The sequence below is a fragment of the Octopus sinensis genome, linkage group LG7, assembly GCF_006345805.1.
Source record: "Octopus sinensis linkage group LG7, ASM634580v1, whole genome shotgun sequence".
In the NCBI taxonomy this organism is placed as follows: Eukaryota; Metazoa; Mollusca; class Cephalopoda; order Octopoda; family Octopodidae; genus Octopus; species Octopus sinensis.
Window position 1 is genome coordinate 7,401,886 of NC_043003.1, and position 72,089 is coordinate 7,473,974.

At 39.3% G+C, this 72,089-nt stretch overlaps 1 protein-coding gene and 1 non-coding gene across 2 annotated transcripts; both read right to left on the reverse strand.

Moving 5' to 3' along the window:
• Positions 1-23,460: 23,460 nt before the first annotated feature.
• On the reverse strand, positions 23,461-59,881 carry LOC115213824 (cytosolic non-specific dipeptidase). Its single transcript, XM_029782717.2, has 14 exons — positions 59,733-59,881; positions 50,845-50,968; positions 49,013-49,183; positions 46,048-46,128; positions 44,782-44,856; positions 44,562-44,642; positions 42,436-42,509; positions 40,450-40,524; positions 36,910-37,054; positions 34,980-35,079; positions 33,127-33,298; positions 29,616-29,698; positions 26,512-26,678; positions 23,461-23,986 (listed from the first exon to the last, which is right to left on the reverse strand). The coding sequence occupies exons 1-14, from the start codon at positions 59,747-59,749 to the stop codon at positions 23,942-23,944; spliced, it is 1,410 nt and encodes a 469-aa protein (XP_029638577.1). The 5' UTR covers positions 59,750-59,881; the 3' UTR covers positions 23,461-23,941.
• Positions 26,193-26,299, reverse strand: LOC115214577. The gene has a single exon (XR_003881915.1). It is a non-coding gene; the product is annotated as a U6 spliceosomal RNA (small nuclear RNA).
• Positions 59,882-72,089: the final 12,208 nt, after the last annotated feature.

Sequence of the window (72,089 nt, forward strand, 5' to 3'; positions counted from 1 at the left end):
TGAGTCATCATCAAAATGTATCTTCGTTGTGTCTTTTACGTAAATATTTCCTTGACCAACCTGTGCTGGTGGAATGTAAAAAGCACCATCTGAACGTGGCCGATGCCAGCGCCACCTTGACTGACTTCCGTGCTGGTGGCATGTAAAAAGCATCATCCGATCGTGACCGTTGCCAGTCTCCCCTGGCACCTGTGCCAGTGGCACATAAAAAGCACCCACTACACTCATGGAGTGGTTGGCGTTAGGAAGAGCATCCAGCTGTAGAAACCTTGCCAGATCAGACTGGAGCCTGGTGCAGCCTTCTGGCTTCCCAAACCCCGATCGAACCGTCCAACCCATGACAGCATGGAAAACGGACGTTAAACGATGATGATGATGATGATTTCCTTGACCGTTGTCCTGATGACCTTTCTGGTTTACCCCTCTCTGTCAAATGTTTTAAACTTGTCCCTCGCTTCCCTGCCCAGCTGCATCATTTCTCTGTTCAGCTTCCTGTTAGTCACAAGTCCTTCTCTTCTAATTGCTTCTTTCCTTGAACTGGTGCTTTCTGGAACCCACTACCATAGTCTTCTTTTCCTCTGGTCTATTATATTCAGTCCTTTAACTTGTTAACATTTAAACACACCATATCCAGCCCAAACATTCTAAATGCTTGTGGTATTTCGTCCGCCACTGTGTTCTGAGTTCAAATTCTGCCGAGGTCGACTTTGCCTTTCATCCTTTCGGGGTCGATAAATTAAGTACCAGTTATGCACTGGGGTCAATGTAATCAACTTAATCCATTTGTCTGTCCTTGTTTGTCCACTCTGTGTTTAGCCCCTTGTGGACAATAAAGAAATAAGAAGCCTGCACCAAACTTCTGTGGGTGTTTTGGCAGGAGTTTTACAGCTGGATGCCCTTCCTAACACCAACCACTTAACAGAGTTGACTGGCATTCTGAGTGGTCAAGGGTTAAACCAGCCATATCCAGCCCAGATATTCTACTTGTTGTATGTTCAAACTAACCAGATATAGCCTCTCACACCTACCCAACAATGCCATTCTAAAAATAAACAATCACATCATTGAAGTCTCAAAATTGTGAGATAATGCATAATTAATTTGAAACAATGTAAATAAATAAGCAGCATTGCATTTGACAGAGTGATCTGAATGCTAAAGGATTAAGCTTTCATCCCTTTTGAATTTGTTGGTCCCTTCTTTTCCTTCCTTGTAGTCCCTTACACTACAATGGCTTTGTGCCTTGTTTACAAAAAAAATTACTTAAAAATAAAATTAATTCATGTAGCTTTCTGATATGAAAGTCACACATCCTTTTGTCCTTATAATTTTAAGGGATGGCACCCCCTGTTGTTAATAGTGGAAGAAGAAGGATTGGTTCCTGGGAAAGAAATTCCAGGGTTTCTCTTTTTTTCTCAACAATTGAGGGTTTAATTCTTGACTGAGTCACACACACATTTATTTGTCAGTGTTACTGATAAATCTTTTATCTTTCATCTTTTACTTGTATCAGCCATTGGACTGTGGCCATGCTGGGGCACCATCTTGAAGGGTTTAGTTGAACAGATCAACCCCACTACTTATTTTATAAGTCTGGTACATATTCTATCTGTCTCTTATGCTAAACTGCTAAGTTATGGGAATGTTAACAAACTAATACTGGCCATCAAGTAGTGGAGGGACACAAACACACACACACACACACAGTTTAAATTTACAGAAAAACAAAAGATGAAGACAGGTGTATAAACAACAAACAGATGTATTAGTTTAATGCTCAGGAAGGTGAGAAAGTCTTTTACGTTTCGAGCCTTTGCTCTTCAACAGAAAGAAACGTGAGGAAATAAACAGGGAGAGAATAAAAAACTTTGGAGCTAGTGGTCAATCATGGCAGCTTATATATATATATAATGGGCTTCCACACAGTTTCTGTCTACCAAATTCACTCACAATGCATTGGTCAGCTCAGGGCTATAGCAGAAAATATCCGAAGTGTTGCACAGTGGGACTGAACCCAAAACCACATGGTTGTAAAGCGAACTTCTTAACTATACAGCCAACTAACCTAAAACCATCTCCACACTTCCTAATATTAAGCCCACCCCCTGGCAGGGCTTTTTTCTGTTTCCTATATCCATTCTTTTTCTGTCTTGCAAATTACTTGGCAACCTTTGTATGTGTGTGTCTTTGTCTCCCTCCTCAACCAGTGTTGGTTTGTTACCATCCCCATAACTTAGCAGTTCGGCGTAACAGATGGATAGAAAGTATACACTGTAAAGTGATTGCCATTAGAAAGGGCATCTAGTTGTAGAAACCCTACCAAAGATGAGACATCGGAGCTCAAAACAGCCCTGCAGTTCGCTGGATTCTGTTGAACCAACCACTGCATGCTGCCAACATGGAACCTGGACATTAATCCTTTCGTTACTGTATTTATTTTGAGATTCCCTGTGTTTCTTTCAATCAATTTTAAATCATCATCATCATCATCGTTTAACGTCCGTTTTCCATGCTAGCATGAGTTGGACGGTTCAACTGGGGTCTGTGAAGCTGGAAGGCTTCATCAGGCCTAGTCAGATCTGGCAGTGTTTCTACGGCTGGATGCCCTTCCATAACAAAGAATTTAGTAAAATAACTTAGTTATCATTAAGCTAGTGTTAGGAACATAAATTGTGACTAAGGTTTAGTGGAAGATTTTAATTCAAAACTTAAGAAAACAAGACATTTGTACTACAGAGCGAGAGGCGGTTTCAGCGGGGTTGGTATCAAAAGGGTTAAATAATAATAATATTCATAATAATAATGATGATGATGATGATGATGATATGTGATGACTGATTTACAGATAAAATCCGTCCAATGGACTTCCTCTGTATAATTTGCTTCTGTTCACCCAGTTACGCTTGCATGGCTTAGGTCAGCTCAACCCAAACTTCGAAAGTGAAAATGAGTGGTGAAAATAATACTGTATCTGATAACGAGAGGTCAAATGATTTGCACTATTTACTTCTGTCTTTTCACCTTCTGTGTCTTCAAGTCCTATCAATGTCAACTTCACTTGTTATTTTTACCAAGGTAAATAAATTTAGTATTAATCAAATAATGGATCAGTTTTATCAGTTGTTCCCTTTCCCAAAATGTGTGGCTTTGTGCCTCTGTGGAAAGACTATTCATGATGATCATCATCATCGTTTAATGTCTGTTTTTCCATGCTAGCATGGGTTGGACGGTTCGATCGGGGTCTGGGAAGCCAGGAGGCTGCACCAGGCTCAAATCTGATCTGGCAGAGTTTCTACAGCTGGATGCCCTTCCTAGTGCCAACCACTCCGTGAGTGTAGTGAGTGCTTTTTACGTGCCACTGGCACAGGTGCCAGAGTAGGCTGGCAATGGCCACGATCGGTTGGTGCTTTTTACGTGCCACCAGCATGGAAGCCAGTCAAGGTGGTGCTGGCATCGACCCGGAAAGACTAGACTATTATTATTATTGGTGGTGGTGGTCGTGGTGAGCTAGCAGAATCGTTAGCACGCTGGGCAAAATGCTTAGCAGCTATTTGTCCGTCCTTACGTTCTGAGTTCTAATTCTGCTGAGGTCAACTTTGCCTTTCATCCTGTTCGGGGTCAATAAAATAAGTACCAGTTATGCACTGGGTTCGATGTTGGGGTGGTGGGGTTGGTCCTGTTAACTACAACCTTCTTCACAAATGTTTGGCCTTGTGCTAATGTTATAAAATGGAGGCGCAATGGCCCAGTGGTTAGGGCAGCGGACTCGCGGTTTCAATTCCCAGACCGGGTGTTATGTGTGTTTATTGAGCAAAAACACTTAAAAGCTCCACAAGGCTCTGGCAGGGGGTGGTGGCAACCCCTGTTGTACTCTTTCACTCCAACTTTCTCTCACACTTTCTTCAAGTTTCTTGAGTAACGCAGCGATGGACTGGCGTCCCGTCCGGCTGGGGGGAACACATATACCATAGAAACTGGGAAAAACAGGCCCATGAGCCTGGCTAGGCTTGAAAAGGGTGCATAAATAAATAAAAGTGTTATAAATAGTTTTCTCTTATTTGTCTCGTAGCTCAAGCAGTAAAATTCTCTCCAAAAGTGTATTTTTGCCCCAACATAACTTGGAGATTTAAGTTCTAAATTATGACACCCCAAACTAATTCCATTAACTGTTTTGATACCAGCCCCTCTGAGACTGAAATTGACCCTGGTTCTTATTTTACAAACATCCTGCTTTAAAGGGAGTTCAATTTAAACATCCTATTAAAATTTCATGTTATGTTCTAAACACCATTTTAATAAAATGTGAGATAATAAAATTGTGAAATGTGAATATATAAGTATAATATTTGACAAAATAATCTGAATGCTACAGGGTTGAACACCAAAAGAATTTAGGAAAAGACCGTGATACCTCACAGGATGAGTTTAATTCATTCCATGACCAAAGTCATTCTTAAGATTTACTTTTTTTATAAATCAATTTTCCCCACTGAAATTAATTAAAATATAATTAATCCATTCCAGCCCCCCTCCCCTGCCAACCACTCAAAAATAATATTTTATGGGGTTTAAAACAGAAAAGGTGTAGTTACAAGTAAAATGTGTGGTGTTAGTGGTGTTATAGGCTGTGATGAGCTATGTGGTGTTGGAGGAGGGGATTGCAGATGAGGTGAACGGAAGTAAGGACTGCAGGGGCCTGTGACACAGGTACAGGGCATGCGTGGGCAGGAAGCACGTGTGGTCAGTTCGAGCAGAGACGGTAGCGAGAAAAGACGTGTTTATTTCTTGAGAGTGACCTCTGATTCCACCGAGGTCAACAGGTCAGGCCTTTTGTATTTCTTTCTCCCGTTTGCTTCTTTTTTTCTGTTGTCCTTTTCCTCCATCACACTACAAAATGACAATTATGATTAAAAAAAAAGAGAATAATAATAATAATAATAATAATGAAATTATTGTATACAGTGCTCAGGTGCACCACAACTTGCCAGAAAGTGCATATAACGCATATGCAGTAATGTACAAATGTCTGGGAAGTGAACATGCTTGTGTGTGTATGGAGGGAGAAAATCAAGTGTAGTGTTGGCGAATCTCAGGAAGCATGGAAGTTTTGAAGGATGCAGTGCTCCGACAACTAACAACTGATGCTGGCAATCTGTTCCATGCTTCAGCAACCCTTAGCGTGAAAAAAGGTTTCCGAAAATCATGGGAGGAACTGTGCTGTTTTCTGACTTTGTAAATATGTCCACGGGTATTAGACAGGTGGAGTTCGAAAAGGTACTCAGAGTTATGCAAAAGAAATATGTAAACTGGTTTTATTAACTGAAGGGATAATCTGTGTACTCATACTGCGGATTTCTGCTTATACTTCAAGACAAAAATTCCCATGAGTCTCAGCTCGTACAGAAAATTACTCATACAATGGTGCACTCATACTGTGAGGTTCTGTATTTGTTTCTGTGGAGCTGGGTGTAGATAAAACTACAAAATGGCATGTAAATATTGGGTTTAAAAGTCCATTTGGGGAGTAAATTTGACAGCGAAACACACATTTTTCTGTATGTATGTATCTTTTATTTATTTGTTTCAGTCATTTGGCTATGGCCATGCTGGAGCACTGCCTTTAGTTGAGCAAATTGACCCCAGGACTTATTCTTTGTAAGCCTAGTACTTATTCTATCGGTCTCTTTGGCTGAACCGCTAAGTTACAGGGACATAAACACACCAGCATCGGTTGTCAAGCGATGTTGGGGGACAAACACAGACACACATACATATATACATACACACACTTATATATATATATATAAATATCTATATATATACACGACGGGCTTCTTTCAGTTTCCGTCTTCCAAATCCACTCACAAGGCTTTGGTTGGCCCAAGGCTATGGTAGAAGACACTTGCCCATTGTTCCATGCAGTGGAACTGAACCCAGAACCATGTGGTTGGTAAGCAAGCTGCTTACCACACAGCCACTTCTGCACCTGATCAGGTTTCTATCTTAGTAGTGTGTATTTGAGTAGATGCACATTTTTTGTATTCCTAGACAATGTTGAATCGTATCTGACAGAGGCGAAAATGCTGCTCAGTGGCCCAATATTTACCATATTGCAGAAACATTCTATGGGTAAATAGTAATTCAGTACAAGAATGCTGTAAATGAGGAATTAGGTTGCAGTACAGGACACAAATTCTCTGAAAGCATGAATTAAAAAGGATGGGTACAGGATATCATATTTTTTGTTCGTCCAAGAAATATTAGATGCAAATTAAGTTTCCAGTGAAAGCCATTTAATTTCATTTTGTCAGTTCTTTGGGTCTGCATTGAGTGATGAGGAGTCATCACTGTTGTCATCATTTAATGTCCACATCTGTGCCGGTGGCACGTAAAAAGCACCAACCGATTGTGGCCGCTGTCAGCCTCCCCTGGCACGTAAAAAGCACCATCTGAATGTGGCCGATGCCAGTGCCTCCTTGACTGGCTTCTGTGCTGGTGGCACATAAAAAGCACCAACCGATTGTGGCCACTGTCAGTCTCCCCTGGCACCTGTGCCGGTGGCACGTAAAAAGCACCAACCGATTGTGGCCACTGTCAGTCTCCCCTGGCACCTGTTCCGGTGGCACGTAAAAAGCACCCACAACACTCACGGAGTGGTTGGCATTAGGAAAGGCATCCAGCTGTAGAAACCTTGCCAGATCAGACTGGAGCGTAGTGCAGCTTTCTGGCTTCCCAGACCCCCAGTTGAACCGTCCAACCCATGACAGCATGGAAAACGGATGTTAAACGATGATGATGATGATGATTTCCTTGACCGTTGTCCTGATGACCTTTCTGGTTTACCACTCTCTGTCAAGAATTTTAAGCATGTCACTCGCTTCCCTGCCCAGCTGCATCATTTCTCTGTTCAGCTTCCTGTTAGTCACAAGTCCTTCTCTTCTAATTGCTTCTTTCCTTGAATCGGTGCTTTCTGGAACCCACTACCATAGTCTGGAGTCTAGTGCAGCCTCTTGGCTTCCCAGACCTCAGTCAAACCGTCCAACCCAGGCTAGCATGGAAAACGGACGTTAGATGATGATGATGATGATGATTTTCATTCTTGCATAAATCGGATGAAATTTTTTGGGGAAAATTTTGATTGGCCTGATGCCCTTCCAGTGCGTAACTGGTACTTAATTTATCGACCCCAAAAGAATGAAAGGCAAAGTCGACCTCGGCAGAATTTGAACTCAGAACATAACGGCAGACGAAATACCTATTTCTATTTCTTTACTACCCACAAGGTGCTAAACACAGAGAGGACAAACAAGGACAGACAAACGGATTGTCGATTATATCGACCCCAGTGTGTAACTGGTACTTAATTTATCGACCCCGAAAGAATGAAAGGCAAAGTCGACCTCGGCAGAATTTGAACTCAGAATGTAACGGCAGACGAAATACCTATTTCTATTTCTTTACTACCCACAAGGTGCTAAACACAGAGAGGACAAACAAGGACAGACAAACGGATTGTCGATTATATCGACCCCAGTACGTAACTGGTACTTAATTTATCGACCCCGAAAGAATGAAAGACACAGCCGATCTTGCGGAATTTGAACTCAGAACGTAGCAGCAGACGAAATACCTATTTCTTTACTACCCACAAGGTGCTAAATACAGAGAGGACAAACAAGGACAGACAAATGGATTAAGTCAATTATATCGACCCCAGTGCGTAACTGGTAGTTAATTTATTGACCCCGAAAGGATATGTCGACCTCGGCGGAATTTGAACTCAGAACGTAATGGCAAACAAAATACCGCTAAGCATTTTGTTTGGCATGCTAACGATTCTGCCAGCTCGCCGCCTTTAAATATTTTATTTCTTGTTGATCCAGTCCATTCAGCTATAAATGGGTGATCCAGTGACAGACTAGGCTCCCCCAATCAGGGGGGAATGTTGGCCTTCTCGCCTAGCCAGTAGGGTGGCATCACTTGAAAGCTAAAACGATGCAAAGTGTATTGTGACAAGCAATGTGTAACAAACCTCTGATAGTTTGGTTGATACCACAATAGTGCCTTAGTGATTAGGGTGTTGCACTCACAATTGTGAGGTCGTGGTTTTGACTCCCAGACCAGGCATTGTGTTCTTGAGCAAAACACTTCATTTCACATTGCTTTGCTATCGTTTTGTCATCTGACATGCGGCACATCATGCACCTGTACAGGTAACGCCGATTTGATGGCGAGAGGGAGCTTATGGGAACACAAACATTTGATCTCTATAAACAAATCATGTGTGTAATGGTTCAACAAGAAATTGTAGAACCCTTATACATCATCTGACCTTCCTCTCCCCTCATGCACTTTCCAATCACGCTTCTTTCACAATATCCTGCCACTTATATTATGTAGGTTTGATAAAACAAAGTACCGGTGATATACTGGGGGTAGATTTAACCCTTTAGCATTCAGATTACTCTGTCAAATGTAATGTTTATTTATTCACATGGCTTTGAATTAATCCTGGCTTATCTCATCACTGTGTGGAGGCGCAATGGCCCAGTGGTTAGGGCAGCGGACTTGCGGTCGTAGGATCGCGGTTTCAATTCCCAGACCGGGCGTTGTGAATGTTTATTGAGCGAAAACACCTAAAAGCTCCACGAGGCTCCGGCAGGGGATGGTGGTGATCCCTGCTGTACCCTTTCACCACAACTTTCTCTCACTCTTACTTCCTGTTTCTGTTGTACTTGTATTTCAAGGGGCCGGCCTTGTCACTCTCTGTGTCACGCTGAATATCCCCGAGAACTACGTTAAGGGTACACGTGTCTGTGGAGTGCTCAGCCACTCACACGTTAATTTCACGAGCAGGCTGTTCCGTTGATCGGATCAACCGGAACCCTCGTCGTCGTAACCAACGGAGAAATAGAGAGAGAGAGATCTCATCACTTTAAGACTTTGATGATGTGATCGTTTATTTTGAGAATGACATTGTTGGGTAGGTTTGAGAGGCCAGATCTGGTCAATTTGAACTTAAAAAACGGGGCTGGATATAACTGTTTAAATGCTAAATGATTAAATATTACATGTTTTAAAGTACTAAAAACAATTTTCTTGAATATGCGATTCTGGGTATATTCTAAAATACCCAAACATGTTTTATACTATCAAATACCTAAGTCAACTGCAGGTTTTACCTATGTCTAGAGATGGAAACAAGCCTTAGAAGATAATTCTTTTTATTAATAATTAATTCTTTTTATACAAGCCTTAGAAGATAATAAAAACTGATCAATTACATATCCTCTTATAGAATATGGTACTAATTAATGACCTGGAAATTAACGAGCATGTAACCTAATTATGGTTAAATATAGTTCTTGTCCACATTCTGGGATTTCTACAAATGAGATTTTAAATTAATTTTCCTGTTTGGAACTTAATAATAAGTGGTGAAAGTACTGTCTTAATTGTTAATAATTGCCAAGCTCGTCAGAGCATCGGACAAAACGGACCGCAGTGTTTTATCATGACTCTTCAAGTGTTGAGTTCAAGTACTGTCAGAGTCAACTTTGTTATCCTTCCCGAATGGGCAGAGAGAAAGTTGACCAAAGGGGCAGAGGCGTGGTTGTGTGGTGAGAAGTTTGTTTCCCAACTACATGGTCCTGGGTTCAATACCAGTGTGTGACACCTAAGGCAAGTATCTTCTACTATAGCCTTGGGTCGAACAAAGCCTTGTCAGTGAATTCGGCAGATGGAAACTGAAAGAAGCCCAATGTAAATGAGAGTGTGTGGGGGGTTTCTGTGTTTGTCCCCCATCACTGCTGGACAACCAGTGTTGGTGTGTTTACATCCCCATGACTTAGTGTTTCAGGGAAAGAGACTGACGGAATAAGTACCTGGCCTAAAAAAAAAGTCTGGAGGGGGGGGGATCAATCTGTTTGATTAAAATTCTTCAAGCTGGTGCCCCAGCATGGTTGTTGCCAAACGACTGAAAACAAGTAAAAATTATAAGAGATACATACATATATATATCATCATCATTGTTTAACATCCACCTTCCATGCTGGCATGGGTGGAATGGTTTGACAGGAGCTGGCCAGGCTGGAGCCTGCACCAGACTTCTGTGACTATTTTGGCAAGGTTTTTACAGCTGGATGCCCTTCCAAATGCCAACCACCCAGCAGAGTGGACTGACTGCTTTTTATGTGGCGCAAGCACAGGTGAGGTCAGTTTTGGCAAGGTTTTTACAGCTGGAGGCCCTTCCAAATGCCAAACCGCTTTATAGTGTGGACTGGGTGCTTTTTAAGTGGTACCTGTACTGACAGGGTCACTAAGTACTTGCAAGACAAGGAATTTTGAGAGAGGGGAGGGGGCATTGGAGGAGGTGATCTTGTGTCAAATGATGAAAGGCTGTAGTGAGACAGAAACAGGTGTCTTGCTGTAGAGGAGGTACAAAGTTACCTGGCTGGAGAGAGAGAGAGAGAGGTCAAGAATGAGGACAGAAACAGGTGTGCTTCTGCAAAGGAGATACATGGTTATCCAACCTGAGGGAAGGAGAGAGAGAGAGTGGGATATGGCAGGATAGAGGTGGTGGCAAAGTGCCAGGCATACTCACAAGGGATGAGGATTGGAATATAAATGGGATGGTTGAGGAGATAGAGATGGTGGCAAATTCATTATGTAAAAAATGGGCATAAGGTCAAGACTAAAAATGTGAAGACTTGGCAATAACGCAAGCAAATTTTACTGTGAATATATAGATTTTTATTGTAATATATGACTAATTTTTGTATTAGTCTATTTATTGTATGTGGTGTTAGCGGTGTTATGGGCTGTGATGAGCTATGTGGTGTTGGTGGAGAGGATGACAGATGAGGTGGGCGGAAGTAAGGCTTGCAGGGGCAGGTGAAAGAGTGAAAGGGGCATGTGTGGGCAGGAAGCACATGTGGTCAGCAAGCATGTGTGGTCAGTTCCAGCAAAGAGCGCAGAGCTATAAGACGTGTTGACTTCGTGAGAGTGACCACTGATTTCGCCGAGGTAAGGCCTATTTTATTTCCTTCTCCCGTTGCTCATTTTTCTGTTGTCCTTTTCCTCCATCACCCTGCATTGTACTAACTAATTATGTACTACTATTATTTTTAAAAACTTATTTTCGAATTTCTAATTATTAATTAATAATTAAAAAAATGAATTTTTTTAAAGTGTAAAAAATATTATCATCATCATCATCGTTTAACGTCCGTTTTCCGCGCTAGCACGGGTTGGACGGTTCGACCGGGGTCTGGGAAGCCAGGGGCTGCACCAGGCTCCAGCCTGATCTGGCAGAGTTTCTACAGCTGGATGCCCTTCCTAACGCCAACCACTCCGCGAGTGTAGTGGGTGCTTTTTATGTGCCACCTGCACAGGTGCCAGGGGGTCCGGCATCGGCCACGATCGGTTGCAGCTTTTAACGTGCCACCGGCACGGGAGCCAGCCTAGGCGGCACTGGCAATCGAGTTATTTTTATTTTTGATAGAAGTAACAATAACAAATAGAAGTAATAATTTGTAATAAAATTTTAGTTTTAGTAAAAGCTAAAATTTTTTTCGTCTTGGGATTTTTAAAAAATCTAAATATTTTATTTGAAATTTTATCCTTAGCTGTGATATTCTAAGTAAACAATTTCTTGTTCTGTACTTTACCAGATGTAATAACCTGTCTTGTACTTCCTAAGGTTTGTAATCTTAAGGATATCATTTCCCTTGCTTGCACTTTTCCATGTAATAGATATGTGTGTGTGTGAGCCACGTAAAATCCATCTGTGCTGTCATGTAAGCACCCAATACGCTCTGTAAAGTGGTTGGCATTAGGAAAAGTATCCAGCTGTAGAAACCATGTCGAAGGAGCTGGTGCAGCTCTCCAACTTTGCCAGCTCCTGTCAAACAATGTACCATGAATCCTCGAGTATAGTCCACCCTTGAGTATAATACGCAGGGAATTTTTGGGGGGCTGTACCTCTGAAAAGCCTAAACCTTGTGTACTATACGCACCCCTTCTCTAACTTGAGTCAAGAAGGTCTATATAATGTCCTTGGTTTGTAAAACTGTATACGGTAACGTCCTTTATTATTATTGTATATATAACATAATGCAAACGTTTAGCGTTTTTGTGCCTTTTGTTTGCAGAAAATAAAGAAATAACTGTAATAACGTTTGATAAATGTTGCTTACTGCAAGTTATGGATGATACTTTTATGACTTCATTGCTTTTAAGCTTAGCTTAAGGTATTTTCACGCCCGACATCACAAAATGTGTCTGAATAACGATTGCCGGACAGCAAATAGAGACTCAGACATTGCTTAGAAAATAATTTTCATTTTTAACCTCATATATAGTAAGCACTACGGATTTTGACCTTTAAATTTTTGGGGAAAAAATGCGGATTATACTTGAGGATTTACAGTAATCCATGACAACATAGAAAACAGATGTTAAATGATGAGGAGGAGGAAAAGGAGGAACAGGATGTGTATGTGTGTGTGTAGGTGGGGTTTTTTTAAAATTGAAATTAAAACTAAGAGAGTCAAGACTATTGAAAAGGTTTCAAGACGCAACGAAAATTTTAGGGAATTAAAAATAGGAAATAAGTAGAAATTTTACCGGTGAATGCGTTAAATTATAAGGCACCAAAAGAAAATGATTCTCCCCAGACACAACAGAATAAAACTAAGAGTTTGTCTTGCAACTCAAGCTTCAAGTCCCTGCTATCTAGGTTCTCATCTGAAGGTCAAAGTGACATGGAACTCACAAAATTACAATTTCAACAAAAGAAACTATAGCCTCTACAATATGTATTGAGTACTCTTATCTCATTTGCCTGTTATAAACCGAAACACACACACACACACGTTTATATATGAGTGGCACTCAAGAGTATAGGAGCAGTTCTTATTCTCTTTGAGTGGCTAAAATTCTTTAAAGAGAACAAAAGTCTAAAGATGTTTTTGGTGAAAAGAGGACATTTAGAAAAAATACACATTGTGCAAGTTTTGACCTACTTTTCTGTTTGTGAGAAACATTCATATAATTTTATAAATATAAGGCACAGGAGTGGCTGTGTACTAAGTAGCTTGCTTACCAACCACATGGTTCTAGGTTCAGTCCCACTGCATGACACCTTGGGCAAGTGTCTTCTACTATAGCCTTGGGCCGACCAAAGCCTTGTGAGTGGATTTGGTTGATGGAAACTGAAAGAAGCCTGTCATATATATATGTATATATGTATGTATATATATATATGTGTGTGAGTATATATATATATATGTAAGTATATGTATATATGTATGTAAGTATATGTATATATATATATGTATATATATGTATGTATGTATATGTTTGTATCTGTGTTTGTCCCCCAACGTCGCTTGACAACCGATGCTGGTGTGTTTATATCCACATCATCTAGCGGTTCGGCAAGAGAGACCGATAGAATAAGTACTAGGCTTACAAAGAATAAGTCCTGGGGTCGATTTGCTTGACTAAAGGCAGTGCTCCAGCATGGCTACAGTCAAATGACTGAAACAAATAAAAGAATAGAATAAAAAATCTTTCTGCCTGTCTATATTTCTCTCTCCCTCTCATGTACACACACACACACACACACACACACAGATATACAGTACTGTAGCTAAAAGGGGCCATTCTTTTGGCAGGGTGGACACTAAACTCTGCTTGTGAAGACCTGTTGAGGCAAGTGAAATCAAAATCAAAGTGAAATTCGATGAGGGGCACGAGCACCATATGAATGTGATCGTTGACAGAGCAGCTAACCGGCTTCTGTGGCAGTGGCACATAAAAAGCACCATTCGAGTGTGATCGTTGCCAGCTTCTCCTTACTGGCACTTGTGCCCTGTGCTAGCCTAACTGGCTTCTGTGCTGGTGGCATGTAAGAGGCACCATTCGAGCAGGATCGTTACCAGCATCGCCTTACTGGTACTTGTGCCCCATGCTAGTAGGGTGCTAAGAGCATCATACGAACGTGATCGTTGCCAGAACAGCTAACTGGCTTCCGTGCCGGTGGCATGTAGGAGGCACCATTTGAGCGTGATCGTTACCAGCATCGCCTTACTGGCACCTGTGCCGTTGGCATGTGTAAAAGATTCGAGCGAGGTCATTGCCGGTACCGCCTGACTGGCCCCCATGCCAGTGGCACGTAAAAGCACCCACTACACTCTCGGAGTGGTTGGTTGACGTTAGGAAGGGCATCCAGCTGTAGAAACTCTGCCAGATCAAGACTGGAGCCTGGTGCAACCATCTGGTTCACCAGCCCTCAGTCAAAACCATCCAACCCATGCTAACATGGAAAGCGGACGTTAAACGATGATGATGATGATGATGTTGTATTATGTTGTATATTTCATGTGGTGGGCTTCCCCAAACAGTACAAACTTGTTATATTGCTGTAGTCTACATGTCTATGTGTATAATACAATTACACACACACACACAATGTGTGGTATTATTCGAGGTGTAAATTACATTCGTTGAAGCTATTTCATTTCATTTAACCCTTTTGTTGCCAACCCAGCTGAAACCGGCTCTGACTCTGTAGTACAAATGTTTTGTTTTCATAGGTTTTAAATTAAAATCATCCACCAAACCTTAGTCACAATTTATGTTCCTGACAATAGCTTAATGGTAACCAGGTTATTTTACTAAATCTTTTGTTGTATTTAAAATAATTAAAAGAAACACAGAGCATCTTAAAATAAATACAGTAACGAAAGGGTTAAACCATTGAACCCAACAAATGAATCTCTACGTGGTCCATAAAGCTGCTAGAAATAGCAACAAGTCTTCGCAAGCAGAGTTTAGTGTTCACCCTGCCAAAAGAATGGCCCCTTTTAGCTACGGTACTGTATGTGTGTGTGTACATGAGAGGGAGAGAGAAATATAGACAGGCAGAAAGATTGTTTTATTCTATTTTATTTGTTTCAGTCATTTGACTGTGGCCATACTGGAGCACAGCCTTTAGTCGAGCAAATCAACCTCAGGACTTATTCTTTGTAAGCCTAGTACTTATTCTATCGGTCTCTCTTGCCGAACTGCTAGGTGACGTGGAGGTAAACACACCAGCATTGGTTGTCAAGCGACGTTGGGGGACAAACACAGACACACAAACATATACATATATATATATATATACATACATACTTATTGTCTTCAGAAAAAATATCTCAAATTTTATTGGAATAATGTATTAGAAACATGATGTTTGAGGGCGGGGGTGGGGGTGGGAAGAAAATCATGAAATGTTAGAACTCTTATGATATCTATTCTGTCTGAGACGAACTGTGCCACCGAAGTGAACTTGTAACCTAATAATTCAGCTGTTACAGCTTGAACTGGATACTTGACATATGAATGTTAAAAAATGCCTTCACATTCACAAAACTGTCAAAGTCCGTGAGTCAAATCCGAAATTATTTTACAACCAGCTCAGCTTGAAGAAAGGAAAGGGAAATTCCAGTTCATAATCTGCCGCTTTGTTTGACGTTTGACTACGTCAAACTTCAAATACCATTTTCTGAGTCACAATCTTCAGCATGGATCCTGGAGATGAGTCACAACCTTCAGCTGTGATTCTGACTCTTGTGGCGGTTGGGGGGGAGCTGCCTTGATTAAAAGAAGAAAAAAAAATCAAAATCAAACAAGGTGTAAGAAATATATCAAGAGAGAGAGAACATGTAGTATTTTAGGTCGATTCTCTGGATTCTAAACATGTCTGGAAAATTTGTCAACAGCATTTTTATCCCTTTTTGCAATAGGAAACCTTGCTGTTTTAAGAAATATCACCACAAGACAGATTCACCATATGGACAATGATAAAGTATATTTTACCAGCATTTAAAAAAAATCTATATTAATAAATGTGAAATTCTGTCTGTTTGTCTGGGACCTCTATATTTCAGTGGAAACTGGGTTCTCAAGGTGATCGTTAAGCACTGCAGTAATTTTGGAAGCTGTACTTTTGTGATCCTTTCTAACAATTTGCATAAAACACCGATGGTCCCTATCTGAAAGTTTTGGTTTTCTTCCATGAAGGGGAGAAAAAGGTAACAGCAAACAAAATGAGGACACATAATGTAAGTAATACATATATGGTCACCATCCAGTGTCAAGTTGATCACAGAGCTCCAGGCGATCCAACGTAGCTACATGAAGAAGATAGCCTCTATGCAGAATGTGAGCTACTGGGAAAGACTCAAGAGATTAAAACTATATTCCTTGGAGCGTAGCCGGGAAAGATATGCCATAATATACATCTGGAAGATCCTGGAGGGACGTGTCCTAAACTTTGGCATCGAGAGTTACGCAAATGCCAGAACTGGGCGCCACTGCGTGGTGCCTAGGACTCCAAACTTGCCATCAAGATGTAGGACAAGATTCTGTGATAGCCTGGGCTTCCGAGGCCCACAGCTCTTCAATATCCTCCCGAAGAACCTAAGAGACCTGCATGGGGTAGATGCAGATGTCTTTAAAATGAAACTGGATCTCTTCCTGTCAGGTGTCCCAGATGAACCAACTTCCCAGCAGGAGGTGCAGATGAGGGCAGCTGCATCGAACTCTCTCATGCACCAAATGGCAGTTGCTAAAAAGCCTTCGTGAAGTAAAACCAAGTAGCAACACCAAATGGCGGTGCCCCAGCATGGCCACAGCTCATAAGCTGAAACTAGAATCAATCAATCAATCAATCAATATGTATATATATTATATATATACTGGGCCTCATCAAACCAGTATGATCTCAAGCTCAAATCAAGGCCTCGACATCAGACCGTGGACGGTGGAGAGAACATGCTGAGGCCTTTGTCCTGCGGTGGGACTGAACATGGGCAATCCAAACCAACACAAAAATAACTTAATCCTTTCGTTACCAAACTGCCCGAAAACAATTTTGGTTAATGTGACCAAACCACCCAAAGCTGCCCGAATTTACCTGTTCATATTTAAATGAGAATATCAGAGCAAATCTCTTTAGTACATTCGTGAAAACACGTGATTATACTTCGTAAACAGTTTATCCACAGTTTTATACAACGATTGACGTGTAATTTTAATTCCCTGAATTTTGGGAGATTTTTTTCCACATTTTTTCGGCATCGATTTTTCTTCAACTTTGAAAATGGATTGGAGTTTCATGTTATCAAGCATTGATTCCAAATTGGAAAATTTGTGAAGCAAATACTGGGTACTGTTGTGGATTTAGTTTTTATACAGGGAAACTAATGTTAGTCAGCATGGCTTAGGGTATGATGTGATCTGGAAGTTATTGTTTGAAGCGATCAATGCGGAAACAAACTTACGCAAAATGTAAACAAAAACAAAATGGGGGTTCAAATTTCGGAAAATTTGTGAATCAAATACTAGGTACTGCGTGGATTTAGTTTTTATACAGGGAAAATAATGTTAGTCAGCATGGCCTTAGGGAACGATGTGGTCTGGAATTTATCACTTCCATACCATAACCAGGGCCGTATATTATTTTTTGACCGATTTCTTTAGTTCGGTCAAACTTGCGATGGATTCCAGTTTTTCACTTTATTCCACCTTTATGGTACACCTGTTGTGCATTAAATTCAACTGATGATATAGTGATGTGCACAATTCTTCTTTATCAAAATTTTGTTGCATAGGCGCAGGAGTGGCTGTGTGGTAAGTAGCTTGCTTACCAACCACATGGTTCCGGGTTCAGTCCCACTGCGTGGCATCTTGGGCAAGTGTCTTCTGCTATATCCCCGGGCCGACCAATGCCTTGTGAGTGGATTTGGTAGACGGAAACTGAAAGAAGCCTGTCGTATATATGTATATATATATATGTGTACGTGTGTGTGTGTTTGTGTGTGTGTGTTTGTGTGTCTGTGTTTGTCCCCCTAGCATTGCTTGACAACCGATGCTAGTGTGTTTACGTCCCCGTTACTTAGCGGTTCGGCAAAAGAGACCGATAGAATAAGTACTGGGCTCACAAAGAATAAGTCCCAGGGTCGATTTGATCGACTAAAGGCGGTGCTCCAGCATGGCCGCAGTCAAATGACTGAAACAAGTAAAAGAGAGTATACCCATTTGAATATTAGCTGACGATTCATTTTCTATGGTGATGTTTAAATAAAATTTTAATATTTTTACCTTTTGCTCAATTTAAAATTTTAATATTTTGACCTTTTGCTCAATTTACCTGGATTTACCTGTAATTAAAGTCACTTTGAGACAAAAGTTATGCAATATAATTGATTAAGAACCCTTTCTTTAATTATGTTCCAAATATCACATTAATATGTTGATAAGTAAAAAAGTTACAGTTATTTAATGAAACAAGCCTAGATTCATGATTACTTTAGAATTTAATTGAAACTCATGAGGGGTGTATTTTGGTCAGAAATATAGTAACGAAAGGGTTAAGCATGGAAGGTAAAAAGGAATATCACAAAAGCTAGACTTAATTAATGTTTGCCTTGCTGTTTTTTGGCTTTCTTTAATTTGAGAAATAATGAGCAGTTGCCATTTCAGCTTCTAACATTCCATTTAGATAATAGATGTCGCTGCTTGTTTGTTTGTTGAGCGAAGTGGTCTTCGTCCCAGAGTGGGAGAAGTCCGAAATGTGGTCCTTTGCTATTCGTAAGACCCGCAGAAGAGAAAGCAGGTCAACCCCCTGATACCGAGAGCATCGACCGATGGATGAGTGTGCATCCAGGATCAGCGGTTGCGTAGGAAGTCGGGGACAAGAAACAGGAAGAAAGAGTGAGAGAAAGTTGGAGCGAAAGAGTACAACAGGGGTCGCCACCACCCCCTGCTGGAGCCTCATGGAGCTTTGGGTGTTTTCGCTCAATAAACACACACAACGCCCGGTCTGGAAATCGAAACCGCGATCCTCCGACTGCGAGTCCGCTGCCCTAACCACTGGGACATTGCGCCTCCATTAGATGTCGCTGCTGGAGACGATGGTGAGCAGTGATCTCTTAACTCTCACCACCACCACCACCACTACTACTATGGTGATGTTGGTAGTAGTACTCCAATGAAAGTGGCTTTAAGTAACAGAAATATAACCACCACCACTGCTAGTAGTAAGAACAGAGCGATTACTAGCACTACTATAACGGTTATAATTATTACTAATTAGTTAATGTATTTGGTTGCACCGTTTAACATCAGGAAGATAGCAATTAATTTTTATTGTTTTGCTTTTTATCCACCATTTCTGTTTTATTTTTATTTCATCTCGTGGTAGTGGTCTCTATTTCTTGTCATTTTCTGAGTGGGTCGATGATGTTTAAATCTATTTCTTTATTTCCACCACAATGCAAAAAAAAAAATCTAAAAATAAATTTGAACCCCCCCACTTTCCTAATATAAGAATTACCATTTCACACTAACCAGCTATCTTTACCACACCCTTCTTTTCAAAATTGAGGTGCCTTAACTATAATTAATTCAGTAATTAAAAAACAATTAGTGTCCAATAGTTAGTTCACTAGTTAATCCCTCAGCATCTAATCTGGCCAAATCCAGCCCCAAAATTCTGTTTTATTTTCAAACCAACTGGATCTGACCCCTCAGACCTACCCTACAATATCGTTCTAGAAATAAATAATCCCACCATCAAAATCTCAAAGCTATGAGATTATCTAGGATTAAATCACTCACCAAGTCCTTTGTGAGCCGCTCTCCGGCTATCTATCTGTGGCTTTACATAGCTATGGTAAGACCTCACCTGGAATTTGCATCACCAGTCTGGAACCCTTATCTTGCTCAGAATATTAATCGTCTGGAAGAATACCCTGCATCAGGCATTTGCCATATTCTGAACGCCTTACTTCCCTGGGCATGGATACATTGAAACTCCGACGTCTGGCAGCTGACTTGGCAGACACCCATAAAATTATTAACCATCTTACAAACAATAACTCTGAGCACCTTTTCAAACTCCACCTGTCTAACACCCGTGGACATGTTTACAAAGTCAGAAAACAGCACAGCTCCCATGACTTTCGGAAACATTTTTTCACGCTGAGAGTTGCTGAAGCATGGAACAAACTGCCGGCATCAGTTGTTAGTTGTCGGAGCACTGCATCCTTCAAAACTTCCATGCTTCCTGAGATTCGCCAACACTACACCTGATTTCCTCCCCTCCATACACACGCAAGCATGTATCTGACTCATACACTGTTCACTTTCCAGACATTTGTACATTACTGCATATGCTTTATATGCACTTTTGACAAGTTGTGGTGCACCTGAGCACTGTATACAATAATTTCATTATATATAAATCAAATGAATAAGTAAGCATTGCATCTGATAATCTGAAAGCTCAAGAGATACAGAAGTGCTCCTTATCAAGTATTAGGGTTCCATCTAAACAAGCAGGGCTTGTCTTTAGCTCTGTCACCATCACTTTCTTCATGCTGCCCTTTCAAGATTTTTCTTCGTCTCTTCTCTTCATCGTTCCAATTATTCTTTAAATTTCTTTAACACCATTTCTCAGATTTCTCAGCTCCAGCTTTTAACCTCCAAACCATGTTCCACATCCGGTCTTTTGTGATTCTAATAAAATTCTTTGAATAAATATTTATAAAAGCTGTTAAAACAAAAACTACTTCATCATCATCATTACTGTTGTTTAACGTCCGCTTTCCATGCTGGTTGGACAGTTTAACTGGTGAGCCAGAGGGCTGCACAAGGTTCTAATCTGATCTGGCAAAGGTTCTACAGCTGGATGCCCTTCCTTACGCCAAGTGTAGTAGATGCTTTTACTTGCCACTGGCACAAGGGCCAGTCAGGCGGTACTGGCAACGGCCACGCTCAAATGGTGTTTTTTATGTGCCACCTGCACAGGAACCAGACGGGCAACGACCACACTCGAATGTTGTTTACCACATGCCACCGGCACAGGTGCCAATAAGGTGACACTGGCAATGATCACGCTTGAATTGTGCTTTTTATGCACCACTGGCAACAATCACGCTCGGATGGTGCTTTTAACATTCCACTGGCATGAGTGCCAATCAGGTGGTACTGTCATCGGCCACATCAGTGATTTTGATTTCAGTTGCCTCAACAGGTCTTTGCAAGCAAAGTTTATTGTCCAATGAATGAATGAAGGTTACTCATAAGTGGGCTGGTTATACAGCACTGGCATAGGCCACGGGTTATGGTCTTACTTGGCTTGCTGGGTCTTCTCAAGCACAGCATATCTCTATGAAATCAAAAGTTATGAAATTGTGTTTTTATTTTGCTTTTTGTGTCTTTTTTTTGGAAGTAGTTTTTTAATTATTTTTTTTATAATCAGTTGCAGATGTAACTGTGCGGTTAAGAAGCTTGATTCCCAACCATGGGGTCTTGTGTTCAATCCCACTTCCCCAGGTTCCATAGTCTGTTTTGGCATGGTTTCTATAGCTGGATGCCCTTCCTAATGCCAACCACTTTACAGAGCATACTGGGTGCTTTTTATGTGGCACCAGCACCTACAGGGTCACCAAGTAACTTGCAAATGCCAAACACCCCTTCAGCAGCTGGGAGGAGGGAGTGAGAGGGAGATGTGGCTTTGTGTCAGTTGATGAGAGATTAGGAGGATAGGGGTAGGTGTCATGCTGCAGAATAGATACATGAATACTCCAGTTGAAAAGGAAAGGATGTTTTTGCATGGTAATTTGCCTGACAGCAGCATCTGCCATGATTGTGATTTTGCTTGGCTTGATGTTGAGTGTTTTGCGACTAGAAACGCTCTTAGCTGAAGAAAAATCTGTGGCAACGACATTTGTCTAACACATGCAATCATGGAAAAAATGGATGTTAACTCTTTTGTTACCAAACCGGCTCTGGCTCTGTAGTACAAATGTCATGTTTTCATAACTTTTCAATTCAAATCTTCCACCAAACTTTAGTCACAATTTATGTTCCTAACACTAGCTGAATGATAACTAAGTTATTTTACTAAATTCTTTGTTATATTTAAAGTAATTGAAAGAAATACAGACCATCTCAACAGAAATATGGTAACAAAAGGGTTAAAATAATGATGATGATGACGATGAAGATATTCATGTAGGAATGACTGTCTGATTAAAAAGTTGATTTTGCAATATGATTCCAGACAAAACAAAAAAATTTTGAAAAACTATTCTTTTTAAAGAAATATTTTCTGATTTATTTATTTATTAATCAAAAATATTTTTAGGTTAATTTTTTTCACCCAACTCTCACAGAAAAAAAAATCACATTTAAAGAGGAAAACGTCAATTAAAAATGTTAGTATTAATCAGAAACATTAATAGGAAGTGATTTCAATTAACTTTAATTTCAAAATTAGATTGCTCACTTTATATTGATTACAATTAAGAAATACTGATTTTTGCCTAAATTAGCTTTAATTAGATTTGCCATAGATCTGTATTTTACTGGACGTAGCCTACAATTTAAGTCTTAGAATCATGTGGTGGAACTAAGCTTTAATATTTTCCAAAATATTGTAATTTCAGCTTCTGTAATTTCCTCCATGGCAGAGCCACATGGAGCCCTAACAACGAGAGAAAGGCTGTGCTACATGGAGACTAGAGAAAAGCTGTGCTAGGGGACATGGAAATGTAGAGATCTCGTTTAGTCTTCATCAGTGACGTTATTTCTTATTCTTCAGACACATGCATTATTATAATATTTTTTTATCTAATGTTGTTACCTGTTTTTTTTTCTAATGGCCTATTTTTTTTGTTTTTTACACTATGGCATTTATTTCCAGGCCCTTTAGCAATTTTTGACCCTAATCTAACCACTGTTGCCGTGTTAGTGATGTGTTTGACATCTATGATAGTGATTGGTGTTAGTCCAATGGTTAACCTGTTACCATTCAAACTGGCCATATCCGGCCTCAATATTTTACCTCTTTTATGTTCAAAACCAGTCAGATCCAGTCTCTCACACCTATCCTACAATATCATTCCCAGCGTAAAGAGTCACATCACAGAAATCTCACAGCTATGAAAGGATGCACGATTAATTCAATACCATGAGAAACAAATAAGCATCAGATTTGGTAGAGTAATCTGAATGCTAAAGGATTCAACTGCAGTGATGGAGTTTGATCTTCGTCCTTGATGTGGGTTTATTGCTTACCACCCCAGCTGCTGCCTTTCTGGTTTGTTGTACTATCCTACAGCATCAAAACTATTGTAGGCCCCCAGGGGCAAAATGCACAAGCACAGGAGTAAAATCACTGTAGGGTTAAGAGCAAACTCTTAAGCGGAGACGAATGGAAAGTAATGTATTCATCATCATCGTTTAACGTCTGTTTTCCGTGCTGGCATGGGTTGGATGGTTTGACTGGGGTCTGGGAAGCCAGGAGGCTGCACCAGGACCCAATCTGATCTGGTGGTGTTTCTACAGCTGGATGTCCTTCCTAACGCCAACCACTCCAAGAATGTAAAGGCTGCTTTTTATGTGCCAGAGGTTCAAGACTTTGATAATGTAATTGTTTATTTTTGGAATGGCACTGTAGGTTAGGTGTGAGAAGCTGGATCCAGTCAGTTTGAACATTAAACAGAAAATTCGGCCAGGTTTGGCTGTTTAAATGCTAAAGGGCAAGAGAAAAATGGTCGCAACAATTGCAAAATAATGTTTGAAAGACTCAGGAGTTATGAAGGCATTGGTAAAGTGGCATTACAAAGGCATGAAATTATTTCTATCATAGAACTGTTTTAGTGTCATGGCTGCTTCAAAGTTACAGAGCATCACAGTGAGTGATGGGCATGGATAGAAGTGGAGGGAAGGATAAAAAGACTTTGGGGAATGTTTAGCTTTTAGAAATATTCAGATATGGCAACTCTATCACAAACAAACAACATTCTGAGCATTTGAGAGATTAGAAGAATTAACCCAAATATATGTGTACTTGACAAAGATTCACAGATTCATTATTTCATTAGAGTTTTCCAAGTTCATCAAGGTAGGCAGCAAATAGTTTGGTCTGTAAATAGAGAGAAAGAGAGAAAAAAAAAGAAAATATATTTTAACTGTCCTGATTTATACATCCTATAGAATGGGTGCAAACATGGCTATGAGACTGAGAAACTTGCTTCTCACTCATGTGGCCTTGGGTTCTGTTTCACTGTGGCAACTTAGGCAGGTGCCTTATGATAGATCCTTAGATCAATCAAAGCCTTGTGAGTGAATTTGGTACACAAAAACTCTCTCTCAATATATATTTTTGAAAATATATATATATATATAATATTATATATATCAAATGGATGTGTTATAATATTCCACACATACAATAACAGCCACATCAACAATCCAACATACCTCCATCATCTCAGCTGCCCCATATCAATAAATATATCAATAAATGAACATATATAAAAATAAATATGTAAATATAAATAAGTGAATTATAAGGAAAGGAAAAATTGCAGGTGTAGCCAAACTTTAATTCATAAATATATATATATATATATATATATATATATATATATATATATAGGGCAGGTAAAATCCCCAAGATATAAATACATATGAATATTTATATAGGGTGCAGGAGTGGCTGTGTGGTAAGTAGTTTGCTTACCAACCACATGATTGCGGGTTCAGTCCCACTGCGTGGCACCTTGGGCAAATGTCTTCTACTATAGCCTCGGGCAGACCAGAGCCTTGTGAGTGGATTTGGTAGACAGAAACTGAAAGAAGCCCGTTGTATATATATATATATGTATGTGTGTCTGTTTGTCCCCAGAACATCGCTTGATAGCAGATGCTGGTGTGTTTACATCCCCGTAACTTAGTGGTTCGGCAAAAGAGACCGATAGAATAAGTACTAGGCTTACAAAGAATAAGTCCTGGGGTCGATTTGTTCGACTAAAAGCAGTGCTCCAGCATGGCCACAGTCAAATGACTGAAACATGTAAAAGAGAGTGCTTTACACATGGTTTCTGTGGCTGGATGCCCTGCCTAACACCAGCCACTTCACTGAATGTACTGGGTGCTTTTTATGTGGCACCAGCACCAGTGCTTTTTGGGGTCTTAGGGAAGGGAATGTGAATGGGGGAAGAAAGCTGACAGAGTGTTGCCCCTCAAGGTCATGCATTACCACGGTGGTTTTAGGATATTAATTCTGTTGTGGTGGGTAGGCTTTCTCGAGTATCACAGGCTTCTTTCAGTTTCTGTCTAACAAATTCACTCACAAGGCTTTGATTCTACTGGGGCTATAGTTAAAAAAACAAAACAAAAAAGAAACACTTGTTCAAAGTGCTATGGAGTAGGACTGAACCAGAAACCACAGGGTTGGGAAGCTAAATCCTTAATCACACAAATATCCTTCGCAATATTGCGGTTCACCTATTGCAGTTTATTATTTAAGCTTATGTCATTTCCTTCGTGATGTAGTTTTGCATTTATAATATAATATATTCTTTTATTCTTCTACTTGTTTCAGTCAGTTGACTGCGGCCATGCTGGAGCACCGCCTTTAGTCGAACAAATCGACCCCAGGACTTATTCTTTGTAAGTGCAGTACTTATTCTATTGGTCTCTTTTGCCGAACTACTAAGTTACAAGGACATAAACACACCAACATCGGTTGTCAAGTAATGGTGGAGGGACAAACACATCATACACACACACACACACACATATGACAGGCTTCTTTCAGTTTCTGTCTACCAAATCCAGTCACAAGGCTTTGGTCAGCCTGAAGCTATAGTACAAGACACTTGCCCAAAATACCACACAGTGGGAATGAACCTGGAACTATGTGGTTAGTAAGCAAGGTACTTACCACATAGCCATGCCTGTACTTCTTATTTCTTTATTGCTCACAAGAGGCTAAACACAGAGGGGACAAACAAGGACAGACAAAAGGATTAAGTCAATTACATCGACCCTAGTGCATAACCGGTACTTATTTAATCGACCACGAAAGGATGAAAGGCTAAGTCGGCCTTGGCGGAATTTGAACTCAGAACATAGCAGCAGACAAAATACCGCTAAGCATTTTGCTCGGCGTGCTAACATTTCTGCCAGCTCGCCGCCTTGGATGGAGCCCCGGGACGATGGGATCCTGGGGCCCGCAATGTGCGTTCGAGGTGTCGATGTTCACTGTGTCCTGCAATTCACATCAGTTCATGCGGATAGCCGCGCTCTTCATCGACGGATGAACCGAGTGATCCCCTGTCCTTGAAAATATGGAATGCTTCACAAATTTATGTGTCATCCTTGCTCAGGGGCCATGCTAATCTTCTCTGTGTCATTCCAATATTAGAATATGTACTGCCGTAGCTAGTACATGCCTGCACCTCTTGCCACACAGCCACGCCTGTGCCTATATATACAAATTATAAAAATAATAAAAAAAATATACAGTACTGTTTCTACTTTGTGGATTTTCACCGGTCATGGGGGGTTTTGGAATGAAATACCTGTGACAGACGAGGGATTACTGTATATAGAAAATGCAGATTCTAATTAAACAACTCAGATAATTAGTAAGACACTAACCCCTTTGATGAAATTGCTGATGTTGATTTTCTCATTCTGGGAGTGGGCCCCATCATCACAAGCACCCATGGGAAGCAGCAAAACATTTTTGTTAGTTGCTTGTTCCAGAGTGAGGGTCACTGGAATGCTACCGCCTTCACGGGTCATGTCAGGTTCTACGTCATACACTGGAAAAAACAAAAGAGAAATTAAACTTTAGTCACTGGGAAAATGGGGATCTTTGGTTTTAGGTATATATAATTGTGGAATTGATAATGAAACTGAAATAACCTGGGAAAATACAAAAGCAGACTTGGAATATTTTGAGTAAATGAAACGAATATTTAAATGCTTAAAAGTCACTTTTGTGAATGTCATTATTTTAAAATCATCATTATATATATATATATATATATCATCATCATCATCGTTTAACGTTCGTTTTCCATGCTAGCATGGGTTGGACGGTTCGACCGGGGATCTGGGAAGCCAGAAGGCTGCACCAGGCTCCAGTCTTATCTGGCAATGTTTCTACAGCTGGATGCCCTTCCTAACACCAACCACTCCGTGAGTGTAGTGGGTGCTTTTTACGTGCCACCTGCACAGGTGCCAGATGAGGCTGGCAACGGCCATGGTCGGATTGGTGTATTTTATGTGCCACCGGCACGGAAGCCAGTCGAGGCGGTGCTGGCATCGGCCACGAGTCGGATAGTGCTTTTTACGTACCTCCAGACCAGGGATCCTGGCTGGTTCAATTTGATTTCGATTGCCCCAACATGTCTTCGCAAGCAAAGGGGGTTGGCATGGGTGCCTGTCGTACGGTCGGATTGGTGTATTTTACGTGTCACCGGCACGGAAGCCAGTGGAGGTGGCGCTGGCATCGGCCACGAGTCGGATAGTGCTTTTTACGTACTACCAGACCAGGGATCCTGATATATATATATATATATATATCATCATCATCATTTAGCGTCCGCTTTCCATGCTAGCATGGGTTGGACGGTTCAACTGGGGTCTGTGAAGCTGGAAGGCTTCATCAGGCCCAGTCAGATCTGGCAGTGTTTCTACGGCTGGATGCCCTTCCTAACGCCAACCACTCCGTGAGTGTAGTGGGTGCTTTTTACGTGCCACCCGCACAGGTGCCAGACGGAGCTGGCAAACGGCCACAAACGGATGGTGCTTTTACGTGTCACCGGCACAGGGGCCAGGCGAGGCTATATATATATATATCTGTCTCTCTCTTTACAGGGCCAGCCATCTCTACAATTAGTAAATGCTGTCAGATCTCAAAGGACTACAAAGTCTGGCTTTGGACAAGCAAAACCTTCTACAGATGTTACAAACATGTTCAGACTGCAAAGTATCTAGGATTAAGATCAAGATTATGTTTATATTTACAAAGTGCTTATTTCAAAATGAACAATTTTAAAATGTTTTTACAACCTTCTTGTCAGAGTAATTGATTTTCCGTTATCTGCTCCCAGGCTTCAACACCCACAATAAGAGCCTTGATGTTGTTCTTGACAACACCCCTAAAATGTTTCTAAGGTTTGTGTCTCATGATTCCAGGGACGGAAATCATACACTTTCCAACCCCCTAACCATGCAGCTGTTTCAGGACTGTCCTTTCTGCTTTTGCTCTCGTGGCTTAGTGGTTAGGGCATTCGGCTCACGATTGTAAGGTTGTGAGTTCAATTCCCAGTGACGCGTTGTGTCCTTGAGCAAAACACTTTATTTCACGTTGCTCCAGTCCACTTAGCCGGCAAAAATGAGTTGTACCTGTATTTCAAAGGGCCAGCCTTGTCACACTGAATCTTCCTGAGAACTACATTAAAGGTACACAGGTGTCTGTGGATTGCTCAGTCACTTGCACGTTTATTTCACGAGCAGGCTGTTTCGTTGATCGGATCAGCTGGGACCCTCGTTGCTGTAACCGGTTCACCATTACCATCTCTTGGATCACTGCTCTTTGTTCTTCTTTGGTGCTCATTGCCAGTGGGGTGGCCATGCTTATACAGTGAAGCTAGAAAGGCTCAAACTATGTTCACGTAACTACATTAGTACCAAATATAAGCATGTGTGTGCTGAAGGCAGTGTGACAATAATAAAGATATGTTATGGTGGAAGTGCGGATAATTTCTGACTTCCCCTTGTGTATCTGAAGTAAATGTATCCTTTATACTCCTATACAAAATCTACAGAAACATCTACACACACATAAATAGAACTTAAAATGCCGAGAGTGTATTTGACAAGAGATAACCCCTCCCGCCTCTAAATCATAATCAACATATTTCATTATCTCATCCAATCAGAATGAAGCCCAATACACTGGCAATGTACAAACTGCATGCATTATAATAATAATAATAATGAAGTTATTGTATACAGTGTTCAGGTGCACCACAACTTATCAAAAGTGCGTATAAGGCATATGCATTAATGCACAAATATCTGGGAAGTGAACAGTGTATGAGTCAGATACATGCTTGCGTGTGCATGGAGGGGAGAAAATCAGGTGTAGTGTTGGCGAATCTCAGAAAGCATGGAAGTTTCGAAGGATGCAGTGCTCCGACAACTAACAACTGATGCTGGCAGTTTGTTCATGCTTCAGCAACTCTTAGCGTGAAAAAGTGTTTCTGAAAGTCATGGAAGGAGCTGTGCTGTTTTCTGACTTTGTAAACATGTCCACGGGTGTTTGACAGGTGGAGTTTGAAAAGGTGCCAGTGTATTGGGCTTCATTCTGATTGGATGAGATAATGAAATATGTTGATTATGATTTAGAGGGGGGAGTGGTTATCTCTTATCAAATACATTCTTGGCATTTTAAGTTATATTTATGTGTGCGTATGTAGATGTTTCTGTAGATATTGATATGAACTCAAACAGGAAAATATACAAATAGTATATCTTTTTATACGGCTTTGTTGAGGATGTAGAAATAATAACACAAAGTTAGTTACAACGAGAGAGGGGGGGGTATCTTTGTCTATATAGTCTTTATACCCTCACATATTCTTTGTTAACAGTTACAGGTATTATATCATATGTAAATATGCGCAGACATGTATGCAGGTATATCTACACACATGACGACGGCGTAGTAGTAATATATATCCATTTACCTTTCTGACAGGCTTTTTTAGCAGCATTGTAATTCTCGTGATTAAAATCACTGAGCCAAGCAGGACCACCACTACCAGTGACACTGTAAAGTAAAAAGAAAAAAAAAACATCATTACAGATGGGGCTTAAGAAACTTAAAGATGTCAACCTACCCCTTTGCCAACCCTGTATGTCACAGGAGATGCACAGGACGTATTTCCCTATTGTCCACACATCACATATGTCACACACTGTGAAGGTAAATGGCTTAATCGTCAGGGCATTTGGATCACAATCTTCAGGTCATGAGTTCAATTCCCAGCTGTGCATTGTGTCCTTGAGCAAGACACTTTATTTCCTGTTGCTCCAGTCCATTCAGCTTGTTTAACCCTTTTGATACTAACCCAGCTGAAACCGCCTCTGGCTCTGTAGTACAAATGTCTTGTTTTCATAAGTTTTGAATGAAAATCTTCCACCAAACCTTAGTCACAATTTATGTTCCTAACACTAGCTTAATGATAACGAAGTTATTTTACTAAATTCTTTGTTGTATTTAAAGTAATTGAAAGAAACACAGAGCTCTCAAAATAAATACAATAACGAAAGGGTTAAACTGGCCATGTCCAGCCAAAATATTCTACCTGCTTTATATTATAACTGACCATATTTGGCCCCTCACACCTACTCTACAATGTCATTCTAAAAATAAACTATCACATCATCAAATTCTTGAAGCTATAAAACAATTCATAATTAATTCAAGGAATCTGAATAAATAAGATTACATTTAAGAGAATAATTATTCCTACTCTAGGCAGAAGGCCTTGAAAATTTCTTTTGGGGAAGGGGGATAGTCGATTATATCAACCCAAGTATGTAACCCCGAAAGGATGAAAGGTGAAGTCAACCTCAGAGGAATTTGAACTCAGAATGTAGTGGCAGACGAATTACTGCCAAGCATTTCGCCCAGCATGTTAACCATTCTGCCAGCTCGCCGCCTTTAACAGAATAATCTGAATGATAAAGGGTTAATTGAGCTTCTCACTTGGGGGTCACAATTCCACCCCACCCCATGATTTCCCTGTTTCATTCTTGCATTTATTGGCACATTGGTGTATCAGATGACAAATGCCTCTGAGAGTATTGAAGGGTGGGGAGATGTGAAACACATCTAACCCGTGCCAGCATGAAAAAATGGACATGATACAACTGATACAATGATGATGATGATGATGAGGTTTTATGGGAAGTGGAAACATGGTGCTGCTCTTCAGTAATTATTATAAGCCTGATATTGTTCAGACATGATGTTGTGAGCCGACAGAGAGCTATATTAATACTATAGCTCTCAAACCTTTCTTTAAACAAACACTGATTTACATCAACAACACTTCTGAATATCCAATCATAATAAAATAAAGACTACTGCACTCTGTTGATGCAGTAAAATGGTTGGTAAGAGATTGGGTGCCCAGCTGTAAAAACCATCGAAAGTAAAAACGAAAATATGAAGGAACAAAGGGAGATAATACAGGATAGAGGAGACTCTTTAGTCTAATGTGAACAACCTGAATAGTTAGTAAGTTAGTTAATTTTTGGTTCAAAAGCAAATAGCAGGGACATGGAGTTAAGTACAGGGTGGTGTTCATGTAAAGAGTTCAGGCCACTTGAGGTCAAGGGAGACTTTGAACAAAGCGGTCGTCAGCATCTTCACCATCTCGTCTGGCAGCTTGTTCCACGGATGTTGGTATGATAAAATACAATGTTGAAAAGTGATAGGAAGAATATAAAGGTGTAAAATATATGCCTGAAATGATGATATACACAGCCACCAAGATGGCTGTTCTTTCTTGTTTCTGTATGTCTTAGATACACTCGCCTCCTTATGAGAGCTCAAAATCTCTCGTGGAAGCGTCATCCAACCAAAGTACAAATATATGGGAAACTACCACCAGTATCATCTCTTGTGAAAGGTAAGAGAGTCCAGTTTGCTGGACATTGTTGTAGAGCTGCAAACGAGGTAATTTCTACTCTTCTTCTCTGGAAGCCATCTGCTCGCGATACCAGAGGGCGCACACTCTCCTACCCTGATGTAATCTCCAGGGATACAGGCATCCAGCAACAGGACCTCCGTAATGCTATGATGGACCGTGAAGTCTGGCGTAACATAGTAAGTTCCATTGTCTCGATCATGGTCGAACAATGATGATGATGTCTTAGATTATGAAAAAACTAGGACATGAGGCAGCACTGCATTTAACCGATACTGCTATGGAAAAACAGATAGTTATGATAGTTTTCCCTCATCTAATCTAGATAATCCCAGAGTAAATACACTCCAAAACAGCATTAATAGCTTTATTAATTAAATAGCAATTCTGAGCCAATTTGTCGACTGCCTCTAAATAAACAAGGAGCAACGAGTAGGCTACCATCAGAACAGCTTGGACATGTGACTCAAGCACCCAGTGCACTCTGTAAGGTGGTTGGCATTGGGAAGGGCATCCAGCTGTAGAAACCATGCCAAAATCAATATGGAATCTGGTGTTGCTCCTGGTTGTGCCAACCCCTGCCAATCCATCCAACCCATGCCAGCATGGAAAATGGACATAAAACAATGATGATGACAACTTTAATTCCTATTGCCTAAAACTCAAACAAATGAAAAGTTTATTGAGACAGAGTTTGATCTACAAACTGACAAGTTATGTATCAATATCTTGTATTTTCACTTCCATTAGCCTCCAAATTAAAGACTCAAAGCACACGATATTATAATGAACGGAGTCCTTCTACTGGAGAGTCAGAAAAATTTCGTTTTTTCCTATTTATTGTAATCCTTTCCAATGTTATTTGAATTAACATGAAAAATATTTTTATGGTAGTGTTTTGGGGTTTTTTTTTGTCACTCTATTCTTCTACAACTTTTGTTTAATCATCATCATTTAACATCCGTGTTCCATGCTAGTATGGGTGGAACAATACCACAAGAGCCGACCAGGCCAAAGCCTGCACCAGACTTCTGTAACTGTTTTTGGCAGGATGCCCTTCCTTCCTAACACCAACCACTCAGCAATGTTTTTGAAATTTGAATAAATTTTACCTCTTTTCAAACAAATGGTAAAAGTGGAGTAAAGATTGTTTGCCAACATAACATGGCAGTCCTGGTTTAGGACGAATGTTGGTGTAATTTAACCCCAGGAGACATTGTCTTCAGCTAGCTATACGACACGATCTGTGTCCTTATATTTCCAAACAAGGGAATCTAGATTCCCTTGTTTGAAAATATATATATATATATATATATATATATATATATATTATATATATATATATATATAATATATAAGGACACAGATCGTGTTGTAAAGCCAGCTGGAGACAATCTTTCCTCCAAAGTACTGTTGTTGAATATCTCTCATTATGAGATTTAAAAATAGTAATTTTCAAATGGTGAAAGTGTCCAATAAAAAAAATAAAAGACAAATAAAATTATCTTACAATCCTAAAACAACAAATGCTAACGCTTACTTGAGTTTGTTTGGTGAGCCTCTTGTCTTGTGGCAATTCTCCAAATAGGATTTTGCCAATTTTGTCACTTCATCAGGAGTTTGGTTTGGCACTATACGAATGGAGAACTTTCCGGTCACTTTTCTGGGAATAACAGTCTTTGCACCTGGTTCACTGAAAGCCCCTTCAATACCTAAGGAAAAAACAAGAAACAAAATAAAATTTGGTATAACAAAGCACAATGACTGTGTTTCGTTGTATTAAAATTATCAAATGATTGAAATAAGCCATATTTGATCAGAGATGGGGACAAATAAAGTAGGATTTTTAGGGTTACTATAACGACATGAACAAATATAGTGTAAGAAAGTGCTTACTAGCAGAACTAGATGTAAAACATTTCAAAGAGTTTAACCCTTTAGTGTTCTGATTATTGTATCAAACATAATGCTTATTGATTCACATTGATTTTAATTAACCATGCATTATCTCATATCTTCAAGATCTTGATGGTGTAATTACTTAATGTAGAATAACATTGTAGGGTAGGTGTGAGAGCCTGGATCTGGTCAGTTTGAACATAAAACAGATTAAATATTTTGGCCGGATATGGCCGGTTTAAATACCAAAGGGTTAAAGAACAGGACAAAATATGGGAAATAGATGTGCAACAGGTGGTTTCCAAGAGGAGTTAGTTCCGAAGAACAGATATTGATCATGTGATATATCTTGGTTAAGGGGTTTAAATATTACCAGTAGCATGGTTTGAGATCATAATATCCAGACCAGTCAATAGCTCAGTGGTGCTGTCCACCCTACCAAGGAGCATGCTGCTCCTTCCTGGTGAGAGATGTTTCTATACAGAACCCTCTACACTCAACCCCTAAAATTTCTCTCATGTGCTGGCTCCAAGTGCCACACCCTGGCACACTGCCTCAGCTGGGAAGCTGAATCACAAGGAGTGGTGTTGACACTGCACAACTAGGCAAGGGTGGAGCAATCTCAAGAAGATAGATCTTGGTTAAGGGCTCTAAATACCAGTAGCAGAGTTTGAGATAATACCTATTTCTTTACTACCCACAAGGGGCTAAACACAGGGGACAAACAAGGACAGACAAACGGATTAAGTCGATTATATCGACCCTAGTGTGTAACAGACAAACGGATTAAGTCGATTAATCGACCCCGAAAGGATGAATGGCAAAGTTGACCTCGGCGGAATTTGAACTCAGAACGTAGCAGCAGACGAAATACTCCTAAGCATCTCGCCCGGTGTGCTAACTTTTCTGCCAGCTCGCCGCCTTATACTTTGATATAATACCATTTAGACCAGTCAATAGTCCAAAACCTTTATTTTTCTGTCTTATGTGACAGAGTTAATTGCCTGACTTTCCAAAATGAGAAGTAGACCCTCAAGTTATAAACCCATCTTCACTTGAGAGGGATGAGAAATTATGGTTTTTGACTTTCATACCTTTTGCCAGAGAATTAGATGAATAAATTGTTACAAAGCTGACGAGTAAAACTTGGCTAATTAGGAGATTAATCTCTTATTATGTGGCTTCTACCACCAGCAAGTTATATTTTAATTAATGAAAAAAAATAAAATAGGAAAAGGTGAGTTACTGATGGCTCAATCATTCTGACTAAACACTATAGTAATGAATCATGCAAAGACACTTGACTCTCAAATCCACTTGCAAGGGTTTTGTTGGTCCAGGGCTACAGTAGAAGACCCTTGTCCACAGTGTCATGTAGTAGGACTGAACCTAAGCCCACACGGTTGGAAAGCAAGCTGCTTAACCACACAGCCACACCGAAATTAATATAAAGTTTATAAGTACATCAATAAATATCAAGAGTAAGAGGTTTACCATGAAGTGAGAGAGATGGGTGTCGCCACCTATGTTTCAGAATTTCATCCTTTGATGAATGCATGAGTTTTTCACAGCCAATATCTTTACGGTAGTCCTCCTGTACAAAGATTAAATAAGAGAGAGAATCACAAATACAGGTCCACATACATATACAAGGTGGATGGCAGAAATAAGGGTTTGGTCAGCACATTAATCCCTTTTGTGATTACGTTTCTAATGAGTTACTCTTTACTTGTTTCAGTCATTTGACTGCGGCCATGCTGGAGCACCGCCTTTAGTCAAGGAAATCGTTCCCCCAGGACTTATTCTTTGTAAGCCTAGTACTTATTCTATCGGTCTCTTTTTCCGAACCGCTAAGTAACAGGGACGTAAACAAACTAGCATCGGTTGTCAAGCAATGTTTGGGTGGGGGGAAAAAAAAAACACACAAACATATATACACATATATATACATATATACGATGGGCTTCTTTCAGTTTCCGTCTACCAAATCCACTTACAAGGCTTTGGTTGGCCTGAGGCTATAGTAGAAGACACTTGCCCAAGGTTCCACGCAGTGGGACTGAACCCGGAACCATGTGGTTCGTAAGCAAGCTACTTACCACACAGCCACTCCTGCGCCTGTTGACTGTTTTTCAATTGATACTCAATATAATCAAGGTTTTAGAGGTAATTAGCAAAAAATCTCTAAGTCAGAAGCAACGACCGATTCCTTTGGCATTATGTTGTGCTTGAGAAGAAGACCCCCTCATGCCATGTAGACCCACAGTCGTGGCATATACTGGTGGCACGTAAAAGTTCTCATTACACTCTTGGAGTGGTTGGCGTTAGGAAGGGCATCCAACTGTAGAAACTATGCCAAAAAAGACTGGAGTCTGGTGCAGCCTTCCAGCCCTGGTCAAACCGTCCAACCCATGCCAGGATGGACAACAGCTGTTAAATAATGAGGATGATATAAACATATAAAATATTCTATAATTATATGAAAAGGTTTTTTTAACGTACTGACTACTTGGTAAAATTATTAATTAATTAATTTAACTCTATATTATAGTATGTATATATATATATATATATTATATACTGTTTATTTATTATTATGTATTTTTTGTGATCTAGATAAATGTTTTATATATTTTATTTTTTTCTATATGATATGCTTTATGTCTATCATTGTTTGAATTACATAATAGTGGTTTTTCTCTAGCCCAGACTGGGCCTGGCGCAGCCTTCTGGCTTCCCAGACCCCAGTTGAACCCATGCTAGCATGGAAAATGGACGTTAAACGATGATGATGATATATATACACACACATACACATAATTTTACTTAGGTAAGTATAAAGCGTAATATTAATCAATGAATGACAAAAGGACAGAAGTCACATAATTGCCTTCATTAGCTTACACTTGTTTCTATTGTAAGTAGCAGTGACCTGAAAGCCAAGTGCTGGTGCAACATTCTATAGCTTCCTGACTAACTGAAATCTCATGTTATCATGCACGTTACTATAAGACTCTGATTAGTGGTCTCAGAGAGGTTGTGTAATTCTTTATGATTCTGTCAATTCTTTCATTGCCACCCTTTGCCAACTCCTTCAATTGACATTTTTTGTCTTTAGGTAAGTCCAGAAACAACCCCCACCACCACAAAAAAAAAAAAAAAATTCAAATTTTGTATGGAAGCACCTAGAGATAAATAATACTTGAAATAATTTCCTGTTTTCAATGCCAAAGTCATATTCAAAGGTGTAACTTTTGATAACAGATTCCATTCTAAACAGGTGTCATTAACGAGAGTTTCCTACCTGGAGCAATGCATTTGAGGGGCTGTTGAACTAGACTTCAGCCCAAAACCCTCACGGTCAGCACATCAAGACTTTTACTTTGTCGAGACAAAAAAGAAGAGTAAAAGACGTGAGGCTTACCAAATCAAAATCAATACTGCCATACAAGGAATTTTCTTCTGAAGTGATTGATTTCACAGAATCATAAATTCCTGGAATCTGGATACGACCATTCAAATCAACCAAAGAATTCATCAAAAAGATAAGGTCACTCATTGCTTCATGACTGAAAATAAATAAAGGGAAGGTGAAATATTTGAGGGGATGAGGGAACAGTGGATCTTGAAGCACATAAACTATAAATAATAGAAGGTAAATATTGTGTAAAAAAAACAAAAAGAAACTCCTTGGGTGGAAAAAATAAATTTTAGGCTCAGGATTTTTAGGGTTTTAAGGAGGAACCATTTAGTTGCTATAGTTTCTCAGTTCTACTTTGATTCTAAGGTGTAGCACCTACGAGGGTCCCAGGCATGTAACCAGCTAAACCAGGGTATGCTGAACTCATGGGAGGCAAATGGATCTTGCCAAGAAATTGGTGAATATCACTAGACGCTGAGTGGGACGAACAGACAGGAAACTGCCATTGGCCAAGATCAACCAGTTTAGGGAACAACAGACCAATATAATTTATAGGTCTGGGTTGCCATATTCGGATGGTTGATTTTTATAGGTACAGAACTGATGGAATGTCACAGCAATCCATTAGCATTGTGAAAGGAGAGAGCTGACAGAGTCGTTAGCATGTTGGGCAAAATGCTTCATGGAATTTTGTTCATCTTTACGTTCCGAGTTCAAATCCCACCATGGTTGACTTTGCCTTTCATCCTTTTGGGGGTTGACAAAAATAAGTACCAGTTGAGCACTGGGATCAATGTAATCATCTTTCCTGAAAATTGCTGGCCTTGTGCCTAAATTTGAAATAACCCATTAATAATTGTTACAAATACCCAAGGAGTGGCTGTGTGGTAAGAAGCTTGCTTGCTAACCACATGGTTCCAAGTTCACTCCCACTGAGTGGCACCTTGGGCAAGTGTCTTCTATTATAACCTCAGGTTGTCAAAAGCCATGTGAGTGGATTTGGTAGATGGAAACTAAAAAGAAGCCTGTCGTGTGTGTGTGTGTGTATATATATATTCTTTTATTCATTCCAGTCATTTGACTGCGACCATGCTGCAGCACCCCTTTAGTCAAACAAATCAACACCAGGACTTTGTAAGCCTAGTTCTTATTCTATCGGTCCCTTTTGCCAAACTGCTAAATCTATCATAAAACAAGAGATGAAAGTAATGTAAAACTACAACTCAGATCGAGATGAAACAACAAAAAAAAAAAGGGTTAAAGTCCCCTTCAAGTCATGAACAACCATGGGATTGCACCTAGAAAGTTTCCTTCTGAGGCACAAGCCCGGGCAAGGTTGTTTATGGAAGCCCAGCAGTCACCCATGCATACCAGCCTCCCCTCTCAAGGCCACCAGTGTTATCCAAGGGAAAGGCCAAGGGGCCAATACAGCTTGGCATCAGTGACGTCGCAACTCACTTCTACAGCTGAGTGAACTGGAGCAATTTGAAATAAAGTGTCTTGCTCAAGAAAAAAACACACAGCCGGGTCTGGGAATTGAACTCATTACCTCATGATTGTGACCAGTGAGTCAATCACCTTTATCAAAATGGAACAGCAATAATAAATAGTAATATTAACAATGCATGAAATTCCTATGTTGTTATAGGTTATAAGGAAATTCATCGTAAGAAATGTCATTTCAAATGACCTCATCAGACATTTTCTTGATAATATTTGACATTTCCTATTTAGAACTTTTATGAAATCTCTTATCATTTTGCTCTCCCCACCGAAAAAGGAAAAGGAATAAACTTTGAGCAGCTGTATTACTTTCAGGTTGTATGTTTTGTTACAGACTGCTGCTTTGTTACACGGGAATGTGTCTTTATATAAAACATGACCTACTACTTTATAAAAACATATGAACTACCTGCTATATATAACATTTGAACTTTTATATTATTTCCGATAATAATAATAACAGTAAGAACCCAGCCACTTTGACTGGGCAGGTCTATATATATACATATATATAGTTCACTTTTCCTGTTAAGGTAATACCAACAAAAGAAATACTCTTTCAGGTGAGAGAAAGGTATTAATACACAAAGTTCATGGTTATGAGCTATCAATAGTTTCATACACTGAAGTTTAATCTAGACAGGGTTTTAAAACAAGCCTAGTGTCTTCAAGTAGTGTTCAGGCTCTGGGCACAGGGATTTGTAACTTGTATAGACCATGTGCATAGAACCTGAAAGTTACATGAAGAAATTAGATGCATTTTAAAACCTGCCGAGATAATCTTCAAATTTATGAAACATTTACTAGCTCATACCTATAAACTGTGTATATTAAACAATATATATAGATAGTGAGAATTCACAAAAACACAAAAGCCGAAGACAGGTGGTGTAGACAACAAACAGATGCATTAGTTTAATGTTCGGGAAGTGAAAAAGTCTTTAACGTTTCAAGCCTATGCTCTTCCACAGAAAGAAACAAAAGAGAAAATAAAGAATGTATAGTGGCTAGTAATCTATCATGGCAATTGTCATTTAACATCCGCTTTACATGCTGGCATGGGTTGGATGCATTTGACTGAGGAGTGGTGAGCCAGAAGGCTACACAGTCTCCAATCTGATCTGGCAAAGCTTCTACAGCTAGATGCCCTTCCCAACACCAACCACTCCGAGAGTGTAGTGGGTGCTTTTACATGCTGCGGGTACGAGGGCCAGTCAGGCAGTACTGACAATGGCCATGCTCAAAAGGTGTTTTTTACGTGCCACCTGCATGGGAGCCAGTCCGGCGGCACTGGCAACGACCACATTCAAATGTTGTTTTTCACGTGCCAGTAAGGTGATACTGGCAACGATCATGCTCGAATGGTGCTTTTGATGTCCTGCAAAGGAATGGTGTCCTGTTCAGAAGAAGTGTCATCATCTCTGTTACTTATATGCCATGGAAAATTGGTAACTTGGCTCTTTGAGTACTGGGACTTGAGATAGTGATGATATAATAAATAATGAAATTATTGTATACAGTGCTCAGGTGCACCACAACTTGTCAGAAAGTGCATATAGATTATATGCAGTAATGTACAAATATCTGGGAAGTGAACAATGTATGAGTCAGATACATGCTTGCGTGTGTATGGAGGGGAGAAAATCAGGTGTAGTGTTGGCGAATCTCAGGAAGCATGGAAGTTTTGAAGGATGCAGTGCTCCGACAATTAACTACTGATGCTGGCAGTTTGTTCCATGCTTCAGCAACTCTTAGCATGAAAAAATGTTTCCGAAAGTCATGGGAGCTGTGCTGTTTTCTGACTTTGTAAACATGTCCACGGGTGTTAGACAGGTGGAGTTTGAAAAGGTGCTCAGAGTTATTGTTTGTAAGATGGTTGATAATTTTATGGGTGTCTGCCAAGTCAGCTGCCAGACGTTGGAGTTTCAATGTATCCATGCCCAGGGAAGATGAAAGTTTTAAAAAATGCCATATTGCCTATGTTGGTGAAGAGATGCCAAATGATAACAAAATAAACAGTTGAAACACAGAAGTACTTACACAGAACCACCAAACACACCGGAATGTAAATCTTTAGATGAGCATTCTACTTCAACAAAGAAGTAGCAGATTCCACTGAAAGAGAGTATGAAATATTGCCGTTTTAATTTATTGGCATCACTAATTCCCATGGTACAGATAAATATCCTATTTTCTTTACTCTATAAACTAGATTATTTTGTCAATGTAAGAAAAATTTCTGAAATTTGATCTGATTGAACCAAAGATAACATTTTCATATTCTAACATCAAACTTAATGCTCTGGTATTTACATCAGTCTTCTGTGAAATTTTACCAAATTGGGTGCTAGTATATAGACAATTATAGTTTAGTAACATAAAAATAACAATTTAATCGTGATGGAATCTTCAGATTCCATTACTCTGTGAAGAGTAATGCTAATCTTCCCAACAAGTCTGGGTGAATTACAATTACCTGGCATCTCTATCAGGATCAGTGTCATTACATAATTAATTACTCAGACACATTCAACACTTCAAAAGCAAACTTGTTACAAATGACAAGTTCTTAAAATATATACTCTTCACAAGAGCATTACCATCTTTTGAGAAACGGTTATCAGTTATTTCACAAACTTAGAAACTACATATCATCATTATCATTTAATGTCCATTTTCCATGCTGGCATGGGTTGGACGATTAGCAAGCCAGAGGGCTGCACCAGGCTCCAACTGTCTGTTTTGCCACAGTTTCTACAGCTGGATGCCCTTCTTATTGCCAACCACTTTACAGAGTGCACTAGGTGCCTTGTTTACGTGGCACCAGTATCAGTGCTTTATACATGGCAACAGCACATATAAGTTGTTTATTCTTTGAATAAATTTTACTAATGGATATTAACCCATTTGTTATCAACCCGGCTGAAACCACCTCCGACTCTGTAGTACAAATATCTTTATTTCAAAAGTTATGAATTAAAAATCTTCCACCAAACCTTAGTCACAGTTTATGTTCCTAACACTAGCTGAATGATAACTAAGTTATTTTACAAAATACTTTGTTATATTTAAAATAACTGAAAGAAACACAGAGCATCTCAACAGAAATATGGTAACAAAAGGGTTAAAATATATAATAGACAATTCTTAACCTTTTAGATACCAACCCAGCTGAAACTGGTTCTGGCTCTGTAGTACAAATGTCTTGTTTTCAGAAGTTCTGAATTAAAATCTTCCACCAAACCTTAGTCACAGTTTATGTTCCTAACACTAGCTTAATGATAACTAAGTTATTTTACTAAATTCTTTGTTATATTTAAAATAACTGAAAGAAACACAGAACATCTCAAAATAAATACAGTAACAAAAAAGGGTTAAATGATAATGATGATGATGATGGTAATGACAAAATTCTAATATTAGTTATTCATTAATTAAAAACAACCTGAATCTTACTGAATCTATGGCCTAGATCAAAGCATCTCTACCTATTTATTTATTTTGAAAAATATCAATAGCTAATAACTGATGAATCTATCACAAAGACATTCTACTGCATCAAAGGGTTTTGAGAAATTTTGTCATAGATATCTTTGCTGCAGGAATATTCACAGTAAGAAATATTACTGGAGGAAAATTCACCGACATATATTGCGATACAATCCATAACATAAGGTACATTATTCGCACAGCATTGCATGGAATTTTCATTGATTTTAAATGACTTCACCATATTTTTGTAATGTTGGACATTGAATAAAGATTTGCTCATTTAATGCTTTTATGAACCTTTTTATCATTCTTTTTCAAAAAATGCTGATAAAATATGCTTTGTCATTGCCCCTATGGTGAATTTTCTTGGTGTAAATTTTCTTACAGCAAATTTTCCCACGGCTAAAATGTTTACAGAAAACTTTTGCATCATATGAATCTAATTTTGTTAATCATAAGCAAGTAAATCTCATTTTACTAGTTAAAATTACATAATTAATTAATATTTAAAAAAAAATTTTTTTTAATCCTTACCGAAGTCCATAAGTCAAGCAGGGTTTATTCTTTCCAAGCCAGTAATTATCAGAGATACAGACGTAATCAATATCCTACAAATGGAAGAGAAACATGTTACCATGCAGGAAAAGACCGATATCAAAGACCTATCCGGTTCTGGGTTGTTCTAAAAAAATCCCCATCAAAATGGAATAGCCCCAACTTATTTGGCTTTCCAGATCTGAAACTCAGCTTTTTCGACCCCCCAATTTTCCCCATAAATTTCTTTATAATAGTAATCTATGTCATTTGAAAGGTATTTATATAAAATTTCATCAAAAGATATCCATTTTCCTGAAACTTATGACAGAAAAAATTCAGATTGTGTGAATTTTCCAAAACTCCCCTCCCTACCCCTTCGAAAAAATTCCTTCTCATAAATCCCTATATACTCTGAATCCACAGCATCTAAGTGGTATTCGTTAAAAAGTCTCTATTTTTCTGGAAGTTATGAGGCAACAAAGTCAGGAGTGAGGTACACAGCTGTAGGTTTGCCAACAAAACTCTACCGGGTGTTCACAGTAAAGGGCAATAACTCCAGTTGCGCTGCTTAAATTAGTGGAAACAAACCTCAAAAAATCCCGTATCTCGGGAAGCCGTGGTCCAATTTACACAAAATTTGTTTTATGCCATTTATATTCTCATTACAAGGGTACTTTATACTTTCAGAGTATTTTCCCATTATGCACCGGTTTGGCTGTATTAAATTATAGTCAAGCACACAGTTTTAGTGACAGACAGAAAGATATACTGTCTGATCTGAGTTACATCACCTATTGTATACTCTTTTACTTGTTTCAGTCATTTGACTGTTGCCATGCTGGATCACCGCCTTTAGTCGAGCAAATCGATCCCATGACTTATTCTTTGTAAGCCTAGTACTTATTCTATCGGTCTCTTTTGCCAAACCGCTAAGTTATGGGGACAAACACAGACACACAAACGTATACAAACCACACACACATACATATATATATATATGCTAGCATGGAAAGCGGACGTTAAACGATGTATATATATATATATATACACTTCTTTCAGTTTCCATCAACCAAATCCACTCACAAGGCATTGGTCAGCCCAAGGCTATAGTAGAAGACTCTTGCCCAAGGTGCCACGCAGTGGGACTGAACCTGGAACCATGTGGTTCGTAAGCAAGCTACTTACCACACAGCCACTACTACGCCTATGTTATTTATTTACTTCTATACATTGGTCTGTGTCAAATGTATGAAATATAGTAACAACACAATCCATGCTGCTGCACTGGAATGTTGATTTATTTACTGAAAAGACAACATTTCATTCAGCCGATACTCTTAGTCATATTTACCAAACTACATGCATAGCTCTTTTTACTCCTTTACTTGTTTCAGTGATTTGACTGTGGCCATGCTGGAGCACTGCCTTTAGTCGAGCAAATCGACCCCAGGACTTATTCTTTGTAAGAGTAGTACTTATTCTATCGGTCCCTTTTGCCGAACCGCTAAGTTACGAGGACGCAATCACCAGCATCGGTTGTCAAGCGATGTTGGAGGGGACAAACACAGACACACAAACACGCACACACACATATATATATATACGACGGGCTTCTTTCAGTTTCCGTCTACCAAATCCACTTACAAGGCTTTGGTTGGCCTGAGGCTATAGTAGAAGACACTTGTCCAAGGTACCACGCAGTGGGACTGAACCCGGAACCATGTGGTTGGTAAGCAAGCTAACTTACCACACAGCCACTCCTCTTCATTTGTCATTTCCAAATCAGCCAGAATCAAATCAATTCTATAAATGTTTCCCCAGTGCAACATAAAATCAACCAAGCGTATCAGACTGTTTACTAATCTCTACATATCTGTTTAGTTTTTAACCAGTTCTTATCTACTATTTAAGCTTAACTCTATGTGTGTGTGTGTGTGTGTGTGTGTCTGTGTTAGAGTCAGTAAAAATATTGCGGCAATAAAAAATATATAAAACTGCTAAAAATAACAAACAGGGATAAAAAAAATAGTCTGAGATAAACTTAAAAATTTGAAGGAAATTACTAGAAGCCAAGTTGGAAAACAGGTGGTGGGGGATATGGAATAGGAAAACCATTTCCTTACCTTCAAAAAAGAATCTTTCTTTGACATCAACAGGTCTGCAAGACCAACAGAATCAGATTCTTCCATGCCTTCAAACACAAACTGGAAACAAACAAACAAACAAACAAAAAAAGTAGTTATTAAGAACAGCAATACATATCAATGACAGAATAGAAGGAATAAAGGTGGATTAAAGTTTAATTAAGGTGTGAAGAAAAAAAAAAAAGAATTAATGTCTTACTTTTAAATTGACAGGAATGTCAATTTTCTGATTTTGGAATGCTTCAATAGTATTCAACCAACCAAGAACTGGTCCCTGAAATTATAAAGAAATATATACATATTAACCCATTAGCATTTAAACCGGCCATATCCGGCCAAAAATATTCTCCCTGTTTTATGTTCAAACTAGCCCTATCTGATCTCTCACACCAACCCTACAATATTGTTTTAAAAATTAACAGCTACCTCATCAAAATCTCATGGCTACAAGATAATGCATGATTAGTTCAAAACAATGTGGATGAAGAAGCATTAATTTTGGCAGAATAATGTGAACATTAAAGGGTTAAAGAATATACAACAATTCAAAAAGTAAAATGGTTCCGGGTTGGAGGAGGAGGAATAATTATTATTATTAATAATAATAATAATAATAATAATAATCATCATCATCATCATCACCACCACCACTATCATTTAATGTCTGGTTTCCATGCTGGCATGGGTTGGACACTTTGACAGAAGCTGGCCAGGCAGGAACCTGTACCAGACTTCTGTGTCTGTTTTGGTATGATTTTTACAGCTGGATGCCCTTCTAACATCAACCACCCAACAAGGGGAAAATATCATCTCCCACAGACTGTGGTTAACAAATTGCTTTGTGAGTGGAGACTGGTCAATGGAGACCATTTGGAAGCTCATCATGTGTATGAATGTATGTTGCCATCTACATGCTGACAAATGCACACACACACACACACTGTAAGTTAGCAAGGCTGATAAATCAGTGGATTAAACAAAAATACCTAGTGGTATTTAGTCCGTTAAGTTAATGCACCCTGTGAAAGTGCATGGCTTAGTGGTCAAAGGCATTTGGCTCACAATCATAAGGCTGTGAGTTCGATTTTCCTGGTGGCACATTGCTTCCTTGAGCAAGACACTTAACTTTCACATTGCTTCAGTCCATTCAGCCAGCAACAATGAGCTGTACTTGTAATCTAAAAGGAACCAGCCTTCTCACATCCTCTGTCACACTGAATCTCCTTGACAACTACATTAAGGGTTCCATACAATTTTTTTGTCTACCAAATCCACTCACAAGACATCGGTTGGTCCAGTTCTAAGGAAAAAAAAACACTTGCCCAAGGTGCTCTGCAGTGAAATTGAACCTGATACCAGGTTGACGGGAAGCAAACTTCTCAACCAACTCAACCATGCCTGCACCTGTTTTTTTTTTTTTATTTCCCACAAATTCACTCATCCAGAAATGAAGTACCCAGCTTACCTTATCATCAGTTGAGCCTCTTCCATATAACTTGCCATCAATTTCTGTTAAAACAAATGGTTCTGTATCCCAGCCATCGGACTAAAAAAGAGAAAAAAAATCACTAATTTAGTAATTATTCAATTTCAAACAATGAAGTCATAACATAATTTACATTTGACGGATATTTGTCCTTATCTTGTTTGTTGTTAACACAACGTTTCAGCTGATATACCCTCCGGCCTTCATCAGGTGTCTTGGGGAAATTTTGAACTTGGGTTCTCATTCCTAAGGTACTTTTCAATGTTTTTAATCATTATCATTATTATCATTATTATTCAGGTCACTGCCTAGAATCAAACTACGGGCATATGGTGTAGTGGTTAAGAGCGCAGGCTACTAACCCCATGATTCCGAGTTCGATCTAGGCAGTGACCTGAATAATAATAATAACATTGAAAAATACCTTAGGAAGGAGAACCCAAGTTCGAAATTTCCCCAAGACATCTGATGAAGCCTGGAGAGTATATCAGCCAAAACGTGTTAACAACAAACAAGATGAGGACAAATATCTGTCAAATGTGAATAATGTAAATAATTTCTCATCTCTCAAATATAGAACTGAATGAAGTCATAAATTAAACAGAGAAAATCAGTAACACAGCAGAACTCTGTTCATTCATCACCTTCATTGTTTAACATCCATTTTTCCCTGCTTCCATTGATCAGACGGAATTTGCTGAGCCAGATTTTCTACAGCTGGATGCGCTTGAGAGGTAATAGTTTCGCATGACTAGATACGTTTCCATGGAAGATTTGAAACGAAAGACACTGCTTATGTAACTGTGACACTCGTTTACAACTATCATGCAAGGACACATTCACAGACACACACGAGAGGTTTCTTTCAGTTTCCATCTACCAAATCCACTCACAAGGCTTTGGTCAGCCAAGGGCTACAGAAGACACTGGTCCACGGTGCCCCGCAATGAAACAGAACCTGAAACCATGCTGTTAGGAAGCAAACTTCTTCACACAGCCATGCCCGCACCTACATAAAAACACGCAAATTTTCATTAACTGGCGTTAAGTCATCGAATTGCTTGTGTTGATAAGACTAACTCTTTCCTCGTATAGAATATTTCCTTCCTGTTCTTCGTTCCCAGTAAGAAACAGGCTTCAAGCAGAAGCAACGAGCTTTCACTGAGTTTGTGATGAAGGCGGATAGCATAAACGACAGTGGAGGCGCAATGGCCCAGTGGTTAGGGCAGTGGACTCGCGGTCGGAGGGTCGCGGTTTCGATTCCCAGGGCATTGTGTGTTTATTGAGCGAAAACACCTAAAAGCTCCACAAGGCTCCGGCAGGGGTTGGTGGCGACCCCTGTTGTACTCTTTCGCTCCAACTTTCTCTCACTCTTTCTTCCTGTTTCTTGTCCCCGACTTCCTATGCGACCGCCGAGCCTGGATGCACATTCATCCATCCATCGATGCTCTCGGTGTCGGGGGTTGACCTGCTTTCTCTTCTGCGGGTCTTACGAATAGCAAAGGACCACGTTTCGGACTTCTCCCACTACAGGGACGAAGACCACTTCGCTCAACAACAAAAGCAATGTGCACAGATAGATGAAAAATTTCAAAAGTACCCGCATTGAAGAAAAGCCAGTTAAAGGGAGACAATCCACTGCGATCACTGACCTGAATCACCAGCGAGGGGAAAAATTGATTTGCACGGAGAGAACTGAACTTTGGTCACAATGCTTTACGGAAGATGGCAGAAGACTCTAGAAATCGAAGAGTGTACGATGCAAAGTGAGTACCATGCAGCTAAAACCGAATTTGAGGAAGAGAAAGGTGGGAGTCTGCTCTGATCTGTCTGGAAATGTTTCAAGTGAACAAAAACACTTTTTTTTTACCTGATCTGGTGACAGGGAATGAAACATGAGCATATCTTTATCACCTGAACATAAAGGCTTTGTCCCTGGAATGGTATCACACCTCTTCTCCAAGGTTTAAGAATTTCAAGAGCCAGCAATTGGCACAGAAAGTCATAGTGGCTGTCATTTTGGATGAAAAGGTGTCAGTTTCCTTGATTTTCAGGAACATGGCTTCATCGTGAACAAAGGACAGTGTGTTGAGGCTTAGAGAAGCCACGAGGAAGAAGAGAACGAACAAGAACCAGGAAAACAATATTTACTATGGCGATGTGCAACCACACGTCTTTGGTGAGAAATCAAGCAATCGGTGAATTGGGCTTGTCAGTGGTTTCTTTGTCCAGTGCCTTTCTGACTTTCACTGCTCAATCAAACCAAAGACAGTCTCAGTCTTGGGGACAAAATGAAAGTAGCTTTGGAAAAGTGAACACAACTGTACATGTCTAAATCATTTGTGACATGTAAAAAGCACCATTGAAACGTGATCATTACCAGCGTCACCTTACTGGCACTTGTGCCGGTGGCATGTGAAAAACATTCGAGTGAGGTCATTGCCAGTGTCGCTGGGCTGGCTGTTGTGCAGGTGGCATGTAAAAAACACCACTTGAGCGTGGCCGTTGCCAGTACCGCATGACTGGCCCTCGTGCCGGTGGCACATAAAAGCACCCGCTACACTCTCAGAGTGGTTGGCATTAGGAAGGGCATCCAGCTGTAGAAACTCTTCCAGATCAGATTGGAGCCTGGTGCAGCTATCTGGTTTGCCAGTCCTCAGTCAAATCGTCCAACCCATGCCAGCATGGAAAGCGGACGTTAAACTATGATAATGATGATGAGATTCAAGAGATAGGTTCACCACCACCACCACCATATATAATGTCCATTTTCCATGCTGGCATGGATTGGACAGTCTATCAGGAGCTTTCCAGACTCCAATTCTCTGTTGTGGCATAGCTTCTATGGCTCGATGTCCTTCCTGACCCTAACCCCTTTACAGTGTGCTGGGTGGCATAAAATAAAGATTAACAGAAATAAACTAAAATAAAACACGTCACAAACCTTATTGGCTGGTTGTACATCAAGATGTCCATACACTACCAAGGTTTTCTTTTTAGGATCGTTACCAAGTTGTCCAAAAATCACAGGAGGAAGTTTAAGGACTTCTGAGGATGGGTGGACATGGTCTCCAAGTTCCAGTAATTCAGTTTGAATGTTGAGTTTTTCCATTTCCTTTCAAAGAAAATACAACACATCATTACATTAAAAAACCTTTATGGTTGGAAAATACAGAAGTTCAATAGTTAGGTCTTGTACCGTATGTATATGATTGTGTGAAGGCAAAGTCACATTTTTCTAACAGGAGGAAAGTGAGAATATTTAACCATTTAGCATTCAGATTTCTGTCAAATATAATGTTTATTTAATTTATGTTCTGCTGTGTCTCGGAAGAGTCATTTTCTTTTTGTGCCTTATAATTTAACACACTCACCGGTAAAATTTCCACTTATTTTTTAATTTATGTTCTTTTATTCTTTTTTTTTTGCTTCTGTCATTTGACTTTGGCCATGCTGGAGCACTGCCTTTAGTTGAGCATTTCAACATACGACTGTTTTATTCACTACAGACAATTGCCTTAACAACAACAGCAATAATTCTCTCAAATTTCCCAGGACTTATTCTTTGTAAGCCTAATATTTATTCTATTGGTCTCTATTGCTGAACTGCTAAATAGTGGGGATGTAAACACACCAGCATCGGTTGTCAAGCGATGGTAGGGGACAAACACAGACACACACATATATATCTATGACGGGCTTCTTTCAGTCTTTGTCTACCAAATCCACTCACAAGGCTTTCGTTGGCCTGAAGCTTTAGTAGAAGACACTTGCCCAAGGTGCTACAAAGTGGCAGTGAACCTGGAAGCATGTGGTTGGGAAGCAAGCTACTAACCATACAGCCTTGTATTGTTTTGAATTATTCATTCTCTTTGTGGTTTCAAGGTTTCAATGATGTGGTTGTTTATTTTTCGAATGACATTGTAGGGTAGGTGTGAGAGGCCGGATCTGGCCAGTTTCGAATATAAAACAGGTAGAATATTTTGGTAGGATACAGCTGGCTTAAACGCTAAAGAGCCAAGATGTGAACCATGTTTTTTTATCCTCACAGATACTGAGACAAATTAATCAATAGTAAAGTAAAAATGAAATATTTTCTTCAGATTTGCAGAATTAAGAAATCAGTGTAATGTGCCAAGCCTCATCAGCCACCACCCCGGTGTCCTCCCTGTGTCCAGGAGTCAGCTTATCAAGGATCTCCATTTCCCCCTCTGTTTTGCAAACTCATACAATTAGCCAAGTTCCTGTTTCTAGTCCATTCTTTGATCTCATCTGTCCACAAACCTCTCTAACACTTTGCTCTCTTCCCCTTCACATTTCTCATTAGAATGGTCTTGGGAAACAACTCATTGCACAATGTACACCCAGAATATAATAGTTTTACTGACTCGGGTGTATCTGGACTCAGTTTTTCTAGTCTCGCAGCATTTGTCACTTTGTATTTCTAGCTTATTTCTGTTCATTAATTTTCTATTAGATGTTTAGCCTAAAGAAAACTATAAGAGTAGAAAAAAAAAACCCAAACAAACATAGATTCATTTAAAATGAATAATTATTAATCTAACTACCTCTATTTTCTTGAAAATATATATATAAACCCTGGTTTATCCAATTACCTTACAGCTGAATATTAAATGTAATTTTCAGCAGGATTGAACCAAAAACCACATGGTTAGAAAGCAAGCTTTTCAACCACACAGCCATGACTGTTTAGCCTAAATAACACTAAAAATGATAAAAAAGTAATATAAATTTATTAAAAATAATTTCTCTTACGGCTTTAGTCCATTCAACCATTCTTCTAACTTCTGGCCTCAGTTTCACAGACCCAGACACACTTGGAATGGCCACAGCAGTGCCAAGCCGTTTGATAAAACGGTCAGCATTATCATCAATGTACCTGAATAAGAAATTAAACAATATATTAATGATTCTTTGAAGGTAAACAAACATACATATAAATTTTCATCCCAAGATTACATTTACTGTCAGGAAATGGTCATGGCCCTAAGCTTCTTACAGAAAAATGTGGACTGAATATATATATATATAGATATATATAATATTTAATATTTTATATTCAACATTTCATCTATTCAATAAGACAATACTTCATTTCATTTTACTATATATATATATTATTTATACTATATATTCTATATTCTTCATTAATATTATAAAGAATATAAATAAAACATAAAAAACAGAGTTGGAATTTCTTTGAATAATATATATCCCTCTACACACAATCATACAAACCCCTTATTTATATTATATATATATATATATATATATATATATATATATATATAAAGGCAGCGGGCTGGCAGAATCGTTAGCACACCGGGTGCTTTGTGGTATTTTGTCTATACACACACACTGACTAACTCAATTTTATAAATATAGATAGATATTGTCAGTGGATCACATGTCCAAAAGAGATGCTTGACAACTGATGCTGGTGTGTTTATATCCCTATAATTTAGTAGTTCAGCAATATGGACCAATAGAATAAGTACTAGGCTTACAAAGAATAGGTCTTGGGATCGATTTGTTCGACTAAAGGCAGTGCTTCAGCATGGCCAAAGTCAAATGACAGAAGCAAAAAAAAAAGGCAGTAATGTATTTACCTGATATATGCCTCCAGCCACTGGAGTCTGTGAAATCATTGATAAAGCTAAGCGCTTTATGGATGTGAAACCATTGGTCACTCTATGACCAGACATATTTAACTTCATGTAAAAATATATAAATATGTATTTATATTCATTTACTATTTTTCAGTCATTTGACTGCGGCTGTGCTGGGGCATCACCTCGAAGGGGACCCAATGGACAACTAAGCATGCAGAAGTATGTGGGGGCAATGGAAGGCCTCTTCAGAACTCGTTTTAATAACCACAAGTCCTCCTTCAACATCCCAGAGAGATGTGATGCCACAGCTCTAGCCAAACACATCTGGGCTTTGAAAGAAAGTACCACAGAGTACAGCATAAACTGGAAGAGCTTAGAAAATTGAAAACTGTACTTCAATAGCAGTAGGAACTGCAGAATATGCCTGTCTGCGAAGAGAGCAATTTTAAAAGGTACCCAATGCCAAGATGTCTACCTGAACAGCAGGAGTGAGGTGTTTAATCTGTATCCGCATGAAAGGAAGTACATCCTCTTGTACCTGCACGTCCCACGATGACTGCAACCACAGGTCACCTGCCTTGACCCTCTGCTAATGACCTTCCACCTAATGCCCTCGGGCCCGGCAAAAAGAGTTTGATCAAAGCACACACCAATGCACCCATGTACACACATATACACCCCTATAAGGTGGACACCCCACAATGTGTCTCCCACCAACCCCAACGCATACCCTTACACACGAATAGTACCCTCTCCCACACACACTAACATAAAAAATCCCTCATGACTGTATCCTTTACAGAAAGAAAACAGACCCATGAACACAGGTATATATACCTATACCCCCTGAAAAAATTATGTATATGACATCACTACACACACCCCCACAGAATCATCATATTAATAATACACACCTCCTCCACTTCAAGATAACTCTTACTGGCTTCACAGCATACCAAACCAAGGGACATAACTCCTAACCTACCCCACCCCACCAGGCCCATTTTTGCTTCACCACCTTTTTTCACAGCAGCCACTGACCAGTTGTGCTAATCCACCTCCAATGATAGAAAGCAGTCACCATATTCTCTTCCATATCGGTTAACCCTGATGAGTGTAAAGTTTTATAATCAGATTGTTGCCTAACACTGCATTGTATTCTTTACACAAAACCAATTGGTAAGATCAGCCGTGATGAACATTTAATAAATATACATTTTGGATTATATATATATATATATACACACACCCAAACAATAACAGATTACATATGCTGAAAAAAGAATAATTGCAATTAGACATGTAATTTGGGGCCATGGTAATTAGACCACACCAATTTGAAACTATTTAACAATTTAATTAGACCACACCAATTTGAAAGCATTTAACGAACCTATCCTGAGCTATTCGTACTGAGTATGTATCTTTGTATCATATGTATCTTTATGTATCATAATGAAATTATTTTCCCTAATTACTGTAAATCCTCAAGTATAATCCGCATTTTCCCCCAAAAATTTAAAGGTCAAAATCCCTAGTGCGTACTATATACGAGGTTAAAAATGAAAATTATTTTCTAAGCAATGTCCAAGTCTCTATTTGCTGTCCGGCAATCGTTATTCAGACACATTTTGTGATGTCGGGTGCGAAAATACCTTAAGCTAAGCCTGAAAGCAATGAAGTCATAAAAGAATCATCCATAACTTGCAGTAAACAACATTTATTAAACGTTATTACTGTTATTTCTTTATTTTCTGCAAACAAAAGGCACAAAAAAGCTACACATTTGCATTATGTTATATATACAATAATAAAGGACGTTACCGTATACATTTTACAAATCAAGGACATTATATAGACCTCCTTGACTCAGGTTAGAGAAGGGGTGCGTATTATACACAAGGTTTAGATTTTTCAGAGGTACAGCCCCCTAAAAATCCCCTGCGTATTATACTCAAGGGTGGACTATACTCGAGGATTTATGGTACACAGTTAATACTGAGGTAACAGAATGCTTTTCGACCACATGCTTCTGGGTTCAATCCCACCGCATCACACCTTGAGCAAGTGTCTTCTACCATAGAGTCACACTGACCAAAGCCTTGTGAGAGGATTTCTTAGACGGAAATTGAAAGAAGCCCAATGTGAGTGTGTGTGTCTTTGTCTTGATATTGCGTGATTGTGGTAAATGAATCTCATTTCTTTCCAATATTCTACAAGAACACATCTGGCTGTGAGGACAAACACAAATAAAGACACACACACATATTGCATCTTCCAGCCCGTGACTCCTTGCTCAGCCACATTTCAAACTTCCTACTTAACTAAGACTTTGGTTTTTGCTAGATTGACTCTAAGGCCCTTCAATTCTAGACCTTGCTTCCACACCTGAAACTTCATCTCTAGTTCTGGTAGTGACTCACTTATCAGAGCAAGGTCATCAGCATAGAGAAGCTCCCAGGAGCAGCTTGTCTTGAATTCTTCTGTTATTACCTGGAAGACTATGATGAATAGGAAGGGGGCTGAGAACTGATCCTTGGTGAACCCCTACTTCTACCCAGAATTCTTCACTATAGTCGTTATCAATCCTCACCTTACTGACAGCATCCCTGTACAGGGCTTGTACAGCTCTCACCAACCATTCATCTATCCCTAGTTTCTGCATTGAGGACCAGATAAGGGATCGGGGGACCCTATCAAAGGCTTTCTCCATGTCAACAAAAGCCAAATACTGAAGTTTATCCTTGGCTAGGAATTTCTCCTGCAGCTGTCTTACCAGAAATATAGCATCAGTGGTACTTATCCCCGACACAAACCCAAATTGCATCTCGTCTAAACTAACTCTCTCCCTAATTAGTTGGGCTATGACCCTCTCCATGACTTTCATCATCTGATCCAACAATTTGATCTCTCTCTTATTATTCCTATCTACCTTTGTAGCAGTTAACCATGGGGCTGCTACACCAGTCATTGGGTATGACTCCTTTACGGTTAACTATTCGGGTGACGAGACTATAGTCTACACTGCCAGATATTTCAAGCTTCTCAGCAGTGATTCCTGATGGTCCAGGGGCTTTCCCTGACTTCAAAGGAATTATGGAACTAAATATTTACTGGCGCAGACATAGCTGTGTGGGTAAGAAGTTTGCTTTGTAACATTTTGGTTATGGGTTCAGTCCTACCGCATGACACCTTGGGCAAGTGTTTTCTACCACAACTGTAGTACCAACCAGTGCCTTGTGAGTGAATTTGGTTGACAGAAACTGTGTGGAAGCCTGATGTATGTATATGTGTGTTGACAACTGGTGCTGGTTTGTTTATGTCCCTATAACATAGCGGTTCGTCAAAAGTGACCGATGAAATATGTACCAGATTTAAAAATAAATAGTGGGGGCCAATATGTTCTACTAAAACCGTTCGCTGATAGAAACAAGTAAGAAATTAAAAGACATAAGTAGGACAAAATAATGTTTGTTTTCTATCGTTTCAATAATAAAAAAAAAGGTGCGGTTTCTGATTTAGGAACAAGGTCAGTGGTTTTGAGGGGAGGAAATTAAATGAGACCGACAGGTACTAATGGGATACAAACTAAATAAAAGAGTTAAAATTACGAAACGCCTTAAACTTATTTAGTTTATAATTATTTCTATCATATATTACAATATAATAAATATTTTGTAAAAAAAAAACTAGATTAAAAACAACCAAGAATTCACAGAGGATATTGTCGGGCCACTTGTATCGGTACGTCAATATTTCGGGACCCCTAAGGCGGCAAGCTGGCAGAAACGTTAGCACGCCGGGCGAAATACTTGGTGGTATTTCGTCTGTCTTAAAGTTTTGAGTTCAAATTCCGTCGAGGTTGACTTTGTCTTTCATCGTTTCGGGATCGATAAATTAAGTACCAGTTGCGTATTGGAGTCGATCTAATCGACTAGGCCCCTCCCACAAAATTTCGGGCCTTGTGCCTAGAGTAGAAAAGAATATTTCGGGACCCTTAAGGCGACAAGCTGGTAGAAATGTTAGCACGCCGGGCGGAAGTCTTGCCGCAAAATGCTTAGCAGTATTTCGTCTGTCTTTACTTTCTGAGTTCAAATTCCGCCGAGGTTGACTTTGCCTTTCATCGTTTCGGGGTCGATAAATTAAGTACCAGTTGCGTACTGGGTCACTCTAATCGACTGTCCCCAACTCACTAAAAATTTCAGGCCTTGTGACTAGAGTAGAAAAGAACATTTCGGGATCCTTGTATCCCACTAGTACCGACCAATAACCTTCAGAGGAATAAAAAGCAGAGTTGACCTCGGTGCGATTTGAACTCAGAACATAAAGAACTGGAAGAGATATTACAAAGCACTTTTCCGATACCACGTCGAGAAAGTACCGACCACAGTCAGTAAATGAACTTTAAAACTTTAGATCTCTTACATCAAAACTAAAATCACGTGGTTCTTTGCATGTGATTGCCAACACGCTGATCACAAGTGTCTTTTGACCTCAATTTTAAACCCTACAGCCTAGGAGTGGTAGCAGTGGTGGCCATCGACCCCTTCATGGAATCCTTGACCCCTCATCGACCACCAGGCATGTACAAGAAAATAAATAATAATAAAGTGGATGTGCATTTATTGAACCCCTTGAATAATCCCATCGAACCTAACGCCAGGACAAAATTTATCATGTTTACTCTCAACCGAAGTTGATGGGATTATATTCTCTTCTACTCTAGGCTCAAGGCCCGAAATTCTGGGGGAGGGGCCCAGTCGATATCGACCACTTTGGAGACCCCCCTGGTCTACATCTTGTGTCAGGCATAAACTCGGTTTCAACCACATTTTTGTTAGTACTGTATCTCTGTTTAGTGCTGAATATCATATATAAAAAAATAAAAACAAGAGTATTGGATACTATATAAGTAGAGATTTTGATTGAGTTAAGTTGTAACTTGCCTTCAGATACTGTGCAAAAACAGGCGAAACTCAGACTGGCAAGCGACCGACCGACTAACATGCATGCATACATCTCTTTTTAATATTTGGCTTAGGCCTAACAATACTAATAGCCTGGTGTTAGAGCTCAATATACATATGCTATAAGCCACAGAAGGGGAGACCCCCTTCGGTCATGAATGACCATGGGATTGCACCTAGAAAGTTACCTTCCCAGGCACAAGTCCGAACAAGGTTGTTTATGGAAGGCCAGCAGTCGCCCATGCATACCGGCCTCCCCTCTCCATACCACTGATGTTATCCAAGGGAAAGGCAAAGGGGCCGATACAGCTTGGCACTTGTGACGTCGCGAGTTAACTGAAGCGACATGAAATAAAGTGTCTTGCTCAAGAACACAACACGCAGCCCGGTCCGGGAATCGAACTCACAACCTCTAATCACTGAACCATGCGCCTTCACATAAGCCACATATATATCTGGCAGAATTCCTACCACAAACATAACAGGATGTGAGCAGGATTCCTAAGCGAAACCAAATCATAATCTAGTTGACTGGTCGTCATGTGCCCTCTTCAAATTCAGTCGTTGACACCATCAACAATAAAACAATCTTTCACTTTGCACTCGAAGGCAAAAATATTTATATCTCCAAAGCTATAATTTTCTTTGATGTATAAAGTAATAATAGACAAAGAAATAACTTGTATAACTCCTGTGAATGAGCCAAGGTAATTTTTTGTTTAGTAAAATAAATTAGCTATTGAGAATTAATATTCAGTAATTTACTATCTTGCTTTCAACATTTATTTCAAACGAGAACACGTAAAGTTCAAAGGTTACCAGTCATGGTTGTTAAACATGAGATAATACTGTTCTACTGACAAGCCTATGATTTAAACCAGTGGTTCTCAAAAACTTTGCAAAGAAATTTACGTTATAGTTTTTTTTCGATCATTCGCGGTCCCCGATAAAATGCAGGATAATCAACATGCAAAAAAATGACACATTCGTGTGCCATAATTTGCGGACTATGAACAGCATTGCCCATAGACCCGCAACCCCGAAAACCACAATTTAATCCAGGCAATGTCCCATTGGGATACAATAAAAGCAATTGAATATATGGGGAATCAGTTGGTTACAAAACAAATGAGAAAGGAAAAATACTGACAGTAAATGCACGATCAACCGTTATACTGACATATTTTCTATCGGTTAATCATACTTGTTGTACAAGTGTGATTAGCAAAAATGAGTGTGTAAGAGTGATGTGGGTTGAGGCCAACGACAAAAAAAAAGGATGATAGCATGCGGAAAATTGAAAAACTTTCAAATTTTTAAACTTGACTATCTCAAGTCACCCCATTTTCACGATACTTCAGTGCCCTTCGTGGTCCCTTAGGGCAGTGCTTCTCAAACTATCTGATGTGGAGCACCGACAGTTCTCTGGCGATCTTATATCGAAATTTTGCCACAAAATGAATATAATAAAAGTTGGCAATTTTTTAAATCTTATATTTATCTTGTAAACAAATAATACAATATTACATAAGCATTTTATAATGTTTCTTTCTTTTCTGGGTTAATGTTTAATAGTAATGTAAACATTAACCGAGGATTATTATGCGAACGACGAATTAGAGCTTAAATAAGCACAAAAAAGTCCCCAAATTCGGTCAAATGTCGAACAACGACCTCCCGTACAAAACAGGGACAATATGCTAGATTCAATGAATATCTACAAAACTTGTAAAGTATCATGTTTTATTGTTTACAAAACAGAATCTACAACAGCAATTAAATCAGTTTAATTGGTGTTAATAATAACAGACTGCCCCTTCGTTGGCTCAAAAATTAATTACACTAAACATGTAATACAATCCGCAAATGTCCACCAAAATGCCAAAGTATGGAGTTTTATATAAAGCATCTCTGTTTATTATTTATAAAATATATTATAAATTGGTTTGCTCATAATTATTTATACTAGATGTGCAGTGGACTCCCCGAATGTATCACAAAAAAGTTGTGTGCTGTTTTCTATCAGTATACCATAAAATATTCCAGGAGTTGACAAGATCTGGCCTCGTAAAATAAAGAACTTGAGATAATTTAGGTGAAACAAAAATTATATTTTGTCAGACTAACGATTATGAATTAAATATTTTATACCATAAAATAATAATTAACTCAGTTTAATTCAACTTAAAAAGAGTCAGTCCTGTAAAATGCCGATTTGCTTTAAAATGGGATGTGTTGCAATTAGCCGATTTTTACGAGGTCCCTTTTGGTTGTTCTGGGAAGTGCTTGGAATCGTACAAATCACAGAACTTTGCCAAAAAGATTCTAGCTGTGAAAAATCTTCATTGTTTATTATTTTTTATGTGTCTCGGTCAGAACCTGGGTAGATTTTCTCAGATACCCTTAAACACATTTAAAAAAGCATTAGATTAAGATACCTTATAAATGTTTGTAATTAACTTTTATCTCGTTAAAAGAAAAAAATTCAATAATTTTTTAATGCGATATTACGGATAAAGGAAAAGGATCAAGGATAAAGGAAAAGATCCCGATATTCAAAACGAAAATATAAAACTGAAGGTTGTTTCTCATAGGGCAACATTAAAGTCAGAGCGCGGTTAAAAAAAAGTCCCAATTAAACGAATAAAGGCAGACCCTGATATAATAATGAATAGCAACTTGCTGGGACAAGGGCTGACCTTGGGACCTAAAAAACATCAAGTGGTTGCTGATATATTAAAAATAGCAGCCAAATCTCTATCGCATTTTATGCTATCATCTTAAAAAACAGAAATTAAGACCGGAGACATTGGACCATGTAAGCCATGTAAACAACGTAAACCAACAAGGGAACCCTTAAGTGGTCGCACATGTAAAAATAGCAGCCAAATCTCTCTCGCAGAAAAAGACCGGGCACCTTAGACGATGTGGTCCTTAGAAAAACGAAACGAAATGGCTATTGCTGGAGAGATGTGATAGTAAGTAAGCTACAATAGATCAGAACAGAACAAACAAAATATAATAATAACATTAGTGGTGATAGTATAACAGCTTATAAACTTACTTGAAGACGCCTTCCATTGTGAACCGAACGGTGAGAAAACTGCGAAGGAATTGCGGAGCGACGGGTGAAAAATGAAAGTGTTGAGGGAGGGAGAGAGAGTAAGAGAGAGAGAGAGAAGAATTATACTCGTGATAAAGAGGGGGGAGTGAGAGAGTGCGAGAAGAACTAAATTGCTGAGAAAGAGATGGTGAGCAATCAATTTATTTGAGAGAGTAAGAAAGTTAGCGTAATCAAATCGCTGAGAGAGAGAGAAGGGGAGAAAAAGAAAGAACAATTAAATTGTCGAGCAAGAGAGAGAGAGAGAATAGTGGTTTCAAATTTTAGCACAGGGTCAGCAAGTTCGAGGGAGTGGGGGGGGGGCTAGTCGATTATGTCGACACCAGTGCGTAACTGGTACTTATTTTATCGGCCCCGAAATGAATGAAAGGCAAAGTCGACCCCGGCGGAATTTGAACTCAGAACACGAAGACGGACGAAATTTCTTTACTACCCATAAGGGGCAAAACACAGAGAGGACAAACAAGGACAGACAAACGGATTATATCGACCCCAGTGCGTAACTGGTACTTATTTAATCGACCCCGAAATGGATGAAAGGCAAAGTCGACCCCGGCGGAATTTGAACTCAGAACACGAAGACGGACGAAATTTCACTAAGCATTTTGCTAGCTCGTCACCTTCGAGGGAGGGAATATTGCCCGGCAGACGAAGGAGGTTTTAAAGTGGGATGTTTAATGTAAAAAGGTGCAAACTCCAGTGGCTGAATATGTAATAGATTAAATCTTATTCTAGCTGGAATAATTACACGAGTAAATGTTCCACACAAACTTTATTTCTTTTCATCAATTACTTCGACCCATTTCACGAACCTGTCCGGATTTGTTCCTTCAGCTTCGGACGATCCGTTTGTTGTGTTTGAGTCGAGCTGTAAGCCAAAGAAGAGCTTTTTGGCAATTTTTTTTTTAGAATCATAATCTCTGTATTTTTCCACGTATTTTGAAAAAAAAAAAATTCTGAAAAAAGTAGCCGTACACTGCTAGGGGAGGGGCAATTTATTATTAAAATTATTATTACTGAAATTTTATAAAAACTTTTGGAAATTTTTATCAGAGTCATAATCTTCGTATTTTTCCGCATGTTTCGAAAAAAAAAAAAAATTCTGAAAAAAGTTTTAAAAAATGAAAAAATTAGTGGGTGGGTGGGGGATTTCAAAATGCCGATTTTTGCCAATTTTTTTGCAGATTCGTATTCACCGTAGCTGAAAACGGGGGATTGTGTAGAAAAAAAAAAAAAAAAGGCGGGGTTGGGGGGTACAAAAGGAAGTCTTGTCGCTTTTTCTGGTGTTCCTGTGGCTGGAAAAAACTTTTGTAGTGGTGTACTTCAGCTGCCTTATCTATAATACTTGAGATTTCTCTTACAGGTATAATAACCATGGACGTTTGTAGATAAATACAGGATTACCAGACAAGAATTATATTTATCAAGTTGTAAATCATTTACAGAATTTTGTCGATTCAGTGTGGTTAGACCTGAAGAAAGTTAAGCTCCACTGTGTGTAAAAGTGACCTAGACGCTGCATGTCATGATAGTGCGCCCTGCAATAGGGGTTAAGGGCTCAAGACCTATTGATGTACTTGACTCAATAGGTCTCCTTAAGCACAGCAGGTTGCCCTATGATCCAAGGTACTTTTGAATGGGCTGGGGCTGGTTATGTGAAACTGGTGTAGGATACAGCCTTGAACTCACTTTATTTTCTGGGGTTAAGAGCTCAAGACATGCAGACATACATACATAGATTTGTTGAGACCTTGCTTGGCCCTACCTTCCTGAGATTCGAAACCAAATCCACTCACTTGATGCAAGTAAGAAATCTTTTGTTTGCAACTGCACACCAGATAATTAATGGGAACCATTTGACCTCCAAAGACCTTTGCTGGTCACGGAAAGGTCAGTCCTTTGTTTAGAATTGGACCCAGCTTCTAGCATCTATATATATATAACTGAGAATGTGTGTGCATCACTAAAACTTGAGAACTACCCAACCGATTTCATTGAAGTTTTATACATGCCTTACTTAAGGCCCTTGCAGTGTCATGGGCCAAAAGAATTTTCAACTTCTTGCCTAATGTAAGCCCAGAGCAATCTCTTATCACTTACACTATTTCAGTATTACGTGTCAAAAGTGAAACAATAGCATGTCTATTGTAATGTGAAATAATACTTTCAGTTTTAATAGTTTCACTATTAATACTTTCACTATGTATATAATATATACATAGTGTCTTATTGGCACTTGTGCCCCGTGCTAGTAGGGTGCCAAGAGCACTATCCGAGCGTGATCGTTACCAGAGTGGCTAACTGGCTTCTGTGCCAGTGGCACGTAAAAGGGCACCATTTGAGCGTGATCGTTACCAGCGTTGCCTTACTGGCACCTGTGCTGGTGGCATGTGTAAAAAGATTCGAGCGAGGTCATTGCCAGCACCGCCTGACTGGCGCCATGCCGGTGGCACGTAAAAGCCCCCACTACACTCTCGGAGTGGTTGGCGTTAGGAAGGGCATCCAGCTGTAGAAACACGGCCAGACCAAGATTGTAGCCTGGTGCAGCCATCTGGCTCACCAGCCCTCAGTCATTCGTCCAACCCGTGCTAGCATGGAAAGCGGACGTTAAACGATGATGATGATGATATACGTAGTGAAACTGTCAATTGTCAACTTGGATAGCTAGTCCGAATTGACAATTGACAATTTTGCTATCTCTTTACTCTTTTACTTGTTTCAGTCATTTGACTGTGGCCATGCTGGATCACTGCCTTTAGTCAAGCAAATCGACCCCATGGCTTTTTCTTTGTAAGCCTAGTACTTATTCTATCGGCCTCTTTTGCCAAACTGCTAAGTTACAAGGACATAAACACACCCATATCGGTTGTCAAGCGATGTTGGGATGGACAAACACACACACACATATATATACATATACATATAAACGATGAGCTTCTTTCAGTTTCTGACTACTAAATCCACTCACAAGGCTTTGATTGGCCCAAGGCTATAGTTGGAGACACTTGCTCAAGGTACTATGTAGTGGGACTGAACCCGGAACCATGTGGTTGGTAAGCAAGCTACTTACCACACAGCCACTCCTGCACCTATGCACACAGCCACTCCTGCGCCTATATTATATACATAGTGAAAGTATTAATAGTGGAACTATTAAAACTGAAAGTATTATTTCACATTACAATAGACAGTACCTTGGTAGATAAAGCAATTAAGGGTATGAAGACAGAAAGCCCCTGGCCCAGCAGGAATCACCGTAGAGATGCTTAAAATATCTGGCGGTGTCTGCTAAAGACTAGTCACCTGTATAGTCAATCAGGTGATATATATATATATATTTATATATATATGTATATATACATCAGCATTATCTTCATCATTGTTTAACGTCCGCTTTCCATGCTGGCATGGATTGAACGATTTGACTGAGGACTGGCAAGCTGAGAGGCTGCACCAGGCTCCAATCTTGATCTGGCAGAGTTTCTACAGCTGGGTGCCCTTCCTAACGCCAACCACTTCGAGAGTGTACAGGGTGCTTTTATGTGCCACCAGCACGAAGGCCACTCTGGTAGTACTGGCAATGGTCATGCTCAAATGGTGTTTTTTACGTGCTACCTGCATTGGCAACAACCTCGCTCGAATATTTTTTCACATGCCACCGGCACACGTGCCTGTAAGGCGACACAGGTAACAAACACACTCGAATGGTGCTTTTTACGTGTCACCGGTATGGGAGCCAGTCAGCTGCTCTGGCAACGATTATACTTGGATGGTGCTTTTAGTGCTCCACTAGTACAGTTGCCAGTCATTGAATTTGATTTTGATTTCGATTTCACTTGCCTCAACAGGTCTTCGCAAGCAGAGTTTAGTGTCCAATGAAGGAAAGGTACACATAAATGGACTGGTTACACCCCTGGCATAGACCACAAGGTTATGGTCTCACTTGGCTTGCCGGGTCTTCTCAAGCACAGCATATTTCCAAAGGTCTCGGTCATTAGTCATTGCTTCGTGTTCGAAGGTCGTGTTTCACCACCTAATCCCAGATCTTCCTGGGTCTACCTCTTCCACAGGCTCCCTCAACTGCTAGGGTGTGGCACTTTTTCACACAGCAATCTTCATCCATTTTTGCCACATGACCATACCGGCACAGTCATCTCTCTTGCACACCACATCTGATACTTCTTATGCCCAACATTTCTCTCAAGGTACTTACACTCTGTCGAGTATGCACACTGACATTACACATCCATCAGAGTATAGTGGCTTCATTCCTTGCAAGCTTACGTATGTCCTCAGCAGTCACGGCCCATGTTTCACTGCCATGTAGCATGGCTGTTAATACTCATGCATCATACAGTCTACCTTTTACTCTGAGCGAGAAGCCCTTTGTCACTAGCAGAGATAAGAGCTCTCTGAACTTTGCCCAGGCTATTCTTATTCTAGCAGCTATACTTTCAGTGCACCAACCCCCGCTACTGACTTGTTCACCTAGGTAATAGAAGCTATGTATGTGTATATATATACATGTGTGTGTCTGTGTTTGTCCCTGACCATTGCTTGACAACCGATGTTGCTGTGTTTACACCCCCGTACCTTAGCCATTTGACATAACAAACCGATAGAATAAGTACTTGGCTTACAAAGAATAAATCCTGGGGTTAATTTCTTCAGTTAAAGGCAGTGCTCCAGCAAGGCTGCAGCCACATGACTGAAACAAGTAAAACAATAAAAAACTGTGCCAGTTTACTCCCGAGCAACACCATTCATCTCTGCTGCCAGTCTATATAAGAGAGACCAATTCCTTTCTCATGCTCTTTTGTGTTAGCAATGACCAACGAGAAACATTTCCCTCTGTCCTTCACTTTATATAAGAAGAAAAGCTTTCAGCCGAAATCGAGAAAGACGATGCCACCTTTCTCCTTTCTTCCTTTCTAGTCAGCTCTGTGCATTCTTTATTCTTTCTCTCTCTACTAGCAGACGGCAACTTCCACACAAAAAAAAAATGAACGTAAAATATTTATATGCATGAATATATATATATATATATATATATATATATTATATATATATATGTATATATATATATGTATATATATATATATCTATTTATATATGTGTATCTATGTACATATGTATATATATATATATATGTATATATATATAATTATAATAATAATATTAGGGAGTATATCCAAACTTACAGGGAAAAATTAGATTTAGGATTAAATCGAATTTCACAGTATAAATATAAATTAAATTAGAGATAAAACCACTATTAGGCAAATCAAACAGTGATAGACATAAACCAATACATAAATAACAAAAAATATAAAATTAATTAAAATAATATATAATATACATATAAAATATAAAATTTAAAATAAATTTTTTTTACTAACCAAAAAGTATAAAAAAGTATAAAAAAGATAAATATAATATAAAAGTACTTTTATATTATATTTATCTTTTTTTTATACTTTTTTAATACTTTTTGGTTAGTAAAAAAAATTTTTTTAAATTTAAGAATATAAATTTTATATTTTATATGTATATTATATATTATTTTAATTATATTTATATTTTTTGTTATTTATGTATTGGTTTATGTCTATCACTATTTGAATTGCATAATAGTGGTTTTATCTCTAATTTATATTTTATATATATATATACGAGGGTGAGTCAAAAAATAATACCATTTTGTTTAGGACAGGTATACCAACACAGGAACATGTATCATACATCAAAATGAAGCTGGTCCTCTTTGGATCACATCCCTACTTTTCAACATTTCTCTCAATAGCAATGTTCCACCTTCGAATTAGAGTGTGCATCCCTGCCCCATAAAATTCTGTTGACTGTTCTTTGAGCCACTTCTTCACTACCTCCACAATCACCAGACTTAGCGCCTTCAGACTATCATCTCTTCGGCCCCATGAAAGAAGATTTAAGAAGCAAACATTATTCCAGTGATGAGGAAGTGAAAACTGTAGTGAAGAAGTGGCTCATAGAACAATCAATAGAATTTTACGGGGTAGGGATACATGCTCTCATTCAAAGGTGGAACATTGCTATTGAGAGAAATGTTGACTATGTTGAGAAGTAGGGATGTGATCCACAGAGGACCAGCTTCATTTTGATGTATGATACATGTTCCTGTGTTGGTAATTATACCTGTCCTAAACAAAATGGCATTACTTTTTGACTCACCCTCATATATATACATATATGGAGGCGCAATGGCCCAGTGGTTAGGGCAGTGGACTCGCAGTCAGAGGATCGTGGTTTCGATTCCCAGACCGGGTGTTGTGTGTGTTTATTGAGTGAAAACACCTAAAAGGCTCCAGCAGTGGGGTGGGTAGCGACCCCTGTTGTACTCCTTCGCCCCAACTTTCTCTCACTCTCTCTTCCTGTTTCGTGAGTAATGCTGTGATGGACTGGTGTCCTGTCCAGCTGGAAGAAACACATATGCCACAGAAACCGGGAAACCGGGCCCATGAGCCTGGCTAGGCTTGAAAAGGGCATCGTTTATCATCGTTTTATATATATATATATATATATATATATATATATATATATATATATATATATGTCTAACCCATGCTAGCATGGAAAGCGGATGTTAAACGATGATGATGATGATGATGATATATATATATCAACTTCACAGCAGGAGATACAGATGAGGGCAACAGCATCAAACTCCCTCATGCACCAAATGTCAATTTCTAAAAAGCATTAGCGAAGTAAAATTATGTAGCAACACCAAATGGCGGTGCCCCAGCATGGCCACAGCTCATGAGCTGAAATTAGATCAAATCAAATCATAATATTCTTTCCTTTTTTCTTTTTGTGTTATTCTTTGATATTCTTCACTGGTTTCTCCAATGTGAGAACCTCAAGCATTAAAGCTACATACCACAAATGTAGCAGCTATCAATGTTATTCTTCACCACATCTACGTGTTACAATGTTGTCAATTAATTTGAACAATTGTTATCATGTTAACAATTCTTGTTATAATTGGAGTCGTTACCTCTTCACATCAATAAGCATTACATAATTTCACCACACTGATAACACCTACTTGCTGATATATATCTGCCGCCGCATATACATACATACATACATACATTAAGAATATATGAGCATGTTTAGACATGCAACTATATGGATAAACCAGAACATACAAATCTGCACATACGCATATGTAGTGGCAAAGGTGTAGCAAAAGAGGTCGTTAAGAGAGCAGATGAAGCAGACATGCAGACAACATCAAAGTAAAACAATGGGAAAGCATCGGATTGTGGTTTAAATAATTTATTTAATCGGTGCTTGTATTTACTTGTATACACCAGAAAATTCACCACATGGCATTACCAATTTGCTTTGAGTTTGTGAACAAGAAAATAAACAAGAAATACTGTGTCAATATGTTGAGGTGGAACCGGGCATGTTTTGTGTTTGTGTGTGCATCGGTCATTCTGTGGTGTCTGTTTATGTTCTGCCACTGCTACTACATTGGGTCATTCATGCTGAATATGGGGTTCCCTGTTGGCTGCTTGACTGGCGCAAGTTAACTGTTGGCTGTCTGCTTGTCTCTTAACAGTTCACCTGGTGATGGCTATCTGCATTCCCTTGACGGATTGCTGCTTAATGGCTATCTGACTGTATTTATATATTTCTTTATTGCCTACAAGGGGCTAAACATAGAGGGGACAAACAAGGACAGACAAACGGATTAAGTCAATTACATTGACTCCAGTGCATAACTGGTACTTTATTTATCGACCCTGAAAGGATGAAAAGCAAAGTTGACCTCGGCGGGATTTGAACTCAGAACATAACGGCAGATGAAATATCGCTAAGACACACTAACGTTTCTACCAGCTCACCGCCTTCTGACTGTATTTATAATGGTCATGGCAGCTAGAAGGACAGACATACAACAGGAGTAATTTCTACTTATGTAGGTCACCTCCTGTTCACTTGAACCTTAAATGACGCAGCTTAGGTCGTAGGTCAAAGAGAAATCCATCCATCACTTTTTGATAGGACAAAGAAATTTCTTTTGCACCTGTTTAGCCAATGGTGGATCAGATGAGTGAGAATCCTTAGATTCAGTTTCGAATCTCAGCTCAAAAAATGAAAGTGTTAGTTCTTACGCATAGATATATACAAAAGTATCCTGTTGATGCTGTTGAAATGCAAATGAAGGAACCTTGGATCTTGGTTAGAAACTGGCTCTTTCTCTATTGGCAAAAAATCTTGAAATAAAACTGATTAATGACATACATGTGTATTTATGGTGAATTAATTCCTGAACTTGTGACGGTGCATGGCTCTGTGGTTAGAGCATCAAGCTTACAATCGTGAGGTTGTGAGTTTGAATCCTGGACCAGGCTGCGTGTTGTTTTCTTGAGCAAGACACTTTATTTCACGTTGCTCCAGTTCACTCAGCTGTAGAAATGAGTTTCGACATCACAGGTGCCAAGCAATATTGGCCCCGTTGCCTTTCCCTTGGATAACATCGGTGGTGTGGAGAGGGGAGGCCGGTATGCATGGGCGACTGTTAGTCTTCCATAAACAACCTTGCCCGGACTTGTGCCTGGGAGGGTAACTTTCTAGGTGCAATCCCATGGTCATTCATGACCGAAGTGGGGTCTCAGCGGCAGCAATTCCTGAACTCGCAGCTCTTGTACCCTGACTATGAATTCTCATTTGTAGCTATCATCAAAGATGCATTAGGTTGTGTTGCAACAGATTTGCATTATAACCCAGAAATACTCCATTTCACCGAGAAAAAGCAAAAGAAACTGACACAGATTCTCCAAATCCAACCTATTAGTGGCACAGTGAAGATCTGTTAGACATGTGTGAATAGATACTCACACTTGGGTTTATGCATCAACAATTCAACCAACTCAACAACATATTTGCAAATATTGGACATTTGTAGAAAGTCTTGTTGCTTTCCTTGTGACCAGCTTGATCTCTCGAGAAGAACTTAAATAAAACTCAAGGAAAATCATACATACAGCGTGGCACCTTGGGCAAGTGTCTTCTACTATAGCCTCGGGCCGACCAATGCCTTGTGAGTGGATTTGGTAGACGGAAACTGAAAGAAGCCTGTCGTATATATGTATATGTATGTGAGTATGTTTGTGTATCTGTGTTTGTCCCCCTAGCATTGCTTGACAACCGATGCTGGTGTGTTTATGTCCCCAGCCACTTAGCGGTTCGGCAAAAGAGACCGATAGAATAAGTACTGAGCTTACAAAGAATAAGTCCCGGGGTCGAGTTGCTTGACTAAAGGCAGTCTGCAGTCAAATGACTGAAACAAGTAAAAGAGTATACACATATGTACATACATAGATACATATGTACTTACATACGTACATAGTTGCCATGATAGATCGTTAGCCACTACACACATTTTTTTCTCTCCTTGTTTTTTTCTGTGTCCCTTTCTGTAGAAGAGCATAGGCTCGAAACGTAAAAGACTTTTTCTATTCCCGAGCGTTATACTAATACATATGTTTGTTTTCTACACCACCTGTCTTCGTCTTTTGTTTTTTTCGTGAACTCTCCCCATACATATGTATATATATATATGTACACACACGACACACACATACATGCAGGCATACATATATACATGCATACATATATGCATGCATGCATGCATACACAACAGGGTTCTTTTAGTTTCTGTCTACCAAATCTACTCACAAAGCTTTGTTTGGCCTGGGGTTATAGTAGAAAACATTTGCCCAAGATGTCATGCAATGGTCCTGAACCTGTACCCATGTGGTTAGGAAGCAAACCTCTTCACCATGTGCCCATGCCTGTCCCTCTTCATTTAAAAATTTCATATCTTCAAAAGGTTAACATGCAGTTCCAAATACTCCATCATCATCATCATCGTTTAACATCTGCTTTCCATGCTAGCATGGGTTTGACGGTTTGACTGAGGACTGGCGAACCAGATGGCTACACCAAGCTTCACAGCTGGATATCCTTCCTAATGCCAACTACTCCCAGAGTGTAGTGGGTGCTTTTACGTCCCACTGGCACAGATGCCAGTAAAGCGATGCTGGTAACACTCAAATGGTGTCTTTTACGTGCCGCCAGCACGGAGGCCAGATAGCTGCTCTGGCAACGATCATGCTCAGATGGTGCTCTTAATACCCTACTAGCACGGGGCTCGAGTGCCAGTAAGGTGACGCTGGTAGCGATCACACTCAAATGGTGTCTTTTAAGTGCCAGTGGCACAGAAGCCGGTTAGCCACTCTGTCAATGATCACACTCGTAGCACGGACGCCAGCCATCGAATTTGATTTCGATAGAAAATAATTTATTCCTTCAATTCTTGTCTAAATTTCTTTATATTGTTAAAATATTCAGTTGTTATTGTCTTGACTGGGCATACCTTTCTGTTAATGTGCACCTGCGTAACAAAATGATTAGTCACCGCTTACGACTTACTTTTAGGATATATGTGACTGTGAGTCATGGCTTTGGTAGTATATGGACACCTATTGGGTCAGTCACCCTTGTGGGTAATAAAAAAATCAAATGTTTCGGGTCATCCCATAAATAATACTTTTTTTTTCAATTGCATAAACTAAAATTGGTGGAGGGTGGGGAATAAACTACCTACATTACTTTTCTATAAAAGCAGGTAGTAATTTTACATTGTTTTTATTCTTAGTGCATGTTTTGAAGAGTGCAGTTCGATTTTATCAGTTATTTTTACAAAGCTATAATGGAAGTGACAAAGGAGCACATTTGGCATATTTTGCTTTATGAGTTCAATAAAGGCAACAATGCAATGGAAAGTGAAAGGAATATTGAAGCAGTATATAGGGATCGGACAATAAGCATAAGCCAGTGTCAACGGTGGTTTCACAAATTCTGAGCTGGAAACTACAGACTAGAAGATGAGCCTCGTCCTGGAAGGTCTTTAGAGCTTGACAAAGACATCCTGCAAACCCCAGTGGAACAAAATCCCATCGTAACTGTTGAGGAACTAGCAGAGAAGCTTGGATTTGGATATTCAACCATTCATTGACACCAGCACTAGAAGAAAAATGACTTGTCTTTGGTTTCAAGACAAAAGGTGTTCTTCCATCAGGATAATGCTTGGCCACATACAGTGAGGATGACATTGCAAAGGCTGGAGCAGTTTGAATGGGAAACGATGTCCCATCCACTATATTCGCCGGATATTGCCTCATCTGATTATCATTTATTCTGTAGTTGTCAAAATCATTTCGATGGAACAAAATATTAATTCTGTAGATGAGGTCAGAACAGTACTGGAGGAATATTTTCATCACAGACAAGTGAATTTTGGAAAGAGAGGCCTTGCAAGTCTAGCTGATAAGATGGAAGAGCATTGTAGAATATGAAGGAGAGTATATTTGTAGATTAAAAAAGAACTTTGTTTATCTTAATTGTGAAAAGTAAAAGAAGTATTAATAAAAACCTGCATTATTTATGGGACTACCCAATACATACATGATCGTACATGTTTGTTTAATGTCTGTATTGTATATGTATATATGTACACACACATACATCTATATGTATAAATATATGTACGTATAGGTATATATGTGTGTTTGTATATATATATGTGTGTGTGTCTGTATTTGTAGATATGTAGTTATATATGTGCATATGTGTTATCATCATCATTTCATGTCCATACATGCACACTTTTGCTTGTTCATAGGTTCAGTAATTGAAAGCTCTGAATTCATGATACTTGATATTTCTCTTGCAGTTATAATAACCATGGACGTTTGTAGATAAAAACAGGATTACCAGACGAGAATTATATTTATCAAATTGTAAATCATTTACAGCATTTTGTCGATTCAGTGTGGTTAGACCTGAAGAAAGTTAAGCTCCACTGTGTGTAAAAGTGATGTAGACACTGCATGTCACAACAGTGCACCCTGCAGTAGGGGTTAAGGGCTCAAGACCTTTTGATGTACTTGACTCAATAGGTCTCCTCAAGCACAGCAGGTCGCCCTACAATCCAAGGTAGTTTTGAATGGGCTGGGGCTGGTTATGTGAAACTGGTGTAGGATACAGCTTTGAACTCACTTTTTTTGCTGGGTTTTTGCAGTCACAGCATACCTCCAGAGGTCTTGGTCTTTCATCATTGCCTCTGTGAGGCCCAACATTTGAAGGTCATGCTTGACTACCTCATCCCATGTCTTCCTGGGTCTACCTCTACTCTGAATTCCTTAAACTTTTTGGGAGTGGCACTTCTTCACACATCTCTCC

Coding starts and splice junctions, on each gene's coding strand:
- LOC115213824 (XM_029782717.2), bottom strand. Junction 44,643..44,781: donor ACATTCCTGTCAATTTAAAA/GTAAGACATTAA, acceptor GTTTGTTTCCAG/TTTGTGTTTGAAGGCATGGA. Junction 37,055..40,449: donor GGTGTGTTTGGTGGTTCTGT/GTAAGTACTTCT, acceptor ATTTATTTTCAG/TCATGAAGCAATGAGTGACC.